This window comes from Hyla sarda, chromosome 4, assembly GCF_029499605.1.
Source record: "Hyla sarda isolate aHylSar1 chromosome 4, aHylSar1.hap1, whole genome shotgun sequence".
In the NCBI taxonomy this organism is placed as follows: domain Eukaryota; kingdom Metazoa; phylum Chordata; class Amphibia; order Anura; family Hylidae; genus Hyla; species Hyla sarda.
The window spans coordinates 140,942,508-141,014,596 of record NC_079192.1 but is presented as its reverse complement, the minus strand read 5'-3'; positions in this window follow the sequence as shown (position 1 = coordinate 141,014,596).

Below are 72,089 nucleotides of genomic sequence, written 5' to 3'. Positions count from 1 at the left end.
AGAGGGATTTAGTGCATCTGCATGAGAAATTAGTATCAAAATCGACATCAGATAATCTAAATAAAGGAGAAAGAATTGAATTAACAGGTTTGTGTGACAATGACCAAGGGAGGAGAGTGTAAAAAAAAAATAATTTGGAAATTCTATCTGACGAAGATACATATAGGAAACTTAAGAGTGACCCCACTAAAATATATCAAGTTAAACTGAAAAAAAAAACATTACAGGAGGGAGTAGCTCTGGAAGTACTAGATACAAAATTGGATGAGTCATCATTTTTCTTGAAACACCTGTCATTCCAGTGTTCCACTCACTCCCCAAGGTGCACAAGGGGTTCCCCCCACCCTCTTAGTCCAATTGTAGCCGGGATTGGATTGCTTACAGAATGCCTTGGAGAGTGGGTGGATCATTACTTACAGCCATTAACAAAAATCACCCCCACCTATGTGCAGGATGCAAAATATGTTATTAATATTCTGCATAAGAAAAAGTGGGAGAGAGGTATGGCTTGGGCCACATGCGATGTGGTGGGTTTATATCCGTCCATCCCTTGGGAGGCAGGTCTAAAAGCACTCACATTTCACATGGAACATTACAGTAATTACTATTTCATGTTTGATGGCAATTTTTTTCTTCAGACCAGGGGAGCATCGATGGGTGTGAAATATTCACCCTCATTTGCGAATATTTTTATGTTTTACTGGGAACAATTTTTTTATTTTTTCTCCTAACAATCCCTTTTCAGAACAGATAAATTGGATAGGCCGTTATATAGATGATTTATTGATTATTTGGAAGGGCACAGAAACACGTTTTTTTCAGTTTGTGGAATATGTTAGACTGGGTTCACACCACGTTTTGTAACTACGGTTCCCGTATACAGCTGGGAGTAGGGGGGCCGGGTTTAATCGCGGTGCCTGCACTCAGCCGTATAGGGGAACCGTATTTAATACATGTCTATGAGCCGACCGGATTAAACCGCAGCCTCCGGTCAGCTGCTTTTTCGGCCGTATGCGGTTTCCCGACCGCAGGCAAAAACGTGGTCGACTCCCAGCCCCCCTCCTCCCAGCCGTATACGGGAACCGTAGTTACAAACGTGGTGTGAACCCGGCCTTAGTCGGAACTATCTTAATATTAGGTTCACTGCACATTTCAGTTATACATCCATAAATTTATTAGATATTACTTTAACCAGCAATGGGTCCAATATAGAGGTTTTTCCATATAGGAAAGACATGGCTATTAATGCCATTTTGATGGCATCTTCATGTCATCCTAGACATGTAGTCCAGAACATTCCTTTTGGAGAAATGTGCAGAACTAAGAGAAATTGCTCCGACAAAGACCATTTAGAAAAGGAAATTACTGATCTCACTGATCGATTAAAGAAGAGGGGCTACTCTCAGGATTGCCTAGATAGGGCTTATACCAAGATTAATTCTATAGAGAGGGATAATCTTATTTCCTACTATAAAAGACGCAAACAGCAACACAATGGTAAACAGAAAAAAGTATTTTTTGTTACACCGTTTACAGACCATTTTGGTCAGATAAAAAATATAATTAGAAAATATACCCCTATCCTTGAGATTGATCCTAATCTGAAAGAGGACTAAAAAAAACTTGAATGCACAGATCAAATAAAATAAAAGAAAAAGAAAAGAAAAAAGAAAAACTCAACATCAGCAAATTTATAGAATGGAAATATTTTTTATATCAGGCTTGCACTCTTGGAGGGGGCATAGTTTCTGTGCCACATAGTTAAATTATTGATTATGGCTGTGTTTCTTTAGAAACTTGCTCTGGAATGTGAAAACATGTTCATCTAGAATGAGGTAGCCGGTTCTATGAAATGTATATATGTCCGCATTCAGACCTGAAAAATGGAAGTGATCCCGTTTTCTACAAGAAGCATGCACAAATCCGTATTTCCATGTCTGTTTTTTGGAACATTTCTAAGGGTTTTTATTGTAATGCAATGACACACGTGACCTTATATTCGGTTATTTTAACTGCATGTTGTATCTGGAATTTAGTCTGCGATTAAGCACCTGCTGGTGTGAAAAGCGTCAGAAGTTCCTGACTTGTATTGTGACTCCTTGCCAACGGATAATAAATCAAGTTTTATTTGCACATCTTGTGCCAGACATACTTTGAAAGTCCAGCTAAAAGTACAAAGCGGCTGGTGTTGTACACAAATACCATTTTAAGCGTACTGAAGCACATTGTCCTCCCCATAAGTGCATACCACATATGTACATCTAAGTAGTGTACTATTTTGTACCTGTTAATCTTTCAAGGGCCTAGATACTTTGAAAGTCCAGGCAAAAGTACTCACCGGCTGGTGTTGTACTCAGATACTTTTTTATGTGTAATGTAGTGCATTTTTCAGCCCTCATAAGTGCATAACACATACGTACTTCTAAGTAGTGTACTATTTTGTAGCTGTTAATCTGTCAAGGGCCTAGATACTGTGAAAGTCCAGGCAAAAGTAATCAGGAGCTGGTGTTTCACTCCAATATGTTTTTTTTAAGCGTACTGTAGCGCACATTTCTGCCCTCTTTATTCCACAACAAATGATCTGCTGGTTATACTAGTCTGTAGATGGTGTAATACATACCCAACAGTCCATTCCTAATATTCTAGAGAGTGCAATTTTGGGTTTAGTACACAGCGACTGTGTGCTGCAGCACTGTTGTGTACTGCTGGTGTTGTGTACTGTAGCACATTTTTCTGCCCTCATAAGAGTAAACCACATACCTACATCTAAGTAGTGTACAATTTTGAACCTGTTAATCTGTCAAGGGCGTAGATACTGTGAAAGTCCAGGGAAAACAATCACCGGCTGTACTCAGATACTTTTTTAAGTGTACTATAGTGCATTTTTCAGCCCTCATAAGTGCATACCACATACCTACATCTAAGTAGTGTACTATTTTGTACCTGTTAAACTCTCAAGGGCCTAGATACTGTGAAAGGCCAGGGAAAACAATCACCGGCTGGTGTTTTACTAAAATACTTTTTTTTAAGCGTACTGTAGCACATTTTTCTGCCCTTATAAGTGCATACCACATACCTACATCTAAGAAGTGTACTATTTTGTACCTGTCAAAGGACAGCCAAAAGTACACACCTGTTGCTGTTCTAGACAAATACTGTTTTAAGCATAATGAAGCGTATTGTACTCCCCTCATGTACGCACTAAGTATTTCAGGCAGAGAAGTGCAAGGATGAGCACAGAGGAGTGGCAAGGGCCTAAATTCATCAGGTGCAGGAAGAAGTCACAGCAGACTTGGGACGAGTGGCAGCGAGAGGACTGAGCTCCCGATATCAGTTAAGAGTCGTGTCTCGACCAGCAACCCATCTGCCGTCATCGATTGGTTAACATGTTCATCCACTTTATCACAAGTGACATCTGATACCAACAGTCAACAGTCGGTGGGTTCCACAGACACAACCCTCAGTTGGCATGGCCCGGGATCAGTCTCTGTCCTCCCATTGCCTCTGTCCAATGCTGTTCCCTCCCCCACAGAAGTATCTTATGCTGTGGATTCAGCTCCACTATTCAGTGATGAGGATCTAGAGGACAGTCAGCATCCTCCGCTTGGTGGGCAAATAGTGATGAGGAGAGTGACGTAGGTGGCGGTGTTGCCAGCGTTCAGGGTCCTGAAGCAGACACTATTGAGGAACCTGAGGAGGACAACAGTGACATGCAGACACTTGTTGATGATGATGAAGCTGATTGCAGTTGGGAGCCAGGTGCAGAAGGGGCTTCATCATCATCAGGGAAGAGGGTTGCAGGTTGCCCGTGAGGCAGCAGCTGAGCCAGCAAGGTGGTAGCATGGTTGGCAGTCAGCATGGTGGCAGAAGTGGAAATTCTGGAGCCAAATGTGCCCAGGGCAGCCTACTTTCCAGGGAGGTAGTGGAACAGGGGTTCCTGGAGACAGCGGCAGTAGCAGTCAATTAGTGTGGACTAGTGGTGGGAAAATCAGCTACTCAGTGGTGTGGCAGTTTTTCATGAAGCATCCAGAGGAGGTTAACATTGCCACATGTAAGATGTGTTGGCAGAAGGTGAAGCGTGGCCAGGGTCCCAATGTTGGCACCACAGCCCTGCGCCAACATATGCTGCGCCACCATAAAGCGGCCTTGGAGAAATGTGGCTCTGATGTAGTGGTCCAGCCTGCTGCATCACCCAGTGGCACGCTGCTCCCTCTTTCAGCCAGTCAAGGCTCCACCACCTCAGCCGAAGGGAGCTGTGTGTCATACCCTCCTTCTGTCGCTTCAGATGCTCCTGCTCCTCCTACTTTTAGTCAGTCATTCTGCCAACAATCGGCGAAGCCATGTCCAAGAGACAACAGTATGCGCCCACTCATCCAACGGCACAGAATCTTAATGTTCTCCTGTCCAATTTGCTGGTGCTGCAGTCCCTTCCTTTTCTATTGATCGACTCTGCATCTTTAAGAGAACTGATGGCTTGTGCCGAGCCGAGGTGGAGAGTGCCAAGCCATCATTTCTTTGCGAAGAAGGCAGTACCAGCCTCCACCATTTTGTGGAAGAAAAGTTGGGCCGATCCTTGAGCCTGAACAAAAACTTTAGGGGTAACCCCCCAAAGGGGTCCACCCTAAACTAGAAATCCCCTCTATATGAACTTTTAAAACTTCAATGTTTTATTAGTGTTACTTAAAATCGTGAGTATGATCATTACTTTAAAAACACAGCATATGTTACAATTGTGAGGTCGCTATAACCCTGTGTGCATGTAGTCACTGTGATGATACATTATCAACGCAGCACCTCGAGATGGACAATGGCAATATTCGGGCAGTAACCAGAAGCTTCAGATGCGGTGGTGCTAGGACAAATATGCAGCAATAAATGTAATGACCAAGAAAGACATAAACAGGTGTCCTGCACTCACCGCTTCGGTTCTGATTATACGGCTCCCATCTCGGGCTGCTCCTCCGGAATCGGGGCTGGCGGACGCGTGGGGCGCTCAGAGGCGACTGACGGCGGTTTTGCGCACAGGTATGCGCTTCTTCCGGCCTCCGTCATCGCGTCGTGCACACATATAGTGCAGGTGAGAAATCACATGATCTCAGGTGCAATTGCACCAAACAGAAAAAAGAAAGCAAAGAAAAAGAAGGAAAACCCTAAGAAAAAACTCAAAAAACATTACAAATTCAGAATCTCTACAGGTATGTATATAAATACATCATTATTAGACTGGAGAAATCATAAAGAGAGATCTATTATAAAAAAGGGGATAGATCGATCCGGTCATTTAGACCTAATGGGCCCTGCACTTCTAAGCGCATAATCCAAAGGTACTGTGACCGTACTATTGATTCAAATGCAGGGTATGTGCTGACATGTATTGTATCACACATAGAGGCTGCTAATTAAAATTGTCATTCGTTAACCATCCAACCCCGACGTTTCGTCAGTCTGCTCTGACCTTATCAAGGGAGTGTGGCTAATAGTCCTTGAGCCTGTCGGTGTGTACCAAAGTGCATGGCAGTGCTGACGTATGGAGCTGTAACTATGGTCAGGGACAATACATGTCCTTTACCGTCCACTGGGTGAATGTTGTTCCTGCACAGCCACAACATCAACATGGACAGGTCACACCGCTTCCGCATCCACGCACTCAGGCCGTTGGTTCTGTGACAGTGTGCGACTCTGCCTCCTCATCCTCCACCATGTCCTCAGCCTCCACTGCCCAGACAAGTCTCAGTGCCATTTGTGTATGTAATGTGTGCAGGGCACGGTGGTGTCATGCTGTTCTTCACATGGTTTGCCTTGGCGAACGGAGTCACACAGGGGAGGAACTGCTCTAAGTAATTCATAAAGAAATCAGAGCACGTCTTACTCCACGAAAACTGGAAATGGGAACCATGGTAACTGACAACGGGAAGAACATCTTGTCTGCGTTGAGACAAGGAAGGCTGAGCCATGTGCCCTGTATGGCACACGTGTTCAATCTGGTTGTCAAGCGGTTTGTGAAGTGTTCCCCCATTTGCAAGACATCCTAACAATGAGAAGGAAACTTTGCATGCACTTCAGCCACTCGTACACCGCAAAGCACACCCTCCTTGAGCTGCAGCATCAAAACGGCATCCTCCAACATAGTCTTATTTACGACGTTGCCACACGTTGGAGTTCCACCCTCCATATGTTGGACCGACTATACAAACAGAGAAAAGCCATCACCGATTTCTTGATGATCCAAGTGAATAGGGGGACACCCTGTGTAACTTCAATGTCAATCATTGGCAGCTCATATGTGACACCTGCCGTTTGCTCAGACACTTTGAGGAAGCCACTTAATTAGTCAGTCACCAGGATTATAGGATGAATGAATTCATTCCACTGCTTCAATTCCTACAACGTGTTGGAAATGATGGCTGGTCAGGGCAATGGAGACCTGGCACCTACATCTCACGGCCACATGACCCCATGTGGGGGCTGAACTGTTGGAGGGGCACGGGGAGCACAGTTTAGGTTTTGCGAATTGGGTAGTTTTTCTAGTCATCTAGAAGTAGAAAAACAAGCGCTCCATAGGGTAATATTGTTAAGCCCCAGTGTGAGGCCACAAAAGTTTGCTCATCTCTACCAATAACCATCCAGTGCATTTCTTTGATTCACTCAGATACATATTTACAATAGGTAATAGAGTTTGATGTGCAACTTAGTAACAAAAATTACAATGTAAAAATGGCACTTGTATTTATTTCTTAAATATTTGGATCATTGTAGATAGCTGTTCTTTTTTCTTAGTGTAGAATCCTGCATAAATATTTCTGTCACAAAAAATTGTAATTGTAACATTGCAAATAGTCTGCACTGCAATAACCGCCCTATTTTAGAGTAGAAAGTGCAGAACTGTTATCGGGCTTAACACTGACATATTATTATAGCAATTCTCATGACTATTGTTAACATTGCAATACTTACTTCATATGTTTTACCACCAAAAATGACTACTTAACCCCCCCCCCCCCCAAAAAAAAAAAAAAAGTTGGGAAGTTTTGGCCACAAGGTGTCTCTGTTCTGTGTAATCCACTATTTACTGTCTGATGTTAGAGGAAATCAATTTCCAGCGACAAATACGCAAGAAGTGAGGTGTAGGGGCTCAGACTGTGTAATGTTCAGTAAAATGGAAAGTAAGCCTAAGCTGTGTACCTTCAACCTGTGAGAACATTGTGTAGTTCTTTTCAGTTTGACTACAGTGCTCTCTGCTGACACCTTTGTCCATGTCAGGAACTGTCCAGAGCAGGAGAGGTTTGCTATGGGGATTTGTTCCTGCACTGGACAGTTTCCGACACAGACAGGGGTGTCAGCAGAGAGTACTGGGGTTAGACAGAAAATAACTTCAAATAGAAAAGAACTTCCCCTGGAGAATATAGCAGCTAAAAGGGTTAAGATTTTTAAATAGAATTGGCCTTTTCATGAACTCAGTTGGACCTACAAGTATAATTACAAAATGGCTGACACATATAAAATTGCCAATGTCATACTTATCAACATATGATTTACTTTGGGTTTGCAATAAGTACGACACATTGGCCCTCATTTACTAACAGGATCCTGACACTTTTTGTCGGGTTTTGCGCCAGAATTCTGTCTGCACCAGAATTTGCGCCAGAATTTGTGCCAGGATCTGGCGCACAACCAGAGGAAATCAAAATCACTCAGAGGGGAAGAAAAAACCTACAATAGGGGCGTTTTTCCTGACAAAAGGGGCGTGTTCCCGACAAAAAGAGAAAAAACCCTCCAAGTGTGAAGAAGACTCACAGGAAAACCTGTGAGTTTTGCTTCACATAAACCCAACAGTTCTGAGCTGTTGGGAAATTATTCAAAACGGAGTGAATCCTGCTACCTCCAGCATGGAACAGGGTATGTTCCATGTTGGGGGTAGTAGTACAGGGGCTGAGGGATTGATCGCATCGGGTCTCACTTCTGAGACCTGATCCGATCAAAAGTTATTAAGCAGGGGAGAGGGTGGCATGTTCCGATCCCCTGCAATGTACTGTAAACTTTCATTTTTAAATTCCCCACCATAAGCCCTGAATGGCCGGGGCCAAAGAGCCAATCAGGGCTCCTGGCAGGGTTTTAATATAGAAGCGCTGTGGTGGGCAAAGATGTATAGAATTGCTGGGGTGGGTATGTATCTGGCCCCTCCAGCGTTTCTATATATATTTCCCCCGCTGCGCTATATAAAACTTAGTGGCCGCTGCGCTTGAATAAATGTACTGCCCCGCCAGCGCTATTTTATATCTATACTGACCCCTGCTGTGCATATACTGACCCCCGCTGCACATATTTATATATATACTGCCTCCCCCAACCTGTGCATATTAATCTTCATCTTCTCCCTCCCCTGGCTGCCAATGAATGAAAACTCTATTAGTGGGGGAGCGGAGGGCTGCTGCCCGCTTTCGCTGCTAAGAGTTTGTCATTCATAGCGGGCAGCAGCTGCATATCATGCTGTGGGGGTCAGAGATATGGATATATGTCTGACCCTCACAGCATACATATACAAATGCCGGCTCACCACTATGAATGACAAGTAAGCTATTGGCAGCAGCAGCACGAGCCTCCGCTCCCTGCACTGCTTTACTTGTCATTCATAGCGGTGAGCCGGCACCTGTATATATAGATACGCGGTAGGGGTCAGACATATGGATATATGTCTGACCCTCACAGCATCTATATATACAGGTACCGGCTCACCGCTATGAATGACAAGTAAAGCAGTGCAGGGAGCGGAGGCTCGCGCTGCTTCTGCCAATAGCTTACTTGTCATTCATAGTGGTGAGCCGGCATTTGTATATGTATGCTGTGAGGGTCAGACATATATCCATATCTCTGACCCCACAGCATGATATGCAGCTGCTGCCCGTTATGAATGACAAACTCTTAGCAGCGAGAGCGGGCAGCAGCCCTCCGCTCCCCCGCTAATAGAGTTTTCATTCATTGGCAGCCAGGGGAGGGAGAAGATGAAGATTAATATGCGCAGCTTGGGGGAGGCAGTATATATATAAATATGTGCAGGGGGGGTCAGTATATGCGCAGCGGGGGTCAGTATAGATATATAATAGCACTGGGGGGGCAGTACATTTATTCAAGCGCAGCGGCCACTAAGTTTGATATAGCGCAGCAGGGGGAAATATATATAGAAACGCTGGAGGGGCCAGATATATACCCCCCCCCCCAGCGATTCTATGCATTTTTGCCCACCACAGCGCTTCTATATTAAAAACCTGCCGGGAGCCCTGATTGGCTCCTTGGCCCCGGCCATTCAGGGCTTCTGGTGGGGAATTCAAAAATGAAAGTTTACAGTACATTGCAGGAAATCGGAACATGCCGCCCGCTTCCCTGCTTAATAACATCTGATCGGATCGCGTCTCAGAAGTGAGACCCAGTGCGATCAATCCCTCAGCCCCTGTTCTACTACCCCCAACATGGAACAGACCCTGTTCCATGATGGGGGTAGTTGTACAAGCACTAATGTAGTCAGAATTTGCAGAGACTTTTTTCTGTCACACAGAATACATTTTGTGAGACAGAAAAAAACTTGCAACAGAAAGGGAAATTGGGCGACAGATTAGTAAATCACAAGGAAAAAAAAGACGAGTACACTGAAAAAAAAAACCTAACCGACACTCCAGTCTTTGTAAATGAGGGCCATTGTGTAGTTCAAAATGTAAAAAAAAAAATGAAATTGTCTGAATACATAGTACTGTAAAGCATTGCTTCCTGTCAGTGTTAAACTGACAGGCAGTCTGCCAATTGTATTGTACTCATGCCTGATGAGGCTATATTTCATTGCGTAGCATTTTTCTCCAATAAATCCTTTTTTTTATGAACATCGAATCCTGTAGTTCAGCGCCCCGAGAAGTGTCCCGTAAGGCTAGGCTACCTGGCTGAAACACATTACTTTTATCCTGTTACTGTTGTTGCTTGAATAAAGAGTTGAATCGCGTGAGGTCTGTGCTGGATTTGTCCTTCTTTATTCTATTCCTATTGGTGTTGGGTTGCTCCTATCTGAGCCCGGACATATGGCGCCTTTGGGGTGAGCTGATGAACTCTGCTGCTACACTCATGCCTGATGACGCTATATTTTATTGCGTAGCATTTTTCTCCAATAAATCCTTGTGTTTCATGAACATCGAATCCTGTGGTTCAGCGCCCCGAGAAAAGTCCTGTTTTCCTTCCTGGCTCAGTGATCTCTACTGTCCGGTTCCTGAATGAAAGAAATTTAAACACAGTTAACTAGAAAGGGCTAAGCAACAAGTACTAAGGGTATTAAGCTGATCATGTACATGATTATTACTCCACAGACAATTACATATGCTGTAGAAATAGTACACTGTCATATAAACTAATGTGCTGCATTAAAGTAATCATTATTGTTCACACTATGATAAAATGGTTTGTTTTACTTCACTTTTCTACATTTGCAGTCTCCAAATTACATTTATTTGTTCCCTTTAAATAAATAAAATGTGGCTAAGCCTACATTTTATATCTAAATCAAATAAAATATTTTATGCTATGTAGGAATTATTTTCTAATAAAATAATAGTTGTAAAATATTTACAACAATCAAATAAACACAGATTTTTGGAAAACAGACAACAACATTTAGTTACTGTTATTTACTAGAATCACATTTTATGCAAATTTTCTCAGAACCATAGCAACTTTAATGCCTTAATGATGTATAACAGATTTATTCATCATGGTGCCTTTAAGGGTATATAAAGAGGGTTTACGACTCAAGTCTACTCCCAGCTGCTTTTAGCAGCCTTAACTCCTTAAGGACCAAGCCCATTTTTACCTTAAAGGGGTACTCTGCCCCTAGGCATCTTATCCCCATCCAAAGTGTAGGGCATAAAATGTCTGATCGTGGGGGTCCCGCTGCAGGGAACCCCTGTGATCTCTCCTGCAGCACCCCAGGTCATCTGCTCTACGGAGAAAACTTCCCTCTGTGCCTGATGAGGGGCCGGGGTATCGTGACATCAAGGCCTGCCCCCTCAATGCAAGTTTATGGGAGGGGGCTTGGTGGCCCAGTCATACTGGTTCCAAGATGTTTATAGAGACACCATTTTTTATGTCTAAGATGTCACGTTTATCCTGATACAGAGCTCCATATTTGGATGATAGATGACAGCCTGGAATTAGCTTTAAAGTATTTAACACTTAAATGGCTAATTGATACAGAGCCTGATTACTTGTATTAGAGCGATCCCTGGTGGATGTGGTACCTGAATATTAATCAGAAGGAAGGTACATTTATGGGCAAAGATGGCAGAGTTATTCATTTGTGTTTACACACGTCTGGTCTACATTTAGTGGGAATTCCTATTTAGGGAGGTGTATCTAACTGAACAGAAAGTCTGTTTAAATACATGCTCACAGACAAAAAAAGGACTCTCTCACAAGTCACACAAGAGAACAAAGGAAAGTGTTCACCATTTTAGAGATCGTCTATCTCTCTGAGTTTTGCCTCTGAAAGAGGTCTAACAAAATATGAGAGCCTTGGTAAAAAGCAGAGTAGATCCCAGCAAGCCGGACTGATCACTTGGTACTGAATAATGGCTACCCATGATCATGCGATGATTTACCATCCAGCTTTCCTAGGAGCAGAATGTTTATTCTCACATGAATGGGGTAAGAGACAAAAATGGTATTCCATTTGATTAAGACCAATTTGGTTAATGTGGATGGAATTATACCATTAAGATTGGCGAATAATTTAATTAAATACATAAATTAAGGGGCATTCCGCTCATCGACATCAAAGGATAGGAGATAAGATGTCTGATCGCAGGGGCCTCGACACTGGGACACCCCCCCCCCCCCCCCCCCCGCGCGCAATCTCCGTGCAGCACCTGGCATTCTATGCAGGGCTGCTGCTCCAGTCTCAGAAACCTCTGAGTTTCCGGGACTGGAGACGGGATGACACATGATCTCACATGATGTAAGAGAGTCCTCTTTTGTCTGGGAGCATGTGTTTAAACAACCTTCCGTTCAGTTAGATACACCTCCCTAAATTGGAATTCCCCACTAAATGTAGGCTGGGCCTGTGCCAATACAGATGAAAAACTTTGCCATCTTTGCCCATAAACTCAGAGGTTTCCGAGACTGGAGCAGCAGCCCGGCAGTGCTGCCCTGAGATAAGACCCCCCGCGATTAGACAACTTATCCCCTATCTTATTCTTTTCATGTTTTGCAGTTTAATTTTGTTATTTCGGCATATCTTTCTGTGACAAATGTAGAAGGTAATGCTCATGATATTATTGTTTTGAAGCATTTTATTCTCTGCAAATTACCGTATTTATCGGGGTATACCACGCACAGGCCTATAACACGCACCCTCATTTTACCAAGGATATTTGGGTAAAAAAAGTGTGTGCGCGTGTATACCCCGATATACCCCCAGGAAAGGCAGGGGGAGAGAGGCCGTCGCTGCCCGCTTCTTTTCCCCTGCCTTTCCTGGGGTCTAGCGCTGCTGCCGGCCCTTCTCTCCCCCTGGTTATCGGCACCGCTGCCCGTTCTGTCCCCCTGACTATCGGCCCCATTGCCGGCGCCGATAGCCAGGGGGAGAGAAGGGGCAGCGGCACCGATTGCTGGCGCCGCTGCCCCGTTGCCTCCCCCCATCCCCGGTGGCATAATTACCTGGTTCGGGTCCGCGCTGCTGCAGGCCTCCGGCGTGCGTCCCCGGCATCGTTGCTATGCGCTGCACGGCGCGGCGCATGACGTCAGTGCGCCGCGCCGTGCATAGCAACGACGCAGGGGACGCACGCCGGAGGCCTGCAGCAGCGTGGATCCGACCCAGGTGCCGCTGCCCCTTCTCTCCCCCTGGCTGTCGGCGCCGCTTCTCTCCCCCGCCTATCGGTGCCTGCAATGGGGCACCGGTACCGATAGTCAGGGGGGAGAGAAGGGCCGGCAGCAGGGCTCTAGACCCCAGGGAAGGCAGGGGGAGAGAAGCGGCAGCGACGGCCTCTCTCCCCCTGCCTTTCCTGGGAGTGTATCGGCGTATAACACGCACATAGACTTTAGGCTAAAAATTTTTGCCTAACAAGTGCGTGTTATACGCCGATAAATACGGTAGGTTCTGGAGGGTAAGGAATCCCTAAACTCTTTTTGCTGTCTGCACTGCATTCTGGTATTCTACATTAAACATACTGTATCCTCCATGGTTTTATACAATTTTGTGTCATGTAGAACAACAGATCATAATGAAAAGTAAGTGAACAAATGAATTACTTACCAACTTAGCTCATGTCATTTTAAAGTCTAGTCTTAACAGAAGTTAAAAGAGTCCCAATACTTGTTACTTTCCTCCGCTCTTTTTTCGTTTTGTAACTAATGTCTTGAAATTTAGTCAATAGCTTAAGCTCAATGATTTCTGTGTGAATCTAATGTATTTCAGTAATTTAATCCAAGTCTTCTAATCTATTTCCACAGTTTTCTAGTGTATCTTGAGAAAGGAGCTCTTTCTTAACCATTGATTGGGATTAGAGATGAGCAAATGTTTTGAAAATTTTGAATGGCTATTTATGGTCTACAGAGAGCCTCAATAGGGGTGTAGAACACTTTGCCTTGCTATAAAACTCATAGGGTATGTGCTGGGTAGGTAAAATAATACTGTTATTCAGTTATGACATACAGATCAGAGGTGTCACTATTAGAATCAATGTCGCAGAGCAGCACAATGACAGAGCCTGGAGGAGGCATCAGTATGAGGAGACCATATAGTGGCTGAATGACACTGCATGGAGGTGGCGGCAGCATGAGGAGAACATATAGTGGCTGAATGACACAGCCTGGAGTTGGCGGCAGCATGATGAGACCACATAGTGTCTGAATAACACAGCCTGGAGTTTGCGGCAGCATGAGAAGAACATATAGTGGCTGAATGACACGGCGTGGAGGTGGTGGCAGCATAAGGAGAACATATAGTGGTTGAATAACACCACATAGAGGTGGTGGCAGCATGAGGAGACCATACAGTGGCTGAATGACACAGCCTGGAGGTGGCAGAAGCATGAGGAGACCATATAGTGGCTGGATGACACAACGTGGAGGTGGTGGCAGCATGAGGAGACCATATAGTGGCTGAATGACACAGCATCGAGGTGGCGGCAGCATGAGGAGACCACATAGTGACTGAATGACACAGCCTGGAATTTGTGGCAGCATATAGTGCCTGAATGACATGGCCTGAAGTTTGCGGCAGCATGAGGAGACCATATAGTGGCTGAATGACACAGCTTGGAGGTGGCGGAAGCATGAGGAGACAATATAGCCTCAATAGGGGTGTAGCATAATGAGACCATAGGGCCTAACAATCCCTAAGATTAAATGGGCACTGTCAGATAAAAAAAAGTTTGATATGTTAGGTTAGGTTTTGCAATTGCTTTCATTAGAAAATTTTCAGTATTTCATACTGAAAAAGCCAGTCAAAAAACTGCCCTCCTGCCTGCTTGGACACATACTAGTCCTGCTGTGTCCATGCGTCATGGACACACTTCCTTGATTGACAGCTGTGAGCACAGGGCTCACAGCTTTGTCTTGCTACTGTCAGTGAGGACAAGCTGTGAGTTGTAGTTTTACTACTGCTAGGGGAGATGTGAGCAGACAGCATACTGAAGGAGGGGGCCGAGACCTGCACAGTGAGGCTACGCCACCTCCCTTTGAGAGGAATTCAGACCAGTGAGCTAAATTAAGAGTGTAATAAAAAATAAATAAAGGTGCTAGTCACATAAAAATTAGATGTACATGGTCAGAATTAGGTACTGAGTGATATATAAAAAAAAATTTTGTTGGATCTGACAGGTACGGGTCGGTCCTGGCTGCTAATCATAGCCGGGACCCTGGGCTGACAGCGTGCGGCATCGATTGTTATGGCACGCACTGTTAACCCTTAAAACGCGGCGATCAAAGTTGGCCGCAGTGTCTGAAAATGAAAGTAAACACTTCCCGGCAGCTCAGTTGGGCTGATCGGGACATCGCGATAAAATCCGATGTCCCGATCAGCTGGGACGCAGGCGGAGGTTTCCTTACCTGTCTCCACGGCATCCGATCGTCGATTGATTGCTCCAAGCCTGAGCTACAGGCTTGAGCATTTGAGCCCGTATCTGACTGATCCATGCAAAGCTATGGCTTTGCAGGGATCAGCATAGGAGATCAGTGTGTGCAGTGCTATAGCTCCCTATGGGAGCTATAGCCCTGCAAAAAAAAAAAAAAGTGAAAAAAAAAAAGTTAACAAAGATCATTTAACCCCTTCCCTAATAAAAGTTTGAATCACCCCCTTTTCCCATAAAAAAAAACTGTGTAAATAAAAATAAACATATGTGGTATCGCCACGTGCAAAAATGTCCGAACTATAAAAATATATATCGTTGATTAAATCGCACGGTCAATGGCGTGCGCGCAAAAGAAATTCCAAAGTCCACAATTGTGTATTTTTGGTCACTTTTTATATCATGAAAAAATGAATAAATAGTGATCAAAAAGTCAGATCAATAAAAAAATGGTAACGATAACAACTTCAGAACACGGTGCAAAAAATGAGTCCTCATACCGGCCCGTAAGCGGAAAAATAAAAAAGTTATAGTGGTTAGATGATGAGAATTTTTAACATATACATTTTCCTGCATGTAGTTATGATTTTTTTCCGAAGTACGACAATATCCAACCTATATAAGTATGGTATAATTTTAACCGGCTGGACCTACAGAATAAAGATAAGGTGCTATTTTTACCGAAAAATGCACTGCATAGAAACGGCAGCCCCCAAAAGTTACAAAATGACATTTTTTCTTCAATTTTGTCGCACAATTAATTTTTTTTCCATTTTGGGTAAAATGACTAATGTCACTGCAAAGTAGAATTGGTGGCACATATGAAATTTTATGTGCAAAATTGAAAGCGTTATGATTTTTAGAAGGTGATGAGGAAAAATGAAAATGGAAAAACTCTGCGTCCTTAAGGGGTTAAAAGATACATTTTCAAATTTTAATTGAATATTTATGGGAGCTAGTACTACTATAAAAAACTTTTAGGTAATGTCTCAGCAGCATGAGACCATATAGTGCCTGAATTACACAGCTTGGAGGTGGCGGCAGCATGAGGAGACCATATAGTGCCTGAATAACACAGCTTATAGTGGCTGCATGACACAGCATGGAGGTTGCAGCAGCATGAGGAGACCATAAGGTCCTAAATTACACTGTGTGGAAGTAGCGGCAGCATGAGGGAAACATATAGTGCCTAAATGACACAGTGTGGAGTTGGCGGCAGCATATAGTGGCTGAATAACACAGCTTGGAGCTGGCGGCAGCATAAGGAGAACATATAGTGGCTGAATGACACAGCCTGGAGGTGGCAGCAGCATGAGGAGAACATATAGTGCCTGAATGACACAGCGTGGAGTTGGTGGCAGTATATAGGAGCTGAATGACACAGCCTGGAATTGGTGGTAGTATGAGGAGAACATATAGTGGCTGAATGGCACAGCCTGAAGGTGGCAAAAGCATGAGGAGACCATAAAGTGGCTGAATGACACAGCCTTTAGTTGTCATCAGCATGAGGTGAACATATGGTGGCAGAATGGGACTGCTTGGAGCTTGCATGAGAATGAGGAGAACATATGGTAGCATGCCTGGAGGTGCCTGGAGGTGGCAGCAGCAGCATCAGGAGTTCTGAAAGTGACCCGGTGGGTGCAGTGGGTGGCAATAACAGTACCCGGTGATGAAGGTGGGTGAAAAAAGGAGAACTTGGGATCAGATGTGTGACATCAGTCGGGTGACATCAGAATAGTAGCTGAAGCTGGTCTCTTTTTTTGTAAAAGTGTTAGTGTGCACAAGTATGTATTGAGGATATGCATTACGTAAAACATAACTTTTAATAAAATGCTTAGGATAAAATATATGGACCCAATTTTTTTTTTTTTTTTTTATCAAACAAAAGGAAATGTGTGCAAAAAGCACCATGTGCCACCTACACCACCCTATTAATTCCCTTCTTGGCGTCCCCACACAGGAAACTCTCTATTTCCACCTAAAAACCATGAGAAAGGGCAATGTTCATGGTGGAAGCAGCACCTTAAACATGTTTTGCCCTATCCATACTTGTGAAGTGTTGGTGTGGCACCATGGTCAATCTACTCTCATGCATCAGGCATTGGTGGTTGGAAATCCTGGCTGATTCATGCCTGAATGATCTTCACAAAGGTCAGTCCCTCCACATTTTTCATGGACAGATGAGTTCTCCTTGGGGTTATTATGGCCCCCGCCGCACTAAACACCTGCTTTGATGGCACACCACTTGCCGGGCAGGACAGCTTTTTCAGGGCAAACTCTGCTAGTTGCGGCCACAAATCAAGTTTGGCTGCCCAGAAGTGAAGAGGATCTTCAAGGTGTGTTGGCATGGTCATGTCAAGGTATGCCACCACTTGATGGTTCAGATCCTGCTCCATGTCTGCCTGCTGCTGATGAGTTGCTTCACTATGCGGGGGAAGAAAGCTACTCATCAGCTACCAGGGACTCAGGCTGTTGCTGATGGAGCTGGTACTGCTCCTTCCACCCCACCCCTCCCTATCAGCCATGGCAGTGGAAGGTGAGCGCAGAGGGCCCCCCGAGTCAGACCTACATGTTGTAGTAGATGAAGCAGTGGAATGACGTTGTTCATCCCGTAATCCTGGAGACTGACTAATAATGCGGCTTCCTCAATGGGCTGGAGCAAACGGCAGGTGTCACGTATGAGCTGCCACTGATTGACATTGAAGTTACACAGGGTGTCCCTGGATCATCAAAAAATTGGTGTTGGCTTTTCTCTATTCGTATAGTCGGCCCAACATATGGAGGTTGGAATTCCAAAGTATGGAAACGTCGCAAATAAAACTATGTTGGGGGATGCCGTTCTGACGCTGCAGCTCAAGGAGGGTGTGCTTTGTAGTGTGCAAGTGGCTGAAGTTAATGCAAAGTTTTCTTCCCATTGTTAGGATGTCTTGCAGATAGGGGAACACTTCAGGAACCACTTGACAACCAGATTGAACACGCATGCCAGGCAGGGCGCATGGCTCAGGCTTCCTTGTCGCAGCGCAGACAAGATGTTCTTCCTGTTGTCGGCCACCATAGTTCCCATTTACAGTATTCATGGAGTAAGCCATGATTCGATTTCTTTATGAATGACTTTTAGCAGTTCCTCCCCTGTGTGACTCCGTTTGCCAAGGCAAACCATGTGAAGAGGAGTGTGAAACCGCCGTGCCCTGCACACATGGTATGCTGGAGAGGCACTGAGACTTGTCCGTGCAGTGGAGGCTGAGGAGACAGTGGAGGATGAGGAGGCGGAGTCGCACAATGTCAGAGGACCAACAGCCCAAGAGCGTGGAGGCAGAAGCGGCGTGATCTGTCCAAGTTGCTGTTGTGGCTGTGCAGGAACCACATTCACCCACTGAGCCATAAAGAACATGTATTGTCCCTTACGGTAGATGCAGCTCCACACCCAGTGCTGCCGTGCACTTTGGTACACACTGACAGGCTCAAGGACTGGTCCACAAAATTGTGCAGGGCTGGTACTGCCTTCTTCGCAAGGAAATGACGGCTCGGGGCTCTCCATCTCGGCTCGCCACAAGCCATCAGTTCTCTGAAAGGTGCAGAGTCCACCACTTGAAAAAGGAGGGACTGCAGCAACAGCAACTTAGACAGGAGCACATTCAGCTTCTGCGTCATTGGATGAGTGGGCGCATACTGTTGTCTCTTGGACATGGCTTCACCGAAGGATTGCTGGCGAAATGACTTACTCGAAGTAGGAGGAGAAGGAGCATCTGGAGCGAAAGAAGATGGGTATGACACATAGCTCCCTTCGGCTGAAGTGGTAAAGCTTTTGCTGGCTGAAACAGGGAACGGCATGCCACTGGGTGATGCAGCAGGCTCGACCACCACATCAGAGCCATGGTTCTCCCAGGCCGCTTTATGGTGACGTATATGTTGATGCAGGGGCATAGTGCCAACATTGGGACCCTGGCCACGCTTCGCCTTCTGCCGACACATTTTGCATGTGGCCATGTTAACCTCCTCTGAATGCTCGATGAAAAACTGCCACACTGCAGAGTAGCTGATTTTCCTACCAACAGTCCGCACTGATTAACTGCTACTACCGGCGACTCCAGGAACCCCTGTTTCACTACATCCCCGCAAGGTAGGCTGCTGCTAAGCAGGTGGTCTACCCCGGGCACGATTGGCTCCAGACTCTCCACTTCTGCCACCATGCTGACTGCCAACCATGCTACCACCTTGCTGGCTCAGCTGCTGCCTCATGGGCAACCTGCAACCCTCTTATCCTGATGATGATGAAGCCCCTTCTGCACCTGGCTCCCAAGTGTGATCGGCTTCATCATCATCGAGTTGTGTCTGTGCGTCACTGATGTCCTCCTCAGGTTTCTCAAAAGTGTCTGCTTCAGGAGCCAGTATGCTCACAACACCACCTCCCACACCACTCTCCTCATCACTACTTGTCCACCTAGCGGAGGAAGCGGCGGATGTCTCCTCCACTTCTTGGCTGTGCAGTAGCTGCTGACTGTCCTCTAGATCATCCTCACTAAATAGTAGAGATGAACAATTAGCATAAGGGGAGGGAACAGCATAGGACAGAGGCAATGGGAGGACAGGGACTGCTCCCAAGCCATGCCAACTGAGGGATTTTTCTGAGAAACTCACCGACTGTTAATTGGGGGTGTCAGATGTCACTTGTGATGAAGTGAATGACTGTGTTAACCAATCGATGATGGCAGATGGGTTGCTGGTCGAGGCATGACCGCTAGCTGATACTAGGAGCTCAGGCCTCTCACTGTGACTTCTGCTGCCACTCGCCCCTAGTCTTCTACGACCTCTGCCTGATGAATTTAGGCCTCTGCCACTCCTCTGTGCACGTCTTGGCACTTCTCTGCCTGACATAATTAGTGCGTATATGAGTGGAGTACAATACGCTCCACTATGCTTAAAACAGTATTTATCTACAACACCAGCAGGTGTGTACTTTTGCCTGGCCTTTCACAGTATGTAGGCCCTTAAGACTTTAACAGGAATAAAATAGTATGCCACTTAGATATACGTATGTGGTATGCACTTATGAGGGGAGGACAATGCACTCCAGTACGCTTAAAAAGTATTTGTGTACAACACCAGCAGTACACACCAGTGCTACAGCACACAGTCGCTATGTACTACACCCAAAATTGCACTTTCGCAATCTCACTCCCTTCCCTATCAGTGCTTCCCTATTTGTGCTTGAGCTGAATCACTGCTGTTCTGTGCAACACACTGCTCTCTGTCCCTCTCTGTTATAGAATGCTGTAGTGACTGGGAGGTGAATCGCTGCAGTAAGAATGCTTTTCTGTGCAACACACACTGCTCTCTGTCCTTCTGTGCAACAGAACGCTGATGGGACTAGGAGGCGAATCGCTGCTGGAAAAAAGCTTTTCTGGCCAACACACAGCGCTGTCTGTCCCTCTCTATCTCTCTGCAATGAAAGGCTGAAGTGTCTGGCCGCAATATGGCTGACAATTATATAGGGCTGTAACATCACAGGGGTGAATGGCTGTTGATAGGGTGCATTCTGCATGTGATTCAGGGTCATCCGGTTTACCTTGTTCTCACCTTCCCAGGATTCCTTGCCCCATGTCCTCATATGTGGATCTGCCATTTTAGATGCTCTGGAGCCTGGTCCGCACAAATGGAGTTTCATTAAACAATTTGCGTGACAGAATGGTGCTGATTTTTGCATCGTTATGAATCAGATTTATCCTGAAATTCGTAACAAATTCAGATTCCTCACATTCTATTTGCTCAGCCCTAATTGGGATATTAGTTCTCTGAAATATTTTTCTCTAGCAAAGTTATTCTAGTTAAACCTTAACAAGGCACCAAATCTCTGTCTTCTCAATAAATGCAGTCATTAACTTAATCCTGAATAAACTATGTTCCATCATATTAGTTAGGTTTCCTCTTGGCAGAAATACACATTATAATAGAAGTATAAAATATAATAATAAGGTGTTAGGATCCTTTTTCAGTTAAGTTTTGCTCGCTAGCCTGTATACATTAATTCAGAGGGTACGTTGTTCATATTTTATTGCTACCACCTGAAGAAATATCACACAAAAACAAAAAATTATTATAAAAGTCACATGAATCTAAGTCAGCATAAAGCACATATAATGTTCTCAAATCGAGACAATTTTTCATATTTCATTTTTCTGTTGATTTAGCAGATAGCTTTTGTATAGGTCTCAAAGATATGATTATAGCAAAGATGAGGGCTTCTTCTTTTCTTGTCTATTACAACAGTCTCAAAATAAACTTTTGTTTAAGAGAATCTGTCATTAGTGTCACCCGCACTAACCTATTAGTACAGGCTGGTAGTGCGGGTGACAATGATAAAAGTGATACTTACCCCGATCAGTGGTTTAGTTTGTCTACATAGTAACATAATTTGTATGGTTGCGAGGTTAAAAAAAGACCAAGAGTCCATCAAGTTCAACCTAAAACCATACTGTGTTGATCCAGAGCAAGGCAAAAACAAAAAACAAAAACAAAAAAAAAAACATGAGGGTAATGCCAATTGCCCCATGACAGAGGAAACATTTCTTCCTGACAATAATATGGCAATCGGAATAAATCCCTAGATCAACATTCTATCCTCATAAATCTAGTATTCATAACCTTAATATTATATTTTTCCAGAAAAGCATCCAGACTTCCCCTTGAACTTATGTATTGAGTTAGACATCACAATATCATGTCCACAGTCTCACCGCTCTTTTAGTAAAGAATCTCAGTCTGTGATGATGGTAAATCGTACTTTCTTCTAGATGTAGATGATGCCCCCTTGTCATGGTTATCGGCCTAGGTATAAAAAAGATCACTAAAAAGATCTCTGTACTGTCTATTTACATATTTGTACATTGTGACCAATTTGCTCCTCAGACATCTTTTTTCCAAACTAAATAACCCCAAGCTTGATAACCTGTCTTGGTACTGTAATCCTCTCATACCACCAATTATCTTTGTCGTCCTCCTCTGCACCCTCTACAGTTCAGCCATGTCCTTTTTATATATAGTTGCTTAAAATTGGACATAATCCTCCATATGTGGTCTGACTAATAATTTATACAGAGGCAAAACTAAGTCCCTGTCACCAGGGCCGGCCTTAGGGGTGTGCGAGCTGTGTGGCCGGACAGGGCGCCATAGCAGCAGGGGTGCCAGGCGGCCGACACAGCTTGCACCAGGTATATGTAATTTGTATTATCCGACGCGCAGTTCCGGGCGCCGGGCAGGTAACTTCTTCAGACATTTAGCGCTGCTTCAGGCAAGCAGCGCTAAATGCCAGTGTAATGAAGAAAACTGTGCCCTGTAGCGGAATGTGACCCTCCGCACAGGGACACAGTTTTCTGCTTTGCAGGCTGCTCCCTCTCATTCCATTCCCACTACCCTCCCTCAACTGTGTCCCTATGCGGAGGGTCACATTCCACTTCAGGGCACAGTTTTCTTCATTACACAGGGAGGTTTCACTTACCCCGCCCTCCTCCGTGTCTCTGGTTGGCTGGCCGGCGCGAGTCTGAAGAGGGATGTCGCGCATGTGACGTCCTTCCGCAGACCGGCACAGGACGTCACTGACGTGACGTCACTCGTCAGGCCGCCGTCGGAGAGAAGCACAGCGCAGGACAGATAAGCGTGTCTATGTGTGTGTGCATGTGTGGTTGTCTGTGTGTGTGTGTGGGTGTCTGTCTGTGTGTGTGTGCATGTGTGGGTGTCTGTCTGTGTGTGTTTGTGTGTGTGTGTGAGTCCCGGGAGGGGGGGGGGGCGGTGGGGTTAGGGGGGGGGGGGGGACCTGTTACTACCTAATGTGGGGAGCCTGCTTCTACCTAATATGGGGAGCCTGCTACTACCTAATGTGAATAGAGAAACAGCAAAAAAGGACTTCAGACCAAGGGCGCTATCCCAGATGGCAAATACATTATCAATTGCATAAAATAAATAAGATGAAATAAAATAAAATAAAGGGATGACTCAAATGGACTAGCAGAACTTATACTTTGTTGAAAACAAATAGTCTGCATATACATCCATAGGCAAGCAAGACGCGTTTCGGGTAACATACTACCCTTTATCAATTGCAAATGTACATTTGCAATTGATAAAGGGTAGTATGTTACCCGAAACGCGTCTTGCTTGCCTATGGATGTATATGCAGACTATTTGTTTTCAATGAAGTATAAGTTCTGCTAGTCCATTTGAGTCATCCCTTTATTTTATTTTATTTCATCTTATTTACTTTATTCAATTGATAATTTATTTGCCATCTGAGATAGCGCCCTTGGTCTGGAGTCCTTTGTTTGCTATTTCTCCATTCATCGTTCTACTGGACCTCCTGCCTGAGTGTCTGGTCAAGCTCCGTTGGTCTGCCATCCCTAAAGACCACCCCGTTGCCAGGGGTTACGTGCCTGATACCTACATATAATAGGTGAGAGTCTCCAAGACAGCAGCTCACCTTTCTTTCCCTACTTACTCGCAGGATTATACGAGGCGCTGCCCTCCTTCTTTTTCTTTTATATACCCTTCTCACTACCTAATGTGGGGAACCTGCTTCTACCTAATGTGGGGAACCTGCTTCTACCTAATGTGGGGAACCTGCTTCTACCTAATGTGGGGAACCTCTTCTAACTAATGTGGGGAACCTGCTTCGACCTAATGTGGGGAACCTCTTCTAACTAATGTGGGGAACCTGCTTCTACCTACTGTGGGGAACCTGCTTCTACCTAATGTGGGGAACCTGCTACTACCTAATGTGGGGAACCTGCTTCTATCTAATGTGGGGAACCTGCTTCTACCTAATGTGGGGAACCTCTTCTAACTAATGTGGGGAACCTGCTTCTACCTACTGTGGGGAACCTGCTTCTACCTAATGTGGGGAACCTGCTCCTACCTAATGTGGGGAACCTACAACTACCTAATGTGGGGAACCTGCTTCTACCTAATATGGGGAGCCTGCTTCTACCTAATGTGGGGAGCCTGCTTCTACCTAATGTGGGGAACCTGCTACTACCTAATGTAGGGAACCTGCGACTACCTAATGTGGGGAACCTACTTCTAACTAATGTGTGGAACCTGCTTCTACCTAATGTGGGGAGCCTGCTTCTACCTAATGTGGGGAACCTGCTACTACCTAATGTAGGGAACCTGCGACTACCTAATGTGGGGAACCTACTTCTAACTAATGTGGGGAACCTGCTTCTAACTAATGTGGGGAGCCTGCTTCTACCTAATGTGGGGAACCTGCTACTTCCTAATGTGGGGAACTATACTGCACCTAATGTGGGGAACTATACTGCCAACCTAATGGGGAGAACTATACTGCACCTAATGTGGGGGAACTATACTGCACCTAATGTGGGGAACTATACTGCACCTAATGTGGGGAACTATACTGCACCTAATATGGGGAACTATACTGCACCTAATGTGGGGGAACTATACTGCACCTAATGTGGGGAACTATACTGCACCTAATATGGGGAACTATACTGCACCTAATGTGGGGGAACTATACTGCACCTAATGTGGTGAACTATACTGCACCTAATGTGGGGGAACTATACTGCACCTAATGTGGAGAGCTATACTGCACCTAATATGGGGAACTATACTGCACCTAATGTGGAGAGCTATACTGCACCTAACGTGGAGGAACTATACTGCATCTGATTAAGGGGGCAGGGGACTGGTGAAGGGGTACATGGGACTGATTAAGGGGGCAGAAGACTGATTAACCCCTTAAGGAATCAGGGTTTTTCCGTTTTTGCACTTTCGTTTTTTCCTCCTTACCTTTTAAAAATCATAACCCTTTCAATTTTCCACCTAAAAATCCATATTATGGCTTACTTTTTTGCGTCGCCAATTCTACTTTGCAGTGACATTAGTCATTTTACCCAAAAATGCACGGCGGAACGGAAAAAAAAATCATTGTGCGACAAAATCGAAAAAAAAACGCCATTTTGTAACTTTTGGGGGCTTTCGTTTCTACGCAGTGCATATTTCGGTAAAAATTACACCTTATCATTCTTCTGTAGGTCCATACGGTTAAAATGATACCCTACTTATATAGGTTTGATTTTGTCGCACTTCTGGAAAAAATCATAACTACATGCAGGAAAATTTATACGTTTAAAAATGTCATCTTCTGACCCCTATAACTTTTTTATTTTTCCACGTATGGGGTGGTATGAGGACTCATTTTTTGCGCCGTGATCTGAAGTTTTTATCGGTATGATTTTTGTTTTGATAGGACTTTTTGATCACTTTTTATTCATTTTTTAATGATATAAAAAGTGACCAAAATACGCTTTTTTGGACTTTGGAATTTTTTTGCGCGTACGCCATTGACCGTACGGCTTAATTAATGATATATTTTTATAGTTCGGACATTTACGCACGCGGCGATACCACATATGTTTATTTTTTATTTTTTTTACACTGTTTTATTTTTTTTATGGGAAAAGGGGGGTGATTCAAACTTTTATTAGGGAAGGGGTTAAATGACCTTTATTAACACTTTTTTTTTACATTTTTTTTGCAGTGTTATAGGTCCCATAGGGACCTATAACACTGCACACACTGATCTCTAATGCTGATCACTGGCGTGCATTAACACGCCTGTGATCAGCATTATCGGCGCTTGACTGCTCCTGCCTGGATCTCAGGCACGGAGCAGTCATTCGTCGATCGGACACCGAGGAGGCAGGTAAGAGCCCTCCCGGTGTCCGATCAGCTGTTCGGGACGCCGCGATTTCACCGCGGCGGTCCCGAACAGCCCGACTGAGCAGCCGGGTCACTTTCACTTTCACTTTAGAAGCGGCGGTCAGCTTTGACCGCCGCTTCTAAAGGGTTAATACCGCACATCGCCGCGATCGGCGATGTGTGGTATTAGCCGCGGGTCCCGGCCGTTGATTAGCGCCGGGACCGACGCGATATGATGCGGGATCGCGGCGCGATCCCGCTTCATATCGCGGGAGCCGGCGCAGGACGTAAATATACGTCCTGCGTCGTTAAGGGGTTAAGTATAAAAAAAAAATATTTGTTGCAAAGATTTTTTTCCTCTTTGTTTACGTTACGTTTATGGGGGGGGGGGGGCACAAGGTTAGCTCGCACAGGGCGACTGAACACCTAAGGCCGCCCCTGCCTGTCACAAGCCTCTATTCCTCTCTTAACACATCCCATGAGTTTTTTTTAAGCCTTGGCAGCAGCTGCCTGGCATTGATCACTAAAGTTGAGCTTACTGTCCACCAGTACCCCCCAAGTCCTTTCCGATAGCAGTTTTACCTAATGTTTTATTATTTAGCCCATAATTGTACAATTTGTTTTTACGGCCCAAGTGCATAACCTTACATTTAACCACATTAAATTTGTTATTTCTGTGCCCAAGACTCCAGCTTCTCCAGATCCCTCTGTAATATTATGTTATCCTCCTCTGTGGTGGTCACTGTATCCAGTTTTGTGCCATCTGCAAATATAGAAATTCTTCTCTGGAATCCCTCTACAAGATCATTAATAAATATAGTGAAAAGAAGAGGACCCGCTACTGACCCCAGTCTGTTTTCTTCCTAATTGTTGCGGCAGGCTTGGCGCACGGCAGCAGTGATGTCAGTGTGCTCCTGTCGTGCACCAAGCCTGCCGCCAAATTAAAGAAGATAGCAGATGAAAGGGACCACAGATTTGAGGTAGATAAGTATCGTTTTCATCAGTGTCATCAGCCTGTACCAACAGGTTAGTGCAGGTTACACTGATGACAGATTCCCTTTCATCTCTCTGTAACCCAGGATTCAGAGGACTGACAGCAGAAAAAGAACACTGGTCCATCTACTCTGCTGTTGCATTGTTTTTTTTTTCTTTATTTATCTTAAGATAGATATAAGTTTATCCCATACATGACAAAATTAATTTACTGTGGAGTTAACAACCACATCTGCTGGAAGTTTGTTCCAAGCATCTACTACTTTTTCAGTAAAATTATATTTTCTCTCATTTGCTTCTGAACTTTCCCCCAACTAACCTCAGATTGCCTCCCCTTGTTTTGGTGTTTAGTTTCTTAGGACTCTCAAACTGGACACAGTATTCCAGATGTGGTATCAGCTATGCGGCCAAGCATTAGGTTTGCCTACCATGTGGCTGTTCTGATGTCTAATTTTTTCGCTGTTAGAAATCACACATCCAAAATCCTTTCCTTCTGAGGTATTTGCTAAATTTTTTCCATCCAATATACAGATCTTACTTCTTGGCTTGACCTATTATAAGAGCATCCAAAATGCAGACCTGTCTTTCCTTTTGACTCAACATATCCCAAGATGAGGGTAATTCAATGACTGGCTTTGGAAAAACAACATAATTTTGTAATACACTGTTAGAGGTTATTTATAGTATGTTTTGTTGTTTACAGTGTATGTTACAGTATATGTTTCTACAATACATTCAGAGAGGTATTCAGACCCTTTTACTTTTTAGTGGGGTGTGCTAAAATAATGTCAAGTTTCCCCCCCATCATTCTACACTCAATACAGAATTTTAGAAATGTTTGCAAATCTTCCAAATATAGCACCACACCTTCCCTCAGGTTGTGTGTGGTATTGCAGCACAGTTTTTCTAAAGTGAATGATGCCAAGTTGTAACACCACATACAATCTGAGGAAAGGTGTGGTGCTGTGTTTGGAAGAAATTTGCTCTGTTGGGGGGGGGGGGTAAAATTTAGCATGGACTTAAATATTGAGAAAGATACAAAAAAACACAGGTCAGCTCACCACCATTGCGGACAGGCACCGATAGGGATCAAGAGGCATAGGGTGGCCGCTTCCCTTGTGAGACAATAGATGAAGACAGTATGCAGCTAAACTTAAAGTCTCAAAGCAAAGAATCTGAACACTTAACATGAAGACAGTAAAAAGTATCCAGCTGCTGGAAAACAGTGGGATATAACTTGTTATTTATCCAGTCCATATTAAAATAGCCAGAAAGACAGCTCACAAAACAAAAAAAAGACATGTCACTAAAAATATGTTAAACATTGACATTTTACAAATTTTTACTAAGATTTTTTTTTGTTTGTTTTGTAAGCTGTCTTTCTGGCTTTTTTAATATGGACTGAATAAATAACAAGTTATATCACACTGCTTTCCGGGAGCTGGATACTTTTTACTGTCTTCATGTTAAGTATTCAGATTCTTTGCTATGAGACTTTACTCCATAGGAAAACTTTTTTTTTTTTTAAATCAACTGGTGCCAGAAAGTGAAACAGATTTGTAAGTTACTTCTATTAAAAAATCTTAATCCTTCCAGTTCTTATCAGCTGCTGTATGGTCCAGAGGAAGTTGTGTAGTTCTTACCTCGTAGCAAACCTCTCCTGCTCTGCACAGTTCCTGACATGTACAAAGGTGTCAGCAGGGAGCACTGAGTTCAGACTTAAAATAACTACTTAACTTCCTATGGAGCATACAGCAGCTGATAAGTACTGGAAGGATTAAGATTTTTTTAATATAAGTAATTTACAAATCTGCTTAACTTTCTGGCACCAGTTGATTTAAAAAACATTTTCCACCAAAGTACCCCCTTAACTCCTTAAAGGGGTAATCCAGTGGAAAACTTTTTTTTTTTTTTAAATCAATTGGTGCCAGAAAGATAAATAGATTTGTAAATTACTTCTATAAAAAAATCTTAATCTTTCCAGTACTTTTTAGGGTCTGTATGCTACAGAGGAAATGGTTTTCTTTTTGGAACACAGAACTCTCTGCTGACATCATGACCATAGTGCTCTCTGCTAACATCTCTGTCCATTTTAGGAACTGTCCAGAGCAGCATAAGTTTGCTATGGGGATTTTCTCCTACTCTGGACATTTCCTAAAATGGACAGAGATGTCAGCAGAGAGCACTGTGGTCATCATGTCAGCAGAGAGCTCTGTGTTCCAAGAAGAAAACCATTTTCTCTGTAGTTTTCAGCAGCTAATAAGTACTGGCAGGATTCAGGATTTTTAATAGAAGTAATTTACAAATCTGTTTTACTTTCTGGCACCAGTTGACCTTAAAAAATAAAACGTTTTTCTGCGTTTTTCATTTTTTGCATTTTCTTTTTTTAACTCCTTCCCTTTTAAAAATCATAACCCTTTCAATTTTCCACCTTAAAATCCATATTATGGCTTATTTATTGCGTCACCAATTCTACTTTGCAGTGACATTAGTCATTTTACCCAAAAATCCACGGCGAAACAGAAAAAGAATCATTGTGCGACAAAATTGAAGAAAAAAATGCCATTTTGTAACTTTTAGGGGCTTCCGTTTCTACGCAGTACATTTTTCTGTAAAAATGACACCTTATCATTATTCTGTAGGTCCATATGATTAAAATGATACCCTACTTATATAGGTTTGATTTTGTCGTACTTCTGGAAGAAATCATAACTACATGCAGGAAAATGTATTTGTTTTAAAATTTCCTCTTCTGACCCCTATAACTTTTATATTTTTTCGCATATGGGGATGTGTGAGGGCTCATTTTTTGCCCCATGATCTGAAGTTTTTATCAGTATCATATTGTTTTGATTGGACTTTTTTATCCCTTTTTTTTTTAGCGATGGGACCCCCACGGGCAGCGGCGGCGGCGGCGTCTGGAACACAGAAGCTTGCAGCTTCTGCGTTGGTTATGTCATGCCATGCCCCCTCCATTCACATCTATGGGAGGAGGCATGAAGGCTATGTACTAACTGTCACGCCTCCTCCCATAGACGTGAATGGGGGGGGGGGTGCCTTGCATCACCAGTCATCGGGTGGGTAGGGAGCGGAGTTCGCTCTGTGCACCGAATGACATGGGTACCGCAGCGGAGATCACAGGTGTCCCCAGTGGTGGGATCCCTACGATCTAACATACTTATCCCCTATCCAAAGGATAGGGGATAAGATGTTTCCAGTGGAGCACCCCTTTAAAGCGCAACTGTCATGAAATCTTGGTGCAATAACCTTCACACAGCCTTAGTACTGCGTGCAGGTGGTGTGTATAGCAATGTTTTTACCTGATATTTGCAGGCTTTCATCACCCCAAAAAATGCTTTTGGTCAAAGCCACTGAAGGTCGGATAGACCTGGCGTGAGGTATGCGATGCCCCGCCACCACCACACTCACCCCCTGTATGTCAGCACTGGGACCTCTGTGTGATTGACACACAGGTCTCAGCACATGCGCTCTTCAGCTCATCTAACGTGCACACGGCTGCGTGCCATCCAGGCAAGTGCTTGCTCCCCCCCAGCAAGTGCTCGCTCCCGCCGCCGTCTCCCTCCTCAGTGCACCTGCGCAGTGCTAGGTGCAGAGAGAGCACTTCCTCTCTTCGCCTAGTATCGGGAACTGTTCTGCTTGCGTGCACGTCTCCACCAGAGAGAAGAAAGAAGATAACGGACACGAGTATAATAACCAGCCTAAAAAGATGAGCTGAAGGCGCAAGCACTGGGACCTGTGTGTCAATCACACAGCGGTCCCATCGTTGACATACAGGGGGTGGGCGTGGTGGCAGCGGGGCATCGCTTACCTCGCGCCACGCCTATCCGACCATCAGTGGCTTTGATCAAAAGCATTTTTTGGGGTCATGAAAGCCTGCAAATATTAGGTAAAAGCATTGCTATGCACACCACCTGCACACAGTACAAAGGCTGTGTGCAGGTTATTGCACCCATATTTCATGACAGTTGCTCTTAAATGTTCCCAAGAGCACAGATGCCATCATAATTCTTAAATGGAAGAAGTTTGAAACAATTTGGGCTCTTCCTAGCGATGGCTGCCCTACCACAATAAGTAATCAAGAGTGAAGGGCTTGGAAAGAGAAGTGAACAATGGCCACTCTGGCAGAGGTCCAAAAATCTTGTTTGAATTTGGAAACCACTTCCAGAATTTTAACCATCACTGCAGCACTTTAGACTTTGGGCTTAATGGCAGAGTGGCCAAAAAAATATGCCTCCTCTCAATAAAAGCCACATCAAGGCATATCTGAGTTTGCAAAAAGCACCTAAAGCACTTTCAGACTGTAAAAACAAGATTTTTTTGTCTGATCAAACTGAGATTTTACTTTTTAGCCTCAATCCAAAGTGTCATGTCTGAAGTAAACCATGCACTGCTCATCACCTGTCTAACATCATCCCTACAGTAAAGCACAGTGTTAGCAGCGTTATGTTATGTTTTTTTAGTGGCTGGGGCAGGGAGACTAGTCAAGGAAAAGCTGAATGCAGCAAAGTGCAGAAGTATTCTTAATGTCAACTTAATCCACATTGCAAGTTATGAATACTAGATTTATGGGGACAGAACATTTATCCAGAGACTTCTACTGCCATATATTGGAATCGGGAAGGAATTTTTTCTCTGTCAGGGGTCAATTGGCATCAGCCTTAAAAGGGTTTTTCTTTTTTTTGCCTTCCTCTTGATCAACACATACAGGTTAAAATTTACTTACTATTGTTTTTTTTTTAACTTATTATAAACTATATAATGAAGTATATTAATAATAGGGATGAGCAAATCAAATCTGCCGAATCCGAATTTGTTACGGATTTCAGGAAAAATTTGATTTGCAATGAATGGGAATATCGAATCGATTTGATCGCAAGAATTGTTTAATTAAACCCCATTTACTGTGGTCCAGGCTCCAGGGCATCTAAAATGGCAGATCCACATGTCAGTACATGGGGCAAGGAATGCTGGGAAGGCAGGAAAAGGGAGTACCTTCGAGTCACTTGTATAAATGGCACGATGCATGCTCACCATTTGCCAGCGGGATGACTTCTTGCTCTCCACCTTATTGGACCATTGCTACCGACACAAAATGGGTGCCTTTTTTACACCCACTGAGAGGGAGGACAAACTGACCTACTACAGAGGCATTCTATGTAGTCAGTTGGCCGATGCCTATCTGCGCCATCGTCCATCCTCTTGCAGGTCTGACTCGGGATGCCCTCTTGGCTCATCTTCCACTGCCATGGCTGCTGGGGAGGGGTGGCAGGAGCAGTACCAGCTCCATCAGCAGCAGCCTGAGTCTACAGTCGCTGATGTGTAGCTTTCTTTACCTGCATAGTGAAGCAACTCATCATCAGCAGGTAGACCTGGAGCAGGACCTGAACCAACAGTTGATGGCATACCTTGACATGACCATGCCAACAACCATTGAAGATCAACTTCAACTGCACTTCTGCGCAGCCAAACTTGATTTGTGGACACATGGAGAAGAGTTTTCCCTGGATAAGCTGTCCAGCCCGGCCAGTAGTGTACCATCAGAGCGGGTGTTTAGTGCGGAGGGGCCATAGTAACCCCAAGGAGAACTCATCTGTGCACAAAAAATGTGGAGAGACTGAACTTTGTGAAGATGGATCAGGGATGGATCAGCCAGGATTTCCAACCACCAATGCCTGATGCATGAGAGTAGATTGACCATGGTGCCACACCAACACTTCACAAATATGGATAGTGCAAAACATGTTTACGGTTCTGCTCCCCAGTTACAGACATTCCTCGCCATCAGACCACAAGTAAGTATTGAGGATATGCATTAGATAAAATGTAATTTTTCTTAGGATAAAATATATGTGTCTTTTGAAAGACCTCTAAAAGGTGGAAGGGAACAACGTATGGTCCATTGTAACTGGTGAGGGTAAAAACTTCCCCTGTAAGGCCCTACTCTCACATTTTTAATTCCCTTCTTTGCAAGTGTTACTCGCCCTAAAAAGGGCGGCCCACACAGGAACATCTCTTTATTTCCCCCTACAAACATTGGCATTCCCCAGAGTTTTTAGGTGGAAATAGAGAGAGTTTCCGATTACAATGGACCATATGTTGTTCCCTTCCACCTAGAGGTTTTTGCGTCACATCAATACTTGGTGTTGTAAGTGTTTTTTGCACACCTTTCCTTTTGTTTGATTTAAAAAAAAAATGTGGTCCATAGATTTTGCCTCCTTATTTACACCTACAAACACTGCCATTCCACGGGGTTTTTAGGTGGAAATAGAGAGAGTTTCCTGTGTGGGGTCACCCTTTTTAGATTGAGTAACACTTGCCAAGAAGGAAATTAACAGGGCGAGAGAAGGACCTTACATGGGAAGTTTTTACCCCACACCTGCTACAATGGACAATACGTTGTTCCCTTCCACCTTTTTGAGGAAAGTGTTACTCGTCGTAAAAAGGGCCGCCCCACACAGGAACCAATCCCAATTACCACCTAAAAACCCTGGGAAATGGCAGTGTTTGTAGGTGGAAATAGGGAGAGGTTCCTGTGTGGGACTGCCCTTTTTAGGGCGAGTAACACTTGCCAAGAACGGAATTAATAATGTGAGAGTAGGGCCATTCAGGGGAAGTGTTTACCCCTACCGGTTACAATGGACCATACATTGTTCCCTTCCACCTTTTAGAGGTCTTTGCATCATATCAATACTTGGTGGTGTAGGTGGCACATGGTGTTTTTTGCACACCTTTCCTTTTGTTTGATTTAAAAAAAAAATGTTTGGGTCCATATATTTTATCCTAAGCATATTATTAAAAGTTAAGTTTTACATAATGCATATCCTCAATATTTCCTTGTGCACACTAACACTTTTACAAAAGAGACCATTTTCTTCTGCCTACCTGCCTCAGCTACTATTCTGATCCTGCCACCCGCCTGATGCCACACATCTGATGCCAAGTTCTCCTTTTTTCACCCACCTTCGTCTCCGGGTACTGGTATTGCCACCCATCGCACCAGTCTGTCAACGGGTCACTTTCAGGACTCCAGATGCTGCTGCTGTCACCTCCAGGCTGTCCCATTCTGCCACTATGTGTTCTCCTTATGCTGATGCCAGCTCCAAGCTTTGTCATTCAGCCACTATATGGTCTCCTCATGCTGCCACAAACTCCAGGCTGTGTCATTCAGCCACTATATGCTGCCGCCAAATCCGGGCTGTGTCATTCAGCCACTATAGGTTCTCCTCATGCTGCCACCAACTCCACGCTGTGTCCTACAGCCACTATGTAGTCTCCTCATGCTGCCGACACCTCAACCTCCACGCTGTGTCATTCAGCCACTATATGATCTCCTCATTCTTCCACCCCCTCCAGGCTGTGCCATTCAGCCACTATATGGTCTCCTTATGCTGCCATCAACTCCAGGCTGTGTTGCTCATCCACCATATGTTCTCCTCATGCTGCCGCCACCTCCACGCTGTGTCATTCAGCCACTATAGGGGATCCTCATGCTGCTGCAAACTCCAGGCTGTGTCATTCAGCAACTATATGCTGCCCACAACTCCAGGCTGTATCATTCAACCACTATATGGTCTCCTCATGCTGCCGCCACCTCCACGCTGTTTCATTCAGGTACTATGTGATGCCGTCTACTCCAGGGTGTGTCATTCAGCCACTATATGTTCTCTTCATGCTTCCGCCAACTCCAGGCTGTGTCATTCAGCCACTATGTAGTCTCCTCATTCTGTTGCCAACTCCAGGCTGTGTCTTTCAGCCACAATATGGTCTCTTCATGCTCCCGCAAACTCCAGGCTTTGTCATTCATCCACTATATGTTGACGCCAACTCCAAGCTGTGTCATTCAGTCACTAAGTGTTCTCCTCATGCTTCTGCCACCTCCACGCTTTGTCATTGAACCACTATATGGTCTCTTCATGCTTCTGCCACCTCCAGGCTGTGTCATTCAGGCACTATATGGTCTTCTCATGCTGCTGCCACCTCCACGCTGTGTCATTCAGCACCTAATGTGATCTCCTCATGCTGCTGCAAACTCCAGGCTGTGTAATTCAGCCACTATATGCTGCTGCCAACGCCAGGCTGTGTCATTCAGCCACTATGTGCTCTCCTCATGCTGCCACCAACTCCACACTGTAAATGTTGCACGTAAGCAAAAATGTCCCAAGTCAAAGCCAGGTCAGACCTGGCTTACAAAACTTGCTTTTGACACCATTTTCAAAAAGTCTCACAAAAAAGTTGCAATTTTGGCAAGGCGAGGCTCCTTAGCCACCCGCCCGCATCTACAACTCCTAGCATGTCATCAGAATAAAGGCATGCTGGGAATTGAAGTCTTCCAACAGCTAATAGGTGGTTGGTAGATGCAGGTGGCTGGTAGATCCGGGCAGGTGGCCAGGGAGCAGAGCTGTTCGGCTCACAGAAATATGAAAGTACGGCACTGAAATTTCATATTTCCCGCAGGAGCTGTGATCAGTACTCCCGGCGGGAAATATGAAATTAAAGTGCCCTACTTTCACATTTCTGTGAGTGGGAAAAGCTTTACTCCCAGGCCACCTGTTTCTTTTGTTTACTATCAATAAAAGGGTTAAAGGGGTATTCCAGGAAAAAACTTTTTTTTATATCAACTGGCTCCAGAAAGTTAATAGATTTGTAAATTATAACACAAATATAACCTGTTAGTTTTAATTTTTAAAACTAACAGGTTGTTAGTATACATTTTGATCAAAAAATACAAGCCCACTCACCACGTCAAGGTCCCCTAGTCAGAGTGGGTCCCTAACCTAACACTGGTGCAGCACCGGGTGGCAATCGCTGCCTCCGAGACACCATGCCGACAGGTGGAACGATCCAGTGGCCAGGCAGCCCCACTGCTGCCCGACCAAGCCCCTGGCTTTGGGCCGCACCACCTCACAGACAAGGTGTCACAGAAACAATGGCCGCCACAGAGAACCACACCAGTTTGAATACTTACCATGTTCTACCTACCAGAGGGCTGGGAGAATGTAAGGAGGAACCCCTTATGCAGTCTCCTGCTAATTAAAAATGCCTGGGCCGAATGGGTGGAGTGGAGTGCAGGCCATGGAGGAGGGGAGAGATTACAAATGTATAACACAAATGGAGAAAGTTAGCCGCACATCCACCATTTGTATTTTGATCTACTTGCTTTTAAGCATAATTTAAAAAACTAACAGGTTGTTATTATACATTTTGATCAAAAAATACAAGCCCACTTGCCACGCCAAGGCCACCTAGTCAGAGTGGGTCCCTAACCTAACACTGGCGTATGCTAGGGACGTTAGGGACCCACTCTAAATAGGTGGCCTTGACGGCCCAGGGACTGGTTTGAGTGGCATTGGCTCTGGCTTTGCCAGTGGGTCGTTCCCCTTGTGGGCACTGGTGTTGCGGCAGTGGTAATCGCAACCCAGTGCTATGCCATTTTATGCTAGGGACGTTAGGGACGCACTCTAAATAGGTTACCTTGCTGTGGCGAGTGGGCTTGTACCTTTTGATCAAAATTTATACTAAAAACCTGTTAGTTTTTTGAATTTATGCTGAGAAGCAAGTAGATCATAATACAAAATGTATATGTGCGACCATGTCTCTTTTTTCTATCTGAATTCAGATTTGTAAATGACTTCTGTTAAAAAATCTTAATCCTTCCAATAATTATCAGCTGCTGAAGTTGAATTGTTCTTTTCTGTCTGGCAACAGTGCCCTCTGCTGACATCTTTCTGCTTGTCTCGGGAACTGCACAGAGTAGAAAAGGTTTGCTATGGGGATTTGCTTCTCCTCTGGACAGTTCCCGAGACAGGTGTCATCAGAGAGCACTTAGATAGAAAAGAACAACTCAACTTCAGCAGCCCATAAGTATTGAAAGGATTAAGATTTTTTAATAGAAGTAATTTACAAATCTGTTTAACTTTCTGGAGCCAGTTGATATATAAAATAAAGATTTTTCCTGGATAACCCCTTTAACGAGGGCTTTTGTGGGAGTGTTTTTTGGAAAAAAAAGTGTTGTGTTTTTTTTTTATTTACTTTACAGGCTTAGTGGTGAAAGCTATTTTATAGATGGAATCCATTATTAAGCCTTGACCCCAGTTACAACTAGTCCTAACTGCCAATTATTACCCCGGTACCCATCGCAACAGGAATGCCAGGAGGAGCCGGTACCAACAGGTCCAGAGTATTAAAAATGGCGCTTCTGACCCTAGGTGGTAACCGGTTGGTATTATTTAGGCTGGGGAGGGCTAGTAACAATGGTCCTCTCCCACCCTGGTAACATCAGGCTGTTTCTGCTTGGTTGGTATCTGGCTGAGAATAAAAAATACAACACATTTAAAAAATGTATCCCAAAAAACACTCCCCCACAAGCTCCGGTTAACAATTTTATTAATTTGAAACCAAAAAAATGCTTGTCATCGATGTAATCCACCAACTCCGAAGTAGTTCTCTGCATACACAGATCTGAAATGAGAAGAAAAAAAACACACAAAAAAATGGGTTAGTACATGTAGGGCGGAAAACTGTAATAAACACACACATATATATATATATATATATATATATATATATATATATATATATATATATATATATATATATATATACATATATATATAATACAGACCAAAAGTTTGGATACACCTTCTCATTCAAAGAGTTTTCTTTATTTTCATGACTATGAAAATTGTAGATTCACACTGAAGGCATCAAAACTATGAATTAACACATGAGGAATTATAGACATTACAAAAAAAGTGAAACAACTGAAAATATGTCATATTCTAAGTTCTTCAAAGTAGCCACTTTTTGCTTTGATCACTGCTTTGCACACTCTTGGCATTCTCTTGATGAGCTTCAAGAGGTAGTCTCCTGAAATGGTCTTACAACAGTCTTGAAGGAGTTCCCAGAGATGCTTAGCACGTGTTGGCCCTTTTGCCTTCATTGGGTTCAGGTCTGGTGACTGTGGAGGCCAGGTCATCTGGCGCAGCACCCCATCTCTCTCCTTCTTGGTCAAATAGCCCTTACACAGCCTGGAGGTGTGTTTGGGGTCATTGTCCTGTTGAAAAATAAATGATGGTCCAACTAAACGCAAACCAGATGGAATAGCATGCTGCTGCAAGATGCTGTGGTAGCCATGCTGGTTCAGTATGCCTTCAATTTTGAATAAATCCCCAACAGTGTCACCAGCAAAGCACCCCCACACCATCACACCTCCACCTCCATGCTTCAGGGTGGGAACCAGGCATGTAGAGTCCATCCGTTCACCTTTTCTGCGTTGCACAAAGACACGGTGGTTGGAACCAAAGATCTCAAATTTGGACTCATCAGACCAAAGCACAGGTTTCCACTGGTCTAATGTCCATTCCTTGTGTTCTTTAGCCCAAACAAGTCTCTTCTGCTTGTTGCCTGTCCTTAGCAGTGGTTTCCTAGCAGATATTCTACCATAAAGGCCTGATTCACACAGTCTCCTCTTAACAGCTGTTCTAGAGATGTGTCTGCTGCTAGAACTCTGTGTGGCATTGACCTGGTCTCTAATCTGAGCTGCTGTTAACCTGCGATTTCTGAGGCTGGTGACTCGGATTAACTTATCCTCCGCAGAAGAGGTGACTCTTGGTCTTCCTTTCCTGGGGCGGTCCGCATGTGAGCCAGTTTCTTTGCAGCTCTTGATGGTTTTTGTGACTGCACTTGGGGACACTTTCCACCTAGAATATGACATATTTTCAGTTGTTTCACACTTTTTTGTTATGTTTATAATTCCACATGTGTTAATTCATAGTTTTGATGCCCCTTGCCAGCTTTATTAGACAGGTTGCAGGATAAATAAAAACTTAAGACAGAAACAAACAAAACCCTAGACCGTCTAGTCACTAACTAAACAATCCAGCATGCCCTGACTACCAACTGGTGGGCTTTTCCTGGCAAGTTAAACTTATGTCTCCTGCAACCTTCTACTCACTGTTCACACACAATGATTACAACCTCTTGCTGTGTGTCTCGTCCACACTTGGGGCCACTCACAGCTCGGGCTGTGTGTTCCTCACCAGGACTAGTCTTGAGTGTCATAGGCCATATTCGAATTAGCGATATTTCGCGAATATATGGACGAATATTCATCATATATTCGCTAAATTTGCATATTCGCAATATTCACATTTCATTTTCACATATGCGAAAATTAGCATATACAAAAATGTGCATATGGGAAAATTTGCATATGCAAAAATTTGCATACGCAAATTTTCGCATATGCCAATATTCGCACGCCAGTGTCACACAGTAGTATTTCAGTCTTCTTTACACCACACAAGCTGGAAGCAGAGAGGGATGATCACTGTGATGTGTACTGTGGAAAAAAAAATCGAATATTTGTATTTGCAAATATATAGTGCTATAATCACGAATATCACGAAACTGTTTTGAAAACCGTACACATAGACAAATAATTGAAAACCATATGCACCCAGTTGCGTATGGTTTGCTTGCAATACGGTTTTCTCCCGTACTCAAAACCGTAGTTGACCACGGTTTTGTCTCCGGTTTAAAAACCGTACTGCAACCGCATACGTTTTTTTTTAACATGGATGTCAATGGTAAACGCACATGTATACAGTTCCATACCGGAAACCGTATACGGTTTTTACTTTGCACATGCACATTTGCATCCCACCCAAGACCCCTCCGATTAAAAATGGACAACATTTTCAAAAAGTGTGTTTTAAAAAAAAAATTTAAACGGACGGAACGGTATGCCCTTTTGAAAACAGTATACGGTTTAAAAACGCATACGGTTTACATTTTCCCATACTGTTCCATCCATTTTTTGTTTTTTTGCCATACGGTTTTCTTTAGAAAAACTGATTGAAAACAGTATGGCAAAAACGTGATGTGAACCCTGCATTTTATCTAGACTTCCCACAGTTCTGCTGGCCTCATTAATTAGGCACCTGATGAGCATCTCTGCTAGCTCACCTAGAATAAAGGACTGGGAAAAACACCCTTTTCAATACCATCAAACCTGCCTCAATGCCACAGTATACACATGAAAATTACACATAATGATACTCAAAAACAACAAAATGTGAGCATGTATAGGGATGTTCTAGAAATCAGTTTTTTCAATAACATCATTCAGACCTGCCGGGGATGATGTGTTGACATTAAATATCCTGAAAGATTCCCTATTTATTAACCCTTTCCCACAAATGGACGTGTATACACGTCCATTTTTCCTGTGACTTAACGCAAATGGACGTGTATACACCTCCAATACATTTTCTATCACCATGTCCATTGGCATGGTGATAGAAACGTCATCTCAGCTGTTCTGGACAGCTGACCGCTGACACTAAGCAGCTGGGGACCAATCAGACTGGTCTCCTGCTGCTGATCAATGTCATTAGTCAGTCAGTAAGTGACTGACTAATGACAAGTACTTGCGGTGTTCCGGGCTGATCAGGTCTCTGGTGACCCGATCGCCTGGAAAATAGGGATGATCGGAGCTGTCAGAGACAGCCCCGATCATCCTAAGGGATAGGAGCAAGGTGGCAACTACCACCTCGCTCCTAAACCCCTGCCATTGGTCGATAGGACTAGCGACCAATGGCAGGAGTGGGGGCAGGAGGTTAAAGGTGATATCACCGCTCTGCCCGCCTCTGCATGTCGAGGGAGAGTGGGGGGAAGATGGCGGAGGGTCCCAGGACCGGTGATCGTGGCGGGACATGCGGCGGTATCGGGACAGGCAGCGCGGGATAGGCGGAGGCAGTGGTGGACGCAGCAGTAAAGATCAGCGGTAAGCGATCTTCACTGCTGCGTTCCAGGAGTTGCCAAACTACAACTCCCAGAAAGCCCAGAAAGCCAAAGGCTGTCTGGGCATGCTGGGAGTTGTAGTTTTGCAACATCTGGAGGCCCACAGTTTGGAGACCACTGTGCAGTGGTGTCCAAACTGTAGCCCTTCCAGATGTTGCAAAACTACAATTCCCAGCATGCCCAGACAGTCCAGGCATGCCGGGAGTTGTAGTTCTGTAACATCTGGTCCTTCAGATGTTGCAGAACTACAACTCTCAGCATGCCTGGACAGTCTGGGCATGCTTGGAGTTGAAGTTTTGCAACATCTGGAAGGGCTACAGTTTGGACACCACTGCACAGTGGTCTCCAAACTGTGGGCCTCCAGATGTTGCAAAACTAACTCCCAAAATGTCTTTTGGCGGTCTGGGCATGCTGGGATTTGTAGTTTTGCAACAGCTGGAGGCACACTAGTTAAGTAACAAACTCTGTGTTTTGCAACCAGTGTGCCTCCAGCTGTTGCATAACTTTAACCCCCAGCATGCACGGACAGCCAAAGGGCATGCTGGTAGTGGTAGTTTTGCAACAGCTGGAGGTTTGCCCCCCCCCATGTGAATGTACAGGGTACATTCACACGGGCGGGGGTCTACAGCGAGTTTCTTGCTACAAGTTTGAGATGCAGCAAGTTTTCCGCTGCAGCTCAAACTCCCAGCGGGAAGCTGGCTGTAGACCCTGGCCGTGTGAGTGTACCCTAAAAACACTACACTATACTACATTACACAAAATAAAAAGTAAAATGCTACATATACACATACCCCTACACAACCCTTATTTAGTCCTCAAATGTGCATTGCGCTCTCTCACTTCGGAGCCCTGTCGTATTTCAAGGCAACAGTTTAGGGCCACATATGGGGTATGTTCATACTCAGGAGACATTGCCTAACAAATTTTGGGGGTCTTTTTCTCCTTTTACCCCTTATGAAAAGGCAAATTTGGGGTCTACTCCAGCACGTCTTTGTAAAAAATGTTTTAATGTTTACACTAACATGCTGATGTTGCCCCATACTTTTCATTTTCACAAGAGGTAAAAGGAAAAAAAGACCACCAAAATTTGTAACACAATTTCTCCTGAGTATGGAAATACCCCATATGTGGGCGTAAAATTCTCTGCGGGCGCACAACAAGGCTCAGGAGTGAGAGCACCATGTACATTTGAGGTGATTTGCACAGGGGTGGCTGATCATTACAGCGGTTCTGACATAAACACAAAAAAAAAAACACACCCATATGTGACCCCATTTTGGAAACTACACCCCTCGCGGAATGTAACAAAGGGTATAGTGAGCCTTAACACCCCACAGGTGTTTGACAAATTTTCGTTAGAGTTGGAAGTGAAAATGAAGATTTTATATTTTTTCACTAAAATGCTGGTGTTATCCCAAATTCTTCCTCAAGGGGAAATAGGAAAAAAGCTCCCCAAAATTTGTAACCCCATTTCTTCTGTGTATATAAATACCCCATATCTGGATGTAAAGTGCTCTGTGGGTGCACTACAATGCTCAGAAGAGAAGGAGCACCATTGGTCTTTTGGAGAGTGAATGTGTCTGGAATTGAAGGCCATGTGTATTTACAAAGCCCCCATGGTGCCAGAACAATGAGCACCCCCCACATGTGACCCCATTTTGGAAACTACACCCCTCAAGGAATGTAATAAGGGGTACAGTGAGCATTTACGCCCCACAGATGTTTGACAGATTTTTTTGAACATTTGTCCGTAAAAATGAAAAAATTATTTTTTCATTTGCACAGTCCAATGTTCCAAAGATCTGTCAAAGGCCAGTGGGGTGTAAATTCTCACTGCACCCCGTATTACATTCCATGAGAGGTGTAGTTTCCGAAATAGAGTCACATGTGGGGGGTCCACTGTTCTGGCACCACGGGGGGCTGTGTAAAGCACATGACCCCCAACCTTCATTTCAAACAAATTCTCTCTCCAAAATCCCAATGGTGCTCCTTCTCTTCTGCGCTTCTAGTTCGCCCACAGAGCACTTTACATCCACATACTGGGTATTTCCATACACAGAAGAAACAGGGTTACAAATTTTGGGGGGCATTTTCTCCTATTACCTCTTGTAAAAATGGTAAGTTTGGGGGAAAAAACTGCATTTCATTGAAAAAAAATGTTTTCATTTACACATCAAACTTTAACGAAAAGTTGTCAAACACCTGTGGGGTGTTAAGGCTCACTGTACCCCTTGTTACGTTGCTTTAGGGGTGTAATTTCCAAAATAGTATGCCATGTGAGTTTTTTTTTTTTGCTGTTCTGGCACCATAGGGGCTTCCTAAATGCGACATTCCCCCAAAAAACCATTTCAGCAAAATTTGCTTTCCAAAAGCCAAATGTGATTCCTTCTCTTCTGAGCATTGTAGTTTGCCCGCAGTGCATTTGACGTCCACACTTGGGGTATTTCCATACTCAGAAGAGATGGGGTTACAACTTTTGGGGGGCATTTTCTCCTATTACGCCTTGTAAAAATGTAAAATTTGGGGGAAAACCAGCATTTTATTGAAAAAAAAAACTCACTGTACCCCTTGTTACGTTCCTTGAGGGGTGTAGTTTCCATCATAGTATCTCACATGTTTTTTTTTTTTTTTTTTTTGCTGTTCTGGCACCATAGGGGCTTCCTAAATGCAACATGCCCCCCAAAAACCATTTCAGAAAAATTCACTCTCCAAAATCCCGTTGTCGTTCCTTCTCTTCTGAGCCCTCTACTGCGCCCGCTGAACACTTGACATACACATATGAGGTATTTCCTTACTCGACAGAAATTGGGTTACAAAATTTACCCCTTGTAAAAATTCAAAAACTGGGTCTACAAGAACATGCGAGTGTAAAAAATGCAGATTTAGAATTTTCTCCTTCACTTTGCTGCTATTCCTGTGAAACACCTAAAGGGTTAACACACTTACTGAATGTCTTTTTGAATACATTGAGAGGTGCAGTTTTTTATAATGGGGTCATTTGTGGGGTATTTTTTAATAAGAAGGCCCTTCAAATCCACTTCAAAACTGAACTGGTCCCTGCAAAATTCAGATTTAGAAAATGTGAAAAATTTGAAAATTGCTACTATACTTTGAAGTCCTTTGATGTCTTCCATAAGTAAAAACATGTCAACTATATGATGCAAACATAAAGTAGACATATTTTATATGTGAATCAATATATAATTTATTTGGTATGTCTATTTTCCTTACAAGCAAGAGAGTTTCAAAGTTCGAAAATTGAAAAATTTTCTAATTTTTCATGAAATTTCACCAAGAAATGATGTAATTATCGACAAAATTTTACCGCTACGTTAAATTAGAATATGTCACGAAAAAACTAACTCAGAATCAAATTCATAAGTAAAAGCATCCCAGAGTTATTAATGCTTAAAGTGACAGTGGTCAGATGTGCAAAAATCGCTCTTGTCCTTAAGGTGAAAATGGGCTCGGTCCTTAAGGGGTTAATCTTTGGAATCTGTTAGGGGTTTCTTTTGGGATAAACCTTCAGCCACCCCATCGTGCATCAAAGCAATATGCCGGGACACACTAGGCTGCATAATTTCTGCATGAATATTAAATCTATGTTTATTCATGCATGCCCTCAGCCTTTGAATCGTGTGGCCAACATAGGCGTACGCAGCCTATTGCATTAGGATGTGCACCCTAAAGCAAAAACTCACACCGTGTGCATGCATATATATCTTATATATAAAAGGAGAATAGCTGACTCACTGACTCATCAATGCCCAGCCTAAACCCTTGGACCTAGAAACCAGAATTTTTGCACAGGTGTTGTTTTTAAGACGTAGACAAGGAATAAGAAAAGATTTTTCGAAATTCCACCTTTAAGGGGGTGAAAAAGGGGTTGGATTTTTTTTTTTAAGTCCCATACAAGTCTATGGGATATATATGTTACTGCATAACTTCCAAACGGCAGGAGATATTTCGATAATACTTGGTCACATGTTACTTATATGTCCACTTAAAATATAGGATAGTTAATTTAACCCTTAACTACCCCTATTTGTGAGGGTCGGGGTTTTTGTTTAAAGTCCCATGCAAATCAATGGGAAATGTATGTTCCCACATAACTTCTGTATGGCTGGAGATATTTTTTATTTTTTTTAAATAACTGTTTATTTATCAAAAGTTTTACATTTTCCAAAACAAAACAAATATAAAGAAAGAAAACATTAAAAGAAATGTATCACATTTTCAGGTAACTGAATAAAAAAAAAAGTGGAGGGAAAAAGCTCATGGAAAAAGGACAGGGGGCAGTCAGCAACAGTCCATATGATGTCTCGTCTTCACATATTCAACTGACACATAGCATTAGAATTAATGTTCCAGATATTCATGTAAATTTACCAGGTCAGAGCAGAGTCATTTCGCAATAAAGACAATAATGGAAAATAAACATAGTTAGGCATGTACAAAAGAAATCGATTGGGCAAGAGTGTCATACATATACATATATGTATAGAAAATACGGTAAGTAGAAAAAGCCATGAAGTAAATGAGGGGACTGTTGAGAGGAAGACACAGATAAGAAAGAGAAGTAAAGGAAAAGAAAAAAATAAGAATAGACCCGCGCAAATCCGAAACCCAGCTCCTACATCTCATGGTGGTGTTTCTGTTACTATGAACCTATCCCAGAGCATCCAGACTTAATAAAACTTGGGTAAGAGATTATCTATTATTGCTGAAAGATATTCCACTTTTCTGATTAACAATTTTTTTTTTTTTTTTTTGATGCAACATAGTGGGAATATCTGCAGTGTGCCAGCATTGGGCAATCAAGCTCTTAGCTGCAATTAAAATATGATGAAATAGTCTAGTCTCAATGCTTTGCATGCCTATGGGAGGGAGGTTAAGGAGGTATTGTAAAGGATGAAACGGAATATATTGATTAATCACTGATCTTACCAAAGATTTAACTTCTAGCCAGAAGTGTCTAAGTGAAGGGCAATCCCAAAAGATATGGGGTAATGTACCTGGACTAGAGTGGCATCTCCAACAACTGGAGGACACATCTGGGTAATATCGATTAAGGACCACAGAGTTATGGTACCAGTGGAACAAGATTTTGTATTGTGCTTCTTTATGGGTAATGCAAGAAGAGGCTTTTGCCGTATGTGTCCAGATTGTCCTCCAGGTAGCAGGAGAGACTGGAGTTCCTAAATACGACTCCCATTTTGCCAAATATGCATGGTTTTTAGTGGTAGAATCAGCAGGTGTATTGAGGATGGAGTAAATTTCTGATATCAATCATCATGTCGAGGTACCTCTTTTGCATAAAATCTCAAATGGCGTAGTGCAAGAAAAAGGACTGTGCACTGTAGAGAGTGACAACTTGTTTAGTGCGGTGTGGTAATAATCTCTAGATCCATTAGGTAGGTCAAGTTGTCTTTGTAGGGTAGGAAAGGGGATGATTTTCCGGTGAACAGGTTCTATTATGTCTGCGAGATGAAAGACGTGTGCTTTCACCCAAGGTGTTATGACCTCAAGGTTAGTACTATCGGGGATGTAGGGATTAAACAATAGAGGAGAAAGAGTAGATGAAGCAGATTTTAAAGGGTAAATATCAGTGAATTTCCTCCAAAGAGTTACTGTGGATCTCATTGGGCCCAGCAAGTTTTTTGGTAAGACAGGAGGAGGGTAGGACCAAATTAAGGAACACGGATGAGTGGGGGCAATCCATTGTTTTTCAATATCTGTCCATTTATTATAGGCAAAGAATTGAGTCCAAGATGGGATATGTCTAAGATGGACAGCATGGTAGTATTTAAAAATATCAGGCATGGCCAGACCTCCAATCGATTTTCCTGCAGTAAGGACTGAAAGGGTCACCCTATGTCTACCACCTTTCCAGATTAATTTAAGTAGGGACGTTTGAAACCTCTTCATTGCTTTATTTGGAATCAGGATAGGTAGAGTTTCTAGTAAATATAAAAATTTGGGTAGAATAGTCATTTTAATAGCATTGAGTCTACCGATGAGTGACAGAGGTAGAGAGGACCATTTGTTCAGCAGTGAATCCATATCGGCAAAAAATCTAGGGAAATTATGCTTGTATAAAGAAGAATAGGTAGGGGTGAGGTGAATACCTAGGTAACTAAGGGAACAACCCTGCCATCTATAAGGAAAGGTAGTCTTCAAAATGCTAAGTGTCGATTCGGGTAAGTTAATGGACATAGCTTCGGTTTTGCTGTTATTCATTTTGTATCCTGACATTTGCCCATATATTTCCAGTATCGTGTGAAGAGAAGGAAGAGAAATCAACGGTCTAGTGAGGGTCAGTAGTACATTGTCCGCAAATAGCGAGACTTTGTACTCTTTATGTTGCACTACAACACCGGAGATGTCTGGGCAAGCACGAATTTGACTGGCTAAAGGTTCTATACATAGTACGAAAAGTAACGGGGAGAGGGGACCACCCTGTCGGGTACCATTACGTATCTGTAATTTTGGAGAAGTAGCGTGGGGCAATTTGATTTGGGCTAAAGGGAAAGTATAGAGTTGTTCAATTGCACATAAAAACGGGCCAGATAAACCATATGCACCAAGGGTGGCCATTAAAAAGGGCCAATTTAAGCGGTCAAACACTTTCTCTGCATCAAGACTCAATAAGAGACCCGCAGATTTAGATTTATTTTAGATTTCAACAAGGTCAATGGTGCGTCTGATATTATCACCAGCCTGTCTATGGACAACAAAACAAACTTGGTCTTTATCTAACAGGACGGTACTGAGTCTATTGGCTAATAATTTGCTATATATTTTCAAATCAGAATTTAGAAGGGATATGGGGCGGTAACTTGCACAGTCTGACGGATCCTTATTGGGTTTAGGGATTACCGTGATGTAAGAGTCAAGCATGGAGGGTGGTATAGGGGATCCTGACATAAAAGAATTATAAAGTGTGACAAGATAAGAGCTCAGAATGTCAAAGAAGGACTTATAATATAAGTATGGGAGGCCATCTGGGCCAGCGCCAGTTTTGCCATTAGGTAAGTCTCGGATTACCTCAAAAAGATCTTCCTTAGAGAACACCTTGTTTAAGAACTGCAGATCAGCATCTGATATATGTGGAAGACCACATTCAGCAAGGTAGGCTCTAAGTTTGTTATCCTTAACAGTTTGGTTAATGGGGAGACTTGAAGGGAGACTGTAAAGATTAGAGTAATATTCATGGAATGAGTTGGCTATGTGTTCCGGATCATATACCATTTGATCATGTGAGTTTTTAATCAAAAAAGGGTTTCTTTTAATTTGCTGTTGATTTAACTGAGAAACCAACAAAGAATGAGGCTTGTTTGCCTTAGCATAATACGTGTGTTTTGCATATGTGCGTCGTTTTTCCACTTTCCCGATATCTAGGTCCCTCAATGCATCTCTCAGGGAGGGTATTTGTTTAAGGATTCTCAGGGAAGGATTTCTAGTCATTACTCCTTCGAAATGTGTCAGTTTTTTTTGTAAGTCAGAATATTATTTCACATTATTACGTTTAATGTTGGAAGCTAAAGAGATACAATTACCCCTAAAAAACGCTTTATGGGCTTCCCAAAGGGTAGAGGTCGATAATACACTATCAACGTTATTGTCAAAATAGTCCCGGAGGCCAGCCGCTAAAGTTTCTCTATGTTCAGGTTTCCTTATAAGAGATTAATTCAATCTCCAATGACAACGTTTTCTAGGAGTAGAGGCCGGCCTCAGGTTCAAAGTGACAGGAGCGTGATCCGACCATGTTATTGAATGTATTTCTACTTTATCCATCAATCTAAGGCCTATTAAATTACCCATGAACATATCAATCCTACTATGAGTAGAATGAGGATGGGATAGAAAGGTAAACTCCTTATTATTGGGGTTAGAGATCCTCCATAAATCGAATAAATGGGACTTCCTAATAAATTGACGGAATGTTATAGATAGCCTTATTGCAGAGGGAGAGGGAATCAGCAGCTGGAGATATTTCAATACCTGGTACACATTTTACAGGTTGGGATATGAGGACGGGATGGGAGGTCAGGATATGAGGTCGGGATAGGAGGTCGAGATAGCAGGTTAAAATAGGAGGTCGAGATAGGAGGATGGGATGATCGGGATAGGAGGTCGTGATAGGAGATCGGGATAGGAGGTCAAGATAGGAGGTCGAGATAGGAGGTCGAGTTAGGAGGATGGGATATGAGGTCGAGATAGGAGGTCGGGATAGGAGGTAGAGATAGGAGGACGGGATAGGAGGTTGGGATAGAAGGCCGGGATAGGTGGTCGGGATAGGAGTTTGGGATTGGAGGTCGAGATAGGAGGTCGATGTAGGAGGACGGGATAGGATGACGGGATAGGAGGTCGGGATAGGAGGTCCGGATAGGAGGTCGAGATAGGGGGTCAAGATAGGAGGACAGGATGGTCGGGATAGGAGTCGAGATAGGTTGAGATAGAAGGACGGGATAGGAGGATGGGATAGGAGGTCAAGATAGGAGGTCTGGGTAGAAAGTCAGGATAGGAGGACGGGATAGGAGGACGGGATAGGAGGTCGAGATAGGAGGACGGGATATGAGGACGGGATATGAGGTCAAGATAAGAGGTCGAGATAGGAGGACAGGATAGGAGGTCATGATAGGAGGCCAGGATAGGAGGACGGTATAGGAGGTCGTGAAAGGAGGCCGAGATAGGAGGTAAAGATAGGAGGACAAGATAGGAGGTCGAGATAGGAGGAAGTAATAGGAGGTCGGGATAGGAGGTCGGGTTAGGAGGTCGAGATAGGAGGTCGAGATAGGAGGACGGGATATGAGGATGGGATATGAGGACGGGATAGGAGGACAAGATAGGAGGATGTGATAGTAGGACAGGATAGGAGGTCGAGATAGGAAGACAGGATAGGAGGTTGGGATAGGAGGGATAGGAGGACGGGATATGAGGACGGGATAGGAGGTCGGGATGGGAGGTCGGGATAGCAGGTCAGGATAGGAGGATGGTATAGGAGGTCGGGATAGGAGATTGGGATAGGAGGTCGGGATAGGAGGTAAAGATAGGAGGTGGAGATAGGAGGTCTAGATAGGAGGATGGGATAGGAGGTCGGGATAGGAGGTCAGAATAGGAGGTCGGATTAGGAGGTCAAGATAGGAGGTCAAGATAGGAACACAGGATAGGAGGACAGGATATGAGGACGGGATAGGAGGTCAGGATAGGAGATCGGGATAGGAGGACGGGATAGGAGGTCGAGATAGGAGGACGGGATAGGAGGTTTGGATAGAGAGGACAGGATAGGAGGTCAAGATAGGAGGTCAAGATAGGAGGACTTGATAGGAGGTCAGTATAGGAGAACAGGATAGGAGGTTGGGATAAGAGGTCGGGATAGGGGGACGGGATAGGAGGACGGGGTATGATGATGGGATAGGAGGTCGGGATAGGAGGACGGGATAGGAGGTCAGGATAGGAGGTCGGGATACGAGGTCAAGATAGGAGGTCGAGATGGGAGGTCGGCATGAGAGGTCGGGATAGGAGGACAGAATAGGAGGTCGGGATAGGAGGTCAAGATAGGAGGTCGAGAAAGGAGGACGGGATAGGAGGTCGGGATAGGAGGTCGAGATAGGAGGTCGAGATAGGAGGATGGGATAGGAGGACGGGATATGAGGATGGGATATGGGGACTGTTCCCCTGCGTGCAGACTCAGTAAAAGTCCTCAAAGGATGTCGATCTTCAATTCCATGAAACAGCAGATGTAATGTTTCGGGTTGTTTGGAAGTCCGTAGGCTTTACCCAGAGCTGCCTCATTACTACAGGATCAAAAAAAGTAAATCTATGTTACCCCAAATTTAACGCGAGCGAAGCCGCGGGCAAAAGCTAGTGTATATATATATATATATATATATATATATATATATATATACACACGCACACACATATATACATATAGACACACACAAATACACTCTTGCTCACATGCACACATACATAAACAGACCTGCACAATTTGCTCATGATCCCTATGTGAATTGCACTCAGTAACCCCCCCCCCCCCAGATCAGGTGCTCTGTGTGAACAATATGTAGTATCATGCAAGTTTAAAACAATAAATCAGGACAATCTGTATTTGAATCTAAACTATCAGTAGGAGCCATTTGCCATTTGATCTGACTGAGGCTGAACGAATGAGTAAATGAAATAAAAATGCAGCATGAAGGAAGAAGAAATAAACTCTTAGTGTACATGGCTGAGGAAAAAAATAAATCTGAAAAATATATATAAAATAAATAAACAATAGCTGTTATCATTAAAGCTGCTAAACGAAAACATTGGGGTGACTAACTAACTAGAGAATCCATAGGAAAATGGTAGTGCTAGCGTACACTAGCATAATAATAATAATTTATTACAAATTGATGATTTAAAAATGAAAAAAATCACCTCTAGCAGATATTGGCTGCTGTAAGCCGTTCTGTGAGAGTGGGATACCAGGAGTTATGCCGCTGGTATTGCACAGTAACCACCTGGCCTTGCGTGACATCACAGAATGTGCTACGCATGCTGCAGGGGAGATCTGGAGGAGGAGCATGTCCGTCCTACCAGGGCCGGTTTTAGGCTTAGCGTGGCTCTGGGCAAAATCAGAAGTGGGGCCCCAAAATTTGTAATAGTGCACTAACCAGATTTGCAAATTTTTTGGTCACTTCAAATACCATAAAAAATATCTAAAAAGCAATTGAAAAGTCCCATTAAAACAAAAATGGTACCGATAAAAACTACAAATCACAGCACAAAAAATGATCCTCATACATCCCCATATACAGAAAAAGAGTTATAGGGATCAGAATAGTACAATTTTATATTTTTGTATAGATCCCCCACATTAGGTTGGTAGCATAGTTCCCCCAGATTAGGTTGGCAGTATAGTTCCTCCACATTAGGTTGGCAGTATAGTTCCCCCACATAAAGTTGTAGTTCCCCCACATTAAGTTAGCAGTATAGTTCCCCCATATTAGGTTGTAGTTCCCCCACATTAGGTTGTCAATATAATTCCCCCACATTAGGTTGTAGTTCCCCCACATTAGGCTGGCAGTATAGTTCCCCCACAGTAGGTTGTAGTTCCCCACATTAGGTTGGCAGTATAGTTCCCCAACATTAGGTTGTAGTTCCCCCACATTAGGCTGGCAGTATAAGTCCCCCACATTAGATTGTAGTTCCCCCACATTCGGTTGGCAGTGTAGTTCCCCCCACATTAGGTTGTAGTTCCTGCACATTAAGTTGGCAATATAGGTCCCCTCACATTAGGTTGGCAGTATAGTCCTCCACATTAGGCTGCCAGTATAGTTCTCCCACATTAGGCTGGCAGTATAAATTCCCCCACATTAGGTTGGCAGTATAAGTTCGCCCACATAAGTTTGGCAGTATAGTTCCCCCACATTAGGTTGGTAGTATAGTTCCCCCACATTAGGTTGGCAGTATAATTCCCCCACAATAGATTGGCAGTATAGTTCCCCCACATTAGGTGCAGTATAGTTGTCCCCACATTAGGTGTAGTATAGTTCCACCACATTGGGTGCAATATAGTTCCCCCACATTAGGCGCAGTATAGTTCCCCACATTAGGGGCAGTATAGTTCCCCACATTAGGTGCAGTATAGTGCCCCCACATTAGGTGCAGTATAGTACCCCCACATTAGGTGCAGTATAGTTCCCCACATTAGGTGCAGTATAGTTCCCCACATTGGGTCCTCCTCGATGCTCTGTTCCTCCGTTCCTATGAGTGCAATGTCAGTGATGTCCCTGCGTTCTCTATCTCCCGGCGGCCCCTGCATTTTTAAAGTTAATGCGGGGCCGCAGAAAGGTAACCGGGACATCCTAGTGTCCCGAAAAGATCTTTCGGGACACAGGAATGTCCCGACTGTGACAGGGCCCCCTGCAGGCTTCTCAGTGGCAGACCCCCCCCCCCCAGGATCTGCCACTGAGCAGCCTGCAGGTGATAGAGTCTCAAGTTTGCAGCTTAATTAGGGCACACCCGGCACACCCCATGCACACGCCTATGGTGGCCAATATATTGCAGGCCACAGGTCCATGTTAATAGAAAGACCAAATAGGTAGAAGAACAGGGCAAAAGATTCACCCATAGAGAAGGAAATCACCTTTTTTCTTTTTCTCTTTTCAGATGACTGGGAGCAAGGTAATTCCACAAATTCTTTGCCCTCTGATATGTCATTGCTGGTGTTTTCGGGAGCAGCTCCTGAAAGCACCACCAATTACATATCAGAGGGAAAGAGTTTGCGGAATTAGCTTGCTCACAGTCATCTTAAAAGAGAAAAAGAAAAAAAAGAAAACAAAAGAAAAAAAATGCTGTGGTGAATATGGAAAAAGTAGGAACTCTTAACCCCTTAAGGACCAACCCAAAGACCAGGCCTGTTTTTTCAAATCGGGGATGTCTGTCTTTATTAGAGAATAACTTTGGTAATGTTTTGCCAATCACGATAATTCTGATCTTGTTTTTTTGTCACAAGTTGTCCTTCATGTACATAGTAAAAGTAAGCCGATATCATTTGTAGTTTTTTTTTACAATACAAAAAATCATGAAATTTTTTAAAAATTAAGATTTTTTGCTATTTTAACACCAATAGGTTGCATATTTATACATACTGACCAAATAGTTTATGAAATTTATACTTTCAGATGTCTACTTTATTTTGACAGCATTTTTTTGTTTTTAATTAACATTTTAAATTAATTAGAAGCCAAACAATTTAACTTGAAATTTAGAAAATTTAGAAAATTTGAAAAGTACATCTTTTTTTATGTTCTATGTAAGGTTTGCAGAAATGGGAAGGTTGTAGAACATAGGAACACTCCCCCCCCCCCCCCCCCCCCCAAATGACCCGATTAAAACTAGACCTCTCAAGGTATTCGCTAGGGGGTACAGTGAGTATTTTAATGCCATAGTTTTTTGGTAGGATTTATTACAAAGTCAGTGTTAAAAATTGGAAATTAGCATTTTTTCACAAATGCATCATTGGTGGGGCATATTTTTTATACATCACTTCTGATATTGCAAGAAATGCACCCTATATTTTATTAAGCTGCTCGGCCCGTGTTTGGAAATACCCCCGCTCAGGCCATATTTGGTTCCTTGGAGGCGTGGTAGGACCCAGAAGGAGAGGAGTGCCATTTGGCTTTCAAGGCATCATTTTAGGCTGAATGGATTATAGGCCGCATTTCATGCCTGAAAAGGGTTTTAGCTGCCAGAACCATACAGAACCCCCACAAGTGACCCCATTTTGGAAACTACACCCCTACAGTATTCATCTAGACCAAAAGTGAGTACTTTGAGTCCTTTTTGTGTGGCTGGAATGGATACAAAGTCAGTGAAAACATTCAAATGTTCTTTTTCTTTCACAAATGCATTACTTGTGGGACATATTTTTTGTACATTGCATCTGAAAAGTAGAAAAATGTGCCCCATATTTTTATTACGCTGTTCGTCCCGTGTTCAGTTGCATGGCCACATGGTGGGACCCAAAATTATAGGCCGCACTTCATCTTGCCAAGCATTCTAGCTGTCAGAACAATACTACACCCCCAAAAGTGACCCCATTTTCAAAACTACACCCCCTAAAGTATTCACCTAGGGCAAAAGTGAGTATGTTGAGCCCTTATTGTGTGCGTAGAATTATTTCAAAGTCAGTGGAAAAAATAGAAATTCGTTTTTTCTTCTTCTAAAAATTCTTGATTTGTGGGACATCATTTTGGTACGTCGCTTTTGAAATGGAGGAAATACGCCCCATATTTTATCACCCTGTTCATCCTGGGCTGGGCAGTACCCCTGCTTAGGCCATATCTGGTTGCCTGACCGCCTGGTAGGACCAAGAAGGAGAAGAGGAGCCCCCTTTGGCTTTCAGGGCATCATTGTATGAATAGTCCCCATTCATACTGCATTTCTGCAGTACAGGTGTCCGTTGTCATGTCAAAAAAGGGATGCCAATGTATACTGTAGCAGTTCTCATTCAGAGCTGCTACAGTATACGTCAGCATCACTCTTTTTGACGTGATGCTGACGGATACCTCTAACACTGCGGAAATGCAGAATGGATGGGACGCAGTGTAGGGCCACATAAAGCGCATCTGCAGCATATTTCACACCACGGATGCCCCCCAGCAGTCACAAGGGCGAGATCACTGCTGTGGCTGGGTAGCTCAGTGTGTCCGCTCATGACTGCGGGCGGGAAATCCGCCGCTATGAGTGGACACACAAAGCTACCAAGCCGCAGCAGGGAGCTCATTATTGTGACTGTTGGCGGGCATCCGCAGCATGTAATATGCTGCGGAGGTGCGCCGTGTGATACTACACATTATACATTTTTATTTTTTATTATAGTAATTTAATGAATGTGTTTTTTTATTTTTTTTACACTTTTTACACATTTTTTTACACATTTTTTATGCTTATTGTTTTTATATACTTTTATTTATTTTATATTTTTTCACTTTTTTATGCTTTGGAATACTTTGTATTCCAAAGCATTGCAGATATATGCTACCTGCTAGTTTTGCACAAGCAGGCAGCATATCAGGATGTGCCTCTGGCACATCCTGACAGGCAATAACCAGGGCAGACCTGGGGGTCCTTGTATAGACCCCCGGCTGCCCAGGTAAGAAGCAGCACCCCGTGATCGTTGCGGGGTGTTACAGGAGAGAGACAGAGTGAGCCCCCTCCCTCTGTCAAAACTCCTTACAGCTTGCGGTCGCTTCCGACCGTGGCTGTATGGGTTAAACTGCTGGGATCAAAGTTTTCTTCAGTCCCGGCAGTGCGGCAGGTCTCTGCCCGCCGGGGATTACACACAGCACCCCGCACTGCGGGGTGCTGCAGGGGTGACAGAGGGAGCTCCCTTCCTCTGTCATAACACTAACAGGCAGTGGTCACTTCTGACCGCGGCTGTGAGGGTTAAACTGCCGGGACCGAAGTTTACTTTGGTCCCGGCATTGCGGCAGGGTCCCGGCTGTGTGTTACAGCCAAGTCCATGCCGCGATCTCGTGGGTGCACTGGGCAGCACCCACGAGAAGCATGGATGAGTATACACGTCCTGATGGTGGAACGTGCATCCTGCCTGGGTGTGTATACATGTCAATGGTCCTTAAGAGGTTAAATGTTATGTCTCTAGATGTTTGTGTTGTAAATGGGTTCCTCAGTTAAATTCGAGAAAGCTGATATCCTTCTCTACGGGTGAATCTTGTGCCCTTAGAGAAGTGAACAATGGTTCTTCTACCTATTTGGTCTATCTATCAACATCTACCTGTGGCCTGCAATATATTGGCCACACGATTCAAACGCTGAGGGCATGCATGAATAAACATAGATTTAATATTCATGCAAAATTTATGCAGCATGGTGTCTCGGCATATTGCTTTGATGCACAATGGGGTGGCTGAAGGTTTGTCCGTAATAGTGATCGAAACAATCCTAAAAGAAACCCCTAACAGATTCCAAAGATTGATAAATAGGGGATCTTTCTGGATATTTAATCTCAACACATTATCCCCGGCAGGTCTGAATGATGTTTAAAAAAAAACAACAGATTTTTAGAACATCAGTATATATGCTCACATTTTGTTGTTTTTGAGTATCATTTTGTGTAATTTTAATGTGTATACATATATGTTTTTGATCTGATATATAATTGTGTTGCCTCAATTGAAGTTGATACTGATGTGAAAGTGTCGCCTTAAGTGACTTTTATACCGATCTGAAGGTGCATCGGATTTTGTTTAATGTGTAACCACACCTGACAAAAAAGCTGGAGTGGCTTTTAAACACGTTGTGTGCAATAAATTTACCTTATACATCCTTCTTGTGGCAGCGCGATTCATCTCCCTTTCTTGGATCTCCTTTTACCTATATTTGCGCCTGGATGCTGGGAGCTGCAGCAGCCGCTATCACAGGATTCCTGATCAAGCGCATTGAGTGTTGTGCCTCCATTCGCAAAACTCGCACAGGTGAGTGCATTTTGATTGGGCTCTCCACTATCTCATCAGGTTCCATCCAGGGGCGTGCTCCCTGTTCTCATTTGTAAAGTGATTTATAGTTTGTTTTTCTGCTTGTGTGAGCCAAATGTATCAACCACTTGGGATAGTACGATAAATATTTACACACATTAGCAAAAAAAAAAAAAAATGACTACAGAACTCGATTACCAAAGCAACAATGATAAATCTCCCTATATATTTTTAATGCCTGGATACCTCATCTATGACTGACAGCTTTTTACATATGATCTATAGTAAATTCAATGCAGAAATGTCCATCACAAACTGAACTACATCAGTTCTTCAGTTTCATAATTTGCTGGGATTCACAGTATCAAGTGCAGACATGCGTTCTCAGTGGTATATTTTTTGTAGCATCAAACAAAGGAATACTCTTGAAAGGAAACAAGCAAGACAAGAGCAGACTCTCCGGTCTTTCGAACCTTGTGTAAACTATTGAACTGTGCAAAATGGCATTTTATATATATATATATATATATATATATTTTTTTTTTTCCCCAAAAGAACAGTGAATTTTGATACAGTGAGACAAAAATTCCTAAGGTCAGAAACATCATCTCTACAAATGCATCCTGAGGGATTCTTGTATTATTTTGAGGCCTTTCACCTTTCTCTTATGCACAGCTAGTCACTGCTATGCCATCAGTCCATTTCCAGTGATTTACTCTATGCATTCCATAGAGTGTCAATATTGTACTTCATAATATTCCATAATTCTGAAGGAAAGCATTTTCACTTGACGATAAGTGAATTTTTTATTTCTCATAAGAAGTGTGCATCTTCAATCTTTCAATTATTGGTCGAGAATATAGAGTCAATGGAGAATGCTGCTATTATCTTTTTCTGTTATTTGTGTAATAGGATTCCCTGGTACATTCACTACTTTCAGCTTAAAATAATATTAGGTTAACAAAATTTGATATCTTTAAATGAATATTTATGAGATTATACAATCTCTTAAAAGGTAACACAAAGAAAAGAGCACAAAGGAATGTATTTCCTTTTGACATTTTTTTTGTTTGGATCTACCAACAAATAACAGTAAGGGGTAAGGCTTTTAGATATCTTCATTAAAAGCATAGCCCAAGGCAGAGTCTTTAGCAAAAGTTTAAAGTTTAGGGGTGAAAATTAAATATATTTAGCAAGACTATTTATTAAATATAACATTCATTTTGTCTGTCTTCCCCACTACAAGGAAGCATTTTTTTTGTTCTTTATTACTTATTATTGTAGACATGAGCAAACATGCAGAAATTAATTTGCTGTGAGTTGGTTGTTGCTTACGTTTGGATTCAATCTTTTTGAAAATGTTTGTTTCACGCAAACCTGCAATGCAGTTGTAGTAGCCAGCAGAAAGCAAGCCGGGGTGGACTAGTGCTAGTAGTAGCCATTGGACAGTAGGCAGTGGTGGACTGGTGGTAGTTGTAGTAGCCAGCAGACAGCGGGGGTGGTGCATTGATGTCACTGTACCTTGTTTTCTGCATCTAGTAATATGGAAAATAATTAGAACACAACATGATATCATAAAGAAATCGGTACAACAGCTCCTGACTGTGCCCTTTCTCTGGAAGACTTTTTTTCTGATGCCTATAGATACAACAACATTGTTGTCACCTACTCCTCAGCTGATCGGATCATCAGGTCTACATCTGGTATGTTTGAGAGATGTTCTGACCCTATCTTGACTCCACTCTTTATCGCTGACATCATCAGCAGCAGCCTGCTGAATAATACTTTGCTCTGCTGGTAATGTGATAACTTTTATGGGCTGGTTCACCGCTATTTGGGATTTGAAGTGCACCAACTATACACAGAACTGCAGGTGACCGGCGGTCATTGGCTGAGGTCAGCCCACAGATCAATGCTGTGCTCAGCCTGATGCTTTTTTAAGTTCATGCCAAGTATGGAGCATGACAGCAAGAATTTTCCACCCACATGTTGCCAAGCACATGTTCAATCACCAATCTGAATATTAACTAAACAGGACATCAGAGTAAAGAATGCATTAAACAAATGGTACTCACTCTGTATGCAATGCACACTTCTTATAAATGAACAGTTAAATAGGGCACATTTTATCAGTCATCTCCCACACATGTACCGAAGAGTTTATCTCACTAAATGATTACATATTACATGCCGTATTGCTAAATCAGTAAGTAGTTCAGGAATATATTTCAGGTGTAGATATTTTAGAAATCATTGCTTTCTATAACACTTATTGGGTCATGTTTTTTAAATACTTTTTAATAAATAAACAGCAGCTGAAGCATATAAAAGCAATTAGGTATTCATTGTAAGTAACTAAAGAATCAATATACAGTAAGTAAAAAACAATGCAGGTGCTTTAAGAAACTGTCCAAACTAAAAAATAACATGTATACTACTGTAGAATTTGGCTGACAACAGTAATAAAATATCTGACTTTTGCTTGATCTTTACAGCTACATAACATTTCTACAAAAAAATATTCCTCAAAAATCCATAAACCCTAAGAGAGCAATGTGGCCTTTGTAATGCCATACTCCACTAGTGTCATGTCCTTTAATCTTGAATGCTATCACAATGTAATGCCCTTCTGTTCCCTAGCATAATTTCTGGATGCTGCTGTCCTCTGTGGTTTACTGTATATGTCTTCAATTTACTGTCAGCCAACAAAAGCTGCAACCGAAGATGTAGAACAAATTATATTCTGTCTGATTTCCCAGATCTGAAGTCTTGAACTTCCATTGAAAATATACAGTGGATCCATTGTAAATTGAGTTAATGCTGAAACAGAAAAGAAAAAGTTTGCAATGATTTCTTGATACCATCGGGTGCTGAGGATTTGGCATAACTTATGGTTTTTCTGTAGAGCAGATGTACAACCCCTGGCAAAAATTATGGAATCGCTATGTTTATTTGCCTTTTTATTGTACACAAATCACAGATATTACTAGAACCACCGTGTAAATAGCTGAAAATTCTAGCTTCATTATAGGGGTATTCCTGCTTTATACATCTTCTCCCCTATCCAAAGGGCCATCACGCCTCCTCCAATAGACATGAATTGAGGGGGCGTGGCCGTGACGTCACGTCCCCGTCTCGGAGGCAGCGCCCGGACAGAATGCCGGGGACTGCACTGAGATTGTGGGGATCCCAATTGGTGAGACCCCCTGCGATCATACATCTTATCCCCTACCCTCCCCTTATGTGAAACTTAATTTCATAAAAATACAATACAAAAGTATGTGATTGTAGCTCATTTCCGATCAAGTAGAAGATTCAGCTCTTCTGTGCAACTTCATATGCAAAGGCTGAAGGAGGACAACAACAGCATGGGCCATTTGCCTTTATTGCAAAGGACCCTTGCTTTCAGGAAGGGTCAGTTTTGGTGTTGTTCTATAAGTGTAGTCTATATAGGTTGAATTACCATAAAGCAGGTACTGTGTTAAAGGGGTACTCCACAGGCCAGCGTTCTGAACATTTAGTTCCGCATGCTGTGTGCACTGAGGGGGTCGGTCATGCCCCCTAGTGACATCAGGCCATGCCCCTTAATGAACGTGGCAGCCGTCACTCCCCCTTAAATAGACTTGCATTGAGGGAGCTTGGCAGGACATCACGAGAGAGCAACGTGCACAGAGGGCGCACACAGCATTCGTAACTAACTGTTTTGAATGCTGGCCAGTGGAGTACCTCTTTAAAGGGGTATTCAAGGATTTTTGGTTCTTTGACTGTAAGACAGGGGCAGCAAATTTTGTCTAGTTACTAACATATTTCACTTATGTATGTTTGTTTGTTTCTTTGTCTTTCTTTTCCACGGAATGTTTTTTTTTTTTGCAGCCTACACAATGATGTTTTTTCAGACCTTTCCCAACTTGCCTTGTGGCCCTAGACAATACATCAAAAGTCAGGTGCTAAAAGGGGGCTTGGCTGCTTCGTCTGTTGGGTGTGAAGCGAACCCCCTGATGAATTTACCGGTTCACATGTGCATGCATTCATCATCACACAGATCCACAACTTGTTTGTCAGCTGATATTGGGCAAATCATGTGATCAAAAGGATCATGGCTGTGCTGCAATGGGTGGGGTGACCAATGTTTGGGAGGGAAATAAGTCCTCCCATCCCCCTCTCCCAAAGGATACTGGAGATTGTAGTCTGAGGGAGGCCACGGAAACCAGTTCCCAAAAAGAAGTCAGCAGCATGATGGGGACAGAGGACACAGCCATTTACCAACAACACAAGCACAGATCCTTGGACAGCATGTCCATTACTGTATGACACCTAATTACTAAAGTCACCTTATGTTAGATAACCGCTATTATGTGATTATATCTGTGCTGAAAACAGTTGACATCATAGAAATCACTCTGACATAAAATAAGGACATTTTTCCCGGTGCTTGAAAGCAGGCCGATGTTAAGAATGAGTTACACTGTATTTGGATAGGCACAGGGTTTCCTCCACAGGAAAAGAAAGTTAATTCAGTACATATTGTAATATTAGGTGAAGAGGCTTAGGTGATGGCTCAGGACGAGACAACAAGGTAGGGAGGGGGTAAGAACCTGACACTCCCTATGTTTAGTACTGCTCTAGGACCTAAGCCATCCTGATAATGATGGTCCTGCACAGGAACCTCCCCTACACTTCTATCCTTCCCCTATGATATGCTAACTATGTGTTAGTCTAGCTTAAAAACCAAACAGGTCCCTACTGCTGGTCACATAGATCCCATATAATATCACCATAGGAAGGGGACAATGGAGATCTATGATAGTACTCTACATAGAGGTTAAGCATTAAACATTAGGCAGTAGAAGTAGTGTCCCGGGTGTACGTGTGTGCACAATACCACTAGTTGGGGAATTAATGCATTCACCACAATGATCAGATAGTAGAGTATGTAGGTTTATCAACTTATATGTACATGTACCACATCCCATTAATCATTTTCAGCATACAGCATAATAGCTGTGTTTGCTCACACGTAATGTACTAATGCAGCAAGCCCAAAAACGTGAACGGTGTCACGTGGACCCTTCAGAGATACAGGTGAGTTGCTGATATGTACATATATTGTCACACATACCCTTCAAATATACAGGTAAGTCACTGAAATAAACACCATTTCAATAGTTATTTCTAGCATGAAGCATTAATACTGGAGTCATTTGCGGGTGGCATGCTCAGGCGTCACATCCATATACATAAACAGATCCCCAACAACAGTGATAAGAGCAATAGGGCAGAAAATAGAATAAGAACAGATACTCAAGTATCAGGATGCATTAGATGTCATTCCTCTCGACGCGTTTCTCCCTGTTATGGGTCATCAGGAGAGAGATAGTTCAAGATAGGCTCGATTCCTCAGAGCTATCATCATGACGATCCAGCTACAAGTGGTGGCAGCTCCCTTATGCCTCGTACACACTATGGGGGACATTTATTCATGTTTGCTTATGTGTTTTTTTTAGTCATTTTTTTTCTTACAATTTTTTTGCTTATGTGCGACTTATTTATCAACTGCTTTCAGCCTGTTGATAAATTTATTTCATGTAAGCAATTTTTGTAAGCAAATGTTTTCATGTAATGCAACTTTTTTGCGACTTTCGCACTTGATAAATCTCTGACCACTGCAAGTCAAAAATCACTTTTTGCTTTTGTAAGCAAGAGTTTTATTTTTTGCTTAGGACACTGCACAATCAAAAAGTCACAGAAAAAAGAGAGTGATCGCAAGTGCAACTTTTTTGCGACAATTTTAAGCAAAAAAAATCCCTACTAAATGCTTTGATAAATGTCCCCCTATGAGCACACATGGATCCCCGCGTGTCGGTCCAAGGCCATGCCTCCTCCTACCAATAAGTTCGAGCTGGAGCGCAAACTACGTACCATCCCTGTATGCGTGCGTGACGGGTCACTTCTGAAACTCGCGTACTGTGCTCACAAACGGTATCTAAGGATACCATGTAAACATAAAACTACAACAAGATGCCAGCTAACACGATCCAGACATAGACACTGATATCTATCCAGACTTATACACTTATAGGCACAATTGCTCACCATAAATACATAGGGTGTGTAGATAAGGCATAATACGGCCCCTCTTAATATCAAGAAGTTAGATGAGGAAGCTCATAGTATAACAAGTCAAACTATGAAAAATTAATGGCTAGTAATGTCATCATAGTACTGCCATTATCATATGCAAAGTTTATGGGAGTCACATAAATTTCCCTAATAACATATAAATTAGAATAAATTATATAAATTAGAATAAATGAAATCTTGTTGTAGTGACAATTAAAAATATGAAAAAGTAAAACCAGGGGGTACATAAAGGCAAGATATGATAAAGATCGATGAATATGGTAGGCTTACGATAAATAATTAAGCCACCAAAGATGTGACACAGTTCATGCACTATCACGTGCAGAAATGGCAGGGTAGAATCATAGGGTTAGACTGGAAGGAAACAATTATTGGTAAGACCATAAGTGAACCAAAGATATGACTCCATGGAAACCTATCTCAAATAAAGCAATTGAAGGCTAATGCCTTGTTCAATCCATACAGGGCAAAATACCTTATTCTTAAAATCCATTGAAGTAGATAAGAAAGATTTTCCCATATTTGAACTCATAATCCCATTTTGCTTGGCAGCATAGGGACAGGCTATGCAGGAACCACAGGGAAAGACTCCACAGGGTCTAGATGGTAACTATGTACCTGCAGGTTTAGGTTGGGTATAATGACTGTGAACCAGTCTATCGTGGATGCTGTGACCTTTGCGGTATGAAATAAGTGGTCTATCATAAATCACCCTGTCAAGTAAAGGGTCCCCCTGAAAAATCCTCCAATGCTTAGCAATGATTTTATTTACCATAGACGAACTATCATCAAATGTTCCAATGATATGCATCAGACCATAAAACACTTTCTCGGTGTTGGGGGATAGTAGGGATTTGCGATTTGCTTGTTTAGCAAATGCAAAGGCTTGCTGAAGCGTATCCATGGGGTAACCCCTATACCTAAAGCGTTGACGAAGCTGCCCAGCCTTATGCATAAAATCCGTGTCCGAATAACAGTTTTTTCGCAATGGCAAATACTGTCCCTTATGTATACCCTTTTTAAGGGAGGTGGGGTGATGGCTGGTCCAATGTAACAAAGAGTTTGTTGCCGTCGAATTCCGATACAAAGTAGTGGATATTCCTCCTTCCTGATTTTTAAAGATTTTGACTTCTAGAAATGACATTTCCTGAGGGTTAATTTCAGATGTGAAGAATAATCCTATCTAGTTAGTGTTGAGGAAATGGATTAATTAATGGAACTCCTCAATACTTCCTCCCAACAGGGTGACATTGTTGTCGATATATCTCATCCAGAGGTGGTTGTGAGAAGGCCATGTTGTCTCCTTTGGGAGAAACACCATTGTGTCCTCCCACCAACCCAGGAGTAAATTTGCATATGTGGGAGCACAGGTGCCCAAACATGCAACATTTTGGCCACAATAGCCTTTGTCAGGCATGCCAAGATATTTGACAATGGCTTATGTGGCTGAAACGTTGCATGTTGGGGAGTCAATGAAACAAAGCTTTGATATCATCCAGAGATTTCCTAAATGCTGTGATCTTGAACCTTGCATTCTGTGTTGTATTCCAGATTTTCAATTGTAAGACGAGAAAAGACTGGACAACTCCCCACTGCTCATCAACGTATGGACTTTATTCCAGTAAACAGATAACGACACTGTCGGTAGCGGGGGAGTGAGAGGATGAAGGCAGGGGGTACTGGTGGAACGGTGCAGTTTCGTGCCGACCTCTGTGTGGCACTTCTTCAAGCCACACAGATGACAGCTTGGCATCTGTGTGGCTTGAAGAAGTGCCGGGTCGGCATAAAACTGCGCTGTTCCATCAGTACCTCCTGCCTCCATCCGCTCACTCCCCTGCCACAGACTGTGTCACGATCTGTTTACTGGATTAAATTCCATATGTTGATCAGCAGCAGTGAGTTGACGAGTCTTTTCTCATCTTACATTTGCCTATTGTGGTTCTGCTGGACTCAGAGCACCGCCAAGCTGAACATTTGTGATCCGGACTGCATTCCTCTCAGACTCACTTGGATATATATATATATATATATATATATATATATATATATATATATAGTTGGGATAGTGGTGCCGGACTAGATTTGTTCTCCCATATTGTTTGTATTCGAGATTGTCTCTCAGGATGGTCACCCGCACAGTGGATGAATTCTAGCGATATCTTCCCCCTTCACAAAATGCCTTCTACACATGTAAGTCCAAAATTGCCTGCATGAGTTTATGACCATAGACCTGTCCTTGCCATTACTATGGTGATTTCTTCTGCTTTAGGTTGGGTTTACATAGTGGTAAATGAAACCCAAAGAACAGAAGTATAATAGATGTAAAAAGCATCAACATTTTTTCTAATAATAAGTTCTAATAAAAACTATGGAAAAGTGAATGCAAACTTTGTAAAAAAGAAAAAAAAATGACTATTTAAATGCAAATTGCAAAACATATTGTATAATGATTTTTTATACTGAAATCATAGAATTTTTATATTGGTTGGTTTAACATATTGCTGTGAATACAATATGGCTGTATTTTTTACTTTGTGTGAGCATATCTTGATTTTATTTTTGGTTTTCCTATCTGATATGCTGTCACTTTATAATCATGGGGTTCTGGCCCCTTGAATCCCTACAAACCTCTAGAATAAATGGAATGTATTGCTGTAGGGGCATGCAAAGTGCCTTTGTTGGTCATTCAACCACATAGGAAACTGAAAACACTGAAGTTATTCCTATTTAATACCTGTGGATTTCATCAAATGTCCTTAATTGTTTAATTATATAATGAAAGTCAACAAGATCAGACATTCTAGAAAAAAGATGAAACATAATTCAGTATTGTATATGGAAAGAGTTATATTTATAAAGGGAAAACTAAAACACAGAACATAGATTAAAGTAATAAAAAAGCATAACAATGTGATTTGAAGGCAAAAATGAGTAATTACACATACTTTCACTATTTTTGTTGGCAAATGACATTTCATAATAACATAGACTGAATGTAAAAATCTTTGAATTGCTGTAGTAAATGAGCAGTAGCCAGTGTTAGTAAAATGCTCTAGTAAAGCAAAGCTTTATATGTTAAAGTGGTCTTAAAATGAAGTGACAGCAGGCATTCTCTATTCCTTGGCACAACATGCCATGTTTGTATTTGAAGCTGGCGTTAAACTTAAAGACACAACAGTACGATTGTAAAGCTTCTGATTTTAGCCTTTTCCTATTGTACCTTTTTTGGATCAGAATCTTAAAATTCTCATAATTGTTTGTTGATAACCAAACCAACCTAAGAGAGAGAAAAACCCATAAATGTTATTATACATTATTTGGGGACATGCACAAACAAGTGATTCAGCTGCTGTGCCTAATTATTGTACTGTATGTAACTAAAGTATATATTTAAGGACACTGGGTGCTTTTTTTCTCCTTATGAAAACTTTTGAGACGTCACATCCTCAAATCCAAACAAATGAATTGATAGTTTGGTAGTAAAGAACATAAAGTTGCAACTTAGTCCACAATTGTCAATGAAAAGTGGCATGTACTAGATATGTTGTAATGCAATAAAAATAGAATAAGACATTATATTGTCCTTTAGCTGTACCTAAAAGTATGCTCTTTGTCTTACGTTTTATTGTAATCAAAAATATGCATCAGATAACATAATATATTAGTCCTGCAACTACAGCTCAATCTGTATTAATGGGGGTGGGGTGGGGGATTACCCTGTTACTGAAACCATGTTGTTTGTCAGACAGACAAGAAAAAAAGGTACAAAAACACACGAACAGCATGTGAGCCAATTTTCCGTACACAAATTGTGATATTTTCAACAGATGGTCCCAATGTGTCTAAGGGGTTTTCCTGTCTCTGTATCAGTTTACTGTCATGTTCATATACAATATAAATGACTGCATATTTTTTTTTACCATGAAATTTCTGAAAACACCTTTTTCAAAAAAAAAATCAGTAAAAAATTGACCAATTTCATTGTAATAATAGGGAACATTTACTAAAGCATTTGCGCCTTTAATCATAGTGTAAACAATCTAAAAGGGGGTTAAATGGAGGACCCATGTGCAACTTTATTATGATTGGTAACATGTTTTCACTGGTTGAAGCCATTGGTGCTGTAGTGGTTTCCAAACTTGAGCCTGAGGTTTCAACACCATCTTCAGTTTTCAAAGCCTACTTTCTATAATCACTTTGTATAAAATGAGCAAATAAGGCTGGGTTCACATATATCAGGTGTCCAGCATAGTTTCCCTCTGGTGTGTTCATTTGAATGGGACAGTTCACAATAGTCCAGCATCTCAATTTTGATGCCGGATGGTTAGACATGCCGGATGGCACCGGGCAGAGGAACGCAGTTTGCAAAAACAATGGAAGTCGGATTCCAGACAACTGATGACAACTTGTCATGCGTTATGGCATCAGTTGTGTCCAGATCTAGGCTGAGTTCACCTATGCTCGATGCCAGACATATGTGAACCCAGCCTAATTTCATCAATTTTGCTTGTACTTCACCCATAGTGTAGAATACATGACAAGTGCAGTTTTGTACATCAAATGGCAATATAATACTGCATTTAATAATTAGCTGAAATTTGTCACTCACCGTGAATTCTGGCTGCTAGACCTTTGACTGCTAGAAAGACTGCTAGAAAATTGTGCAATGTCGTACCATAACAGATAGTTAATGTCCCCTAATATGTTCTATTGTAGTTGTTAGTGCATACATGAGGCAAATTGTCAGCCATTATTTTAATGATCATTAAGTAAATTAACATAGGATTTATTACAGCCAATATTGTGTGCCCAGTATTTCCAGTTATTTAAAAATAAATACATACAAATTTTTTCAGCTGGTATTTGCATAAAATTATTTTTTAGTCTGGAAAGTATGACCAAAAATGGAGAAAGAACATGGATTAAAACAACAAAGACGTTGACCAATCAAATTTTCAGTTACACTGAAGTGAATTTGAGATGTGTCGGACCAATCAGCAGTCAACTTGTAGGGTTAGGCTCCTTTCACACTATATTATTGTTCCGCTTAGGAACTTCCATCAGAAGTTCCGTCACTATATCGGGGAAAAACGTCCGTTACAAAACCCCTGACGGCCGCAACTAAATCGCATTATATAGTGACGGGACATCGTGGCGTAAAAATTACTGCATGCAGTAATTTTTCCGCCACGATGTCCTGTCACTGTATAATGTCCGTAATGAATTACGGGCATATACGGGTGCAAACGGGCAGTTATAAAACCCCATAGACAGCAATGCGATTTAGTCGCGGCCGTCAGCGGTTTTGTAACGGCCGGTTTTCAACGATATAGTGACGGAACTTCTGACGGAAGTTCCTAAACGGAACAATAATATAGTGTGAAAGGAGCCTTATTCTTGTTATGTAAAGTAAAAGAGGGGAATCCCTAATAAACATTCATAACCACACCTTTTCATAAGGACACACAGATGACAGTCAGAAGGAACATAGTGGGAATTATAACTACAATAATTTTGTCATAGTGCAAAATTAATAATATAATATGTAGTTTTATCATGCAAAAAGAAACTTAAAATGGAGAATTTCATCTCAGATGTTCTTTAAAACCAGGGTAAATCCAAAGCATAGAGTAGGATATCTTCTTTTATCCTGTAACATTTGCACACAATGAGAAGAATGGATGTGCATTAGTACTTGTCTCTTGTTCCCAAATAGTATTTATCTAGGATTTATAGCACCTTTCAATCCCACATTTGTACTAAAGGATGTGCACACTCTTCATGTCACTTTGAATGTACAGTTTTTTATAGTCTGAACTATATCTTAAATGAGACATTTTAAAAATGAGTATAACACGATTTCAACGTACAGTGAGGTTAGCATAGCTGGCGTATGCAATTCTGGTTTCTATCACATTACAGCATCTCATTATTCTTCATTACCGCTGCTGAACACTTTGAATGGGAGATAAATAGCAGAGTCTATGGTGTGCATATCTGAGTGACTCGATTCATGAACTCCACATGAACACCATACTGAAATAAATATGACAATCTGTTCCCATTCCTCTCTTCTTGTTTTGATCATTTAAGCAATTCTAACATCTTGTTTTTACATAGAGCATGAATGTGTGCACACAAAGCACCAGGTTAGGAGAACTGCAATTTGTAAAATATTCTATGGAAATTATTGTACCACAAGGGGCAAACCACGTTTACATTTTATGTCGCAACCAGAAACATCTACAATGTAAATGAAACTATTGCTCCCTTAAGGTTATGGTAGCCTTGCTACACCTAGAATAATTTATACATAGTTGATTGTGTGGTAGCCCTTGGGGGGTGTATTGTAGTTGGGGTGTTGTTTAGGTAGATGAGGGGTTAATGTTAACCCTATAGTTTGTGATTCCAGGCTGAGGGCTAGTCTGCTGAGGTAATTCTCCGGCCTATTGCCGCCCTTCCCAGTAACGATAGGTGCATGCATAAAATGACTGAAGGTCCACAAGGTACTTGAACTTGAACTTGGATGAACTTTACTGAAAGGCTTGCGGTACATCCGATGCACAATAACAGTCTCATGCAAACAGTCTCTATATAGTTCAGTGACTGACAGTTGTTGCAGACCTTGAATAGTAATACAAGTCTCTGAATTTAGGGTAGTTTGCGAAGATCCGTCCGGATTTAGGGGATAGATAAGGTCCGGTGGTCTTGCAGAGTGCTTAGAGATTGATACACTCACGATTCTGAATAGATCAGCCGTTGCCGCAAGGCTCGGGCCTAACTCACTGCGGAAGATAGCTGCGCAGATCCTGCTCGTTTGACAGCCCGGGAACAAGAGATAGAATCATGGCCGCTGCCCCCTTATATGGGCAGGGGCGGGGTTGTTTTCATTGGTCCGAATATCTGTCACTCACCGTAACAAAGCATGGTGGGCACAATACGTCACAGGGACCTCCAAAGGTCCTTAAGCAAAAACCATAGAGTTTACCTGATCATGTGACCCGCAGGTCCTGCTACGCTCCGGACAGGTAATTAACTAGTTATATATTAGTACTATTATATTTACTTAAATCCTGAATAAACTATTAGTTTAATGACTATCTAGATGAGAGGTGACAAGGGGCAGACTAGACAAAAAGGACCCGACGTCCTAAGGACTCTGGCTATGGGGACCTATATACACGGGTACAGGATAGGATGAGGTGCCGGGACACCACAAACCCCCTTACTTAAGATAAGCCAACCTCGACGTCTGTCCCCTTAGACAGAGGGACTAGGACTAGAACAGGATGATCTATAAATTTGCTATACATCCTAAATAAACATTGAACACATTTACATTCTCTGATACTCTTATTAGTATCTGACCTAGGCAATAGAAATCTATCTAGACATTGGTGCTATCTAGATATAAATGCTATCTAGACATTTGAGGAAGCTATCTAACCTTTTAGTTTCTAGCTTCATAGACATTTTATTAAACTTATTATACACTTTAACGCTTACTAGACAATTAGGCTGCTATGTGACATGTAGTTGCTAGCTCCTAAGACATTTTATTAGCTCTCTAACCATTTTTATGAGGTTAAACTGAATATTAGTACAGCTCTCTATACCTTAAGTTTCAAGCTGACTAAACAGTTTTATTATCTCACACATTTTATTCGCCAACAATAAGTTACCTGCTAGTACACAAAAAGTTATACTGGCTAGCCGGAAGCTAGGTCACAGTAAGGATGGCTGCTAGGGTCTATCGGCTACACGCCACTTACCCCTAGAGCACATTCAAAACAACCTAACTAGGTTATTCTTAGAAATACGTGTTTAATTCTATATTCACAAGAGCACCTACTGGTCAGGCAGAGCATCTCACACACGCAAAGGAGAAGAAGAAGTGTACCTAACAGTGGTGGGAATTGGGTATCAATATGCTACAATTCCTAAGTGTTTTCTTAAGTGAGATATTTACTTTGGTGTATGTACTAGAGAAACTTGAGGTAGTACATTTAAGTGAGTAATCTAGAGTACTGAAAAGTGATAGGCAGAGCATTGAAGTGGGTAACCAAAGGTACTTTATGTGTAGTACTATTTTAAGGGGAATCTTCCCTATTAATTTTTGTTGAGACAGGCGCTAGCGATGGGCGACAGCAATAATACTACCCACGGAGAAGCCGGGGTGTCACCTGTTGAGTTACCTACTAAAACACCTTGAGCACTTTATACATTTGTATGTACAAGAATTATTTATGTTTTTAGTGTTGAGTGTGCACGTGCAGCACGTCGATATTTTCTGTGTACAGCTCTGACTCACTTTTTATGCACATAGACATTAGACTATTTTTCTATGTACAAACCTTACCTGTTTTTTTTTATGTTCACAGACACCAGGATACCTTCCTGTGTACTAGAACCATATACATATTTACTACACAATTTACACAATTCAACACTCCAACATGGTTCAGGCGCATTCACCTGATAAGTGCAACATTTAGCATAAGAGTTCTTATGAAGCTGCTGGTATATACATAAAACAGACGTGTAAGGATCAGCAGTCCACCTACAATAAGAGTTCATGGAAGGGAAAGGTAAACACAGCCTTAACCACAACTCAGCCGGGTACAGTCCTTAATGAATCTCCTACAGGCTAGGAGTCTCTTGACTTAATAGTCAGGCACAAGCTTAGTGGTTACATTGCTGAACTTTGAACTGGAACAATCTTAGCACAGTCCTGCTAGGCACAATTCTTGAACTTGGTTGCTGCAAAATAAAAGTGGTTAACACAAAAACAATCTGACATTACTCTAGAGTCTCTTTAGAGGACGTTCTTCTTCACTCTTCTAGTGCCTCTCTGGGTTTCTCTGTATCTGCCAACATCAGGGGCAGGATTAGATTTGACATCGCTTTGCCACACCACATTGGTGAGGATGGAGTGGTGGAAGGCAGCATTAGAAGGGGTTATAGGCTTACTAGCCAGGATCAAAGTGGGGCAATAGGGCTTGAGTACCATCTCCAAACTAGGTTGAATCCATGACTCTTTCATTGGTACCCTGGAAGCAGGCAAACTCTGCATGTCAGAAGAGGGCTTTGGTACATACGTTGGTACTTGTGTAGGAGGCAAACTCTCATTGCTCCGAGAGGGTCTAGGTACGGTCTTTGGTGCCCGCAATTTGGGCTTACTTTCCTGAACTTGAGCAGGACTTGACTCTCGACGATCTGTAGAAAATGAAGAACTTGGCTCCTTGCTGTACATAGAAGATGAAGAACTTGACTCTTTGCTGTACACAGAAGATGATGAACTTGACTCTTTGCTGTACATAGAAGA